The sequence below is a fragment of the Pistacia vera genome, unplaced genomic scaffold (genome assembly GCF_008641045.1).
Source record: "Pistacia vera cultivar Batoury unplaced genomic scaffold, PisVer_v2 Contig58, whole genome shotgun sequence".
Classification (NCBI taxonomy): Eukaryota; Viridiplantae; Streptophyta; class Magnoliopsida; order Sapindales; family Anacardiaceae; genus Pistacia; species Pistacia vera.
Genome location: NW_022196423.1, coordinates 379,589 through 451,677, shown reverse-complemented (window position 1 = coordinate 451,677; position 72,089 = coordinate 379,589). Strand labels below are relative to the sequence as shown.

The window sequence follows — 72,089 nt, the reverse complement described above, 5'->3', positions numbered from 1 at the left end:
TTTGGTACCAAAATCCAAGTGTGGTTTTTCATTAGTGCATCAAATTCCATTGCATAGCTTTCCATTCAGCAGTAGCTAATGCCTCTTTCACAGAACAAGGTCAGGGAGGACAGGGGTGTTACCAGATAAAATAAGTGCAGTTTTCCTGAATGGTTAAGGGTCATGGAAGAATTGGTTTTGGATCTTGTTAACATGGGATGTGTGTTTGTATTTGGAGGCTGATCAGTGATGTAGTGAGAAACTGTGAGGATGCCAAATCAACTACAAGTGGGCAGTGAGTAAAATCTGAAGAGGAGGACTGAGAAGTGATAGGTGGATGAAGAGGGGATAAGAGGTCAGATCTATTGCAAGTGTTTGGTTTGAGAGTTTGGAATTAGGTTGCTTATAGGGAGAAGGTATTATTTCAAGAGAGGAATTTTGAGGATTGGACACTGGTTTAGATGAATCAGGTTCTGTGAAAAGAATTGGAGAGGAATACAGTAGGTAAATTGGAGTTATTGCAGGAGCAAGATCAGACTTATAGGATGATAATGGTGAGGTAGAATTTGATACTCCAACTGTTGAATGAGGACTAACTTGAGAGCTCAGTTCTGCTGGAGAGACTTTTTGCTGGACATCAGGTGGTTGAACTTTGGAATAAAGAAATTGAGTGTGTGACTCTTTGAGATATGTTTCTCTAGGGGCTGAAGTATTAGGCTGACCAAAAAACAGATTTAAAAGGAAACTCTATTTCATGAAATTTAACATTAGGAGTAATGTAAATTTTTCCTTCGGCACTTAGACACTTATAACCTTTGTGAATTAGGCTATATCCTACAAAACACACTTTGAAGAGTGAAAGCTAAGTTTAGTTGATTATAATCTCACAATAAGGGAAACATGCTGACCCAAAAACCTTTAAAGAATGTACAGGGGTGGTCTACAAACAGCACTGATGGTGAAATAAAATCCAAAACGGCAGTAGGCATTCTGTTATTAGAAAAGCAGCAGTTGTCAAATGCAAACCACCAGAGATGGATAGGCATGGATGCATGTGCTAACAAAGTTAAACCTGTCTCTCTAAGTGTCTATGCTTCCTTTCACTACGTCCCTTTTGTTGATGCACATGAGCACACGAATACCGGAACTGGATTCCGATTTTGTTAAGTAAGGCACTAAACCTTTATACTCGCCCCCTTGATCAGATTGTAAACAATGGATTTTATGTGAAACTGTCTTTCAGCTAAGTGATGGAAATTGATAAAGACAGATTGCACTTCAGCCTTGGTTTCTTAAGGGAAATAACCACGTAAATCGACTATAATCGTTGGAAATGGGATATAGTATTTGAACCCTAAGATGCAATTGGAGCTGGACCCCATATATCACTATGAATCAATTCTAATGGTTTAGGGCCCTAGAGTCAGAGATAGGAAAATGGTTTCTATGTACTTTGCCAAGTTGGGCAGGCATCACAAAAAGATAAGGCTGGAATGGTTGTGATGAATTTGGTGCACTGTGTTCATGATTTTATAAAACTATTGAGTGTGGATGACCTAGACGATTGTGCCAAAGTGAGGAAGCAAGTTTCTTTGTTGCTAACAGTTGTAATGCTAGAGATGGATAGTCAGTGATGCTGGATTTATAGTTAGGAATATTTAGAAAAGATGCACCTATATCAGACTGTAGATTTCTGTTATTTCAACATGATTTGTAGTTGTGAAGTTGCAATGTCAGATACATGAGAACCATAATCAGAGATAGTATGTAAGGGAATATTAACAGTACATGCTGATGCATCAGAACATATCGAATTAAGACTAGCAACCGCAGTATAATTAGTAAAACAATTATCATGAGCAGTATTTGAGAGAACATTAACAGCAGACATGTCAGAAATACTAGTACAGTGGGTCAAATCAGAACCATCTTTATTAAAGGCAACGGAATTACAATTATTCAAAACAGATTCACTAGCTATTTCATTACTACTATTTTTGGAACTGCCAACCTTAGACAGTATGTGGATTTATTCTTAAGACTAGACACAGGATTATTGCAAGATACAGACTGGAGGTTTTAGCAAAGCTTCCTACAGGCTCATTATCAATAACAGCAGACTTATCTAACAGCAAACTTGGGTTCAGTAGAGTTACTTTGGTAGGTTTCAATCGATGAGACAAAACTTGACATTTAAGAGGTTGCAGTAGACTGATCAAAGGAAGGTAGAGGACGACAGAAGGAAGTCTCAAATGATACAGTCCAGCATTAAGTTCTCCTACAGTAACACTGCCCTGGAAAGTTTGTCCTTAACAATGCAACATCAGAGTTAAATTCTACAACAACATTTATCTTAGTGAACTTAGATATACTGAGCAGAATTTAGTGATTCTAGGTACGCACAAAACGTTTTTTAAGTGTAAACATTAGATTGTAAAGAGCTAGGTAAGGAAGTAAGCCAATATGGGAGATATCAAGGAACTCACCACTGCTACTGTAGTTGATCAGCTCCACCATAGTTTCTGCTAACAGTCAACGATTGAGGTCAGAAGGACATGATCTGTAGCCCCGGAGAGTCCATATACCAGGCAGGATCTTGAACAGTTGTGTGGGAATTTGAGCAACAGGTATATGTGATGAAGGCTTGTGGTAAATGGTGAAGGTTGTTGAGAGGCAAAGTAGGCTTGAGTTGGTGGTGTGATCTGCTGGCTTGGAACTGTGGGTTTGTGGTGGTGAGGTAAAGTGTTGTGCTGATGGTTAAAACCACTATAGTTGCCATGTGGTGTGTTGTATGACAGAAACAAAAGCCAGGTTGTAACGACTGTGGAGATTGCTGTGAAGGGATCTGTATGTGATTGTTTGGATTGGTAAAAGATCCATTAAGTTGCTCACCAGAGTTGAAAGATCTATTCCCAATTGGATGATTGGTAGAACTGAACTGTGGAGATGCCCCATTTACAACACCTATGGAATGAATTTGAGTTGTACTGAGGAGGGTAACATTGTAATTGGATTGTACCAATGAAACACTGCACAGCAGTGTGTCAATTTTACTGCACAGTTGACAAATCGGTCTGCCCTACCATTTCCTCTACCTCTTCCTCGTCTAGAATTATAAATCCAGTGTAGGTGATAAGAGAGGTTGATTAGCACCATAAGGATTAGAAGATTGCTGGTTGATAAAATTGGCCATAATGGACAGAGGGAACTGGAGCAGGTAAAGGACAATGTTGAGTAAAAGATGGATTGGATAAAGTGTTTAGGGACGGAGGAAATTGAGATGGAAACTTGACGTTTATAGGATCATTTGAAGAATTTTGTGTGTTGATAAAGGTTGGCTTAAGACCAGCATTACTCACAGCAGCAACGTGACAGAACTAGCAAAAAATCAACAGAATTAAACTTTTCTAACCTCAGTTCATACTTGTAACAAGACTGTGCTTCTGAGTGTCATTGTATCAAACTGGATTCAAGCCGTGAAGTCAATTAAACCACCGCTGCATCAAATTCAGGTCCCAAACCGTCTAAACATACTGGAGTACTTCTTCATCAGTGATAACTGGACCACTAGCAGATAAACTTTCTGCAATATTTTTCGTCTTCTTAACATACTCACTAATGCTTAAATTGCTTTGTGTGGTTTGTAAGAGGTGTTTTCAAATGTAGAGCTCTGGCTAGAATATTAGGAATTCTCGCTCAAGAGCAAACCAAATCAGATGAGAGCTGACATTTTGATAAACTAAACATGCATTCAGAGATTGAAGACAGTAACCAAGTAACTAAAAACTTGTCAGTTCGTTTCCAAGCAATATACAGGATTGAGGTTTGTTGGTTAGGTTGTTTTTTGAAAGAGCACTTTCTATTTCAGGGGAATTTTCACTTTCTGATGAAATTAAAGGTTGAGGACACGGAATTAAACCTGTGAGGTGTTCTTCCAGCTCATGAGCTCCAACAGTGAGAAGAGCTTGCGACCTCCAAAATGGATAGTTATCTCGATAGTTGTCTCGTGTCAACTTTGGATAATCACTTGTAAGCTTGAGGAGAAGATTGAGGAGGGCGAATCAGTGGATTTGGAGCTATTCATGTATTTGCAGAGAGATTAACACCAGAAAATCAGCCATTGACGTAAGTCAGGGCTCTGTACCATGTGAAATTGAAAGAAAAGAAAGATAAAACTTGATTCTAAGCTGAATAATTCTTTGTATTTGATTGATTAACTAGTTACAATACATGTGGCTGCTTATATACTTGAAGAAAATAAGTGAGAGAGTGAGTGAGAAAGAGTAAAGTTACAGCAGCTCATTACACTGAATATCGTTTTGGGAAGAAGACTTTTACAACTAAAGTGAACGACATCGTTTGTGAAACTTCAGTCAGGTCCTCACATTTTGAGAACTTGCAGTTAGACCATAAATCTTTGGCCAACAATAAGAAGTTATATTTATCTTCTAGAGCTTATGAAAATAGACAATATAAGAAGGTAATTCACAACTCCATTGGGGTCTAGGCACAACTATAATTAATTAAAACAAATAATTTTTTCCCCCAAAATGCAATTTGTGACATAGTTTTCATCTTAAGAAAAATGCAAAATCGAAAACTGAAATATTATCAAGATAATCCCCGTAGTTCAGATTTAGGTGCAAATTAATCAAAATTGAGTCTAAAAAGTTCTAATTTAGCCAAGAGTTTAGAGAGTTCACAAAATTTTTAGCATTATTTCTCAAGTGGTTTAGGAAAATGACAGTTTTTCACATTCTTATACTCCTGGACTGATTTCTTTATTCGGGCACTATGGAGATGATATATTTCTTCTTCCGCATGGACATCTTCTTTATCACTTCTTGAAACCTCCATAGTTGACAATGGCAAACATATTGGTACCATAATTCCATTCTCTCAATCTCTCTTTCGGTAATTCACACAATTATGATTATTTTCCTCTTCAGGCCCAAAGTAGATGATTTGTGGTCCATTTCATTAGGGTTTGTGATTTGGTGCATTTTCATGACGTTCCATTGCATTAAGGTTCTTGTGCTAATGAGGGTGTCAATATACACATACTGCTGTGGGGATTAATAATTTCATTCTCTAAGAGACACGTGACCAATAACCATTGGCTTATTAATCACAACTCCAAGGTTGTCATATTAAGAAAGACGTGGCATATGATAACGAAGAAAGATTGGTGATCTTGTTCTAAAAAATAGGAAGGAGACACTTGTTGCTATCCCAGTTAAAACGACCTCAATAATCCAGCAAAATCCGGTCATATAAAAGGGAAAATGACATACAGTGAACTGACCCAAAAAATAGTAGACAAAATTAAAAAAATTTAACTTTTCTATCCGTTCTTTCCTTTTTTCAAGGTAGTGAATATTTTATTATTTTGCTGACTAAAACATTGAGAAGAGTCATTCCAGCAAACACCATGGGTTGCTTTGTGATGTTTCTTTACTTATTTGCAGGTTCCAGCTTTAAAGGGGAAAAAAACTCAATCTCTCATGAGCACCCAAATTCGGACGTCAACAGATATATACTTAAACTAAATATAAATCAATATGGTGCTATTATTAATTTTCAATTAGTTTTCGAAAATGAATTTAAAGAGAGAAGTGTCAAGAAATCTGATGTCTGTCATGAAAGGTATCGTTAGAATTAATGTGTTAGATGAGTGGCAGCAACGATGAATGGAATTAAATTTTTCTTCATGGAGTGGAACCCGCGGCCAGTGTCATCAACAATAAGCTTAATTTCTTTTTATTTTTAGACTACAAATGGTACGTTTACTATCAATACTACTTAAATTGCTCTTGAATCCCATTTAATTTGGTCGGCAGTTTACACACCCGTTGGCAAACATTAAACATGTTTGTCCAATAGTGTTGATGGGGCTGACACATTTACGTACGTCATCAATATATAAGGTCAGGACGAAAGCGTATGACTAAAATATAAATATTAAGTAAAACCTTTATCAACTGTTAAAGGTTCTAGGACGAATGAAAAGGACGCAGAAAGTTGCAAAACTTTATAGGGAAACAAACAGAAAATGCAGAAAATATCTAAGGAATCAAACAAGAACTTTGAGAGAAACTTTGGATACTTCCAGAACTGATTTCTTTATTAATTTTCAACTTGCTTACAAATGATTCTTAAAAGTCTATGTTGGCCATCGTGTGACTCTTACAAGTTTTGCAAAGAAACACAAAAGGCAGCTTCTACCATTAACAAATATCGGTTAAACAGTAAAAGATTATATCCAACATCCAGAACAATTTATGTTCATGCATGTAAGATATGACAGCTTTGTCTCTATTGTAGAAAATTCTAAGCGTCTATAAAAACGATTGGGACATTTAAATAAAAAATAAATTAAATTATAGAAGGAGATTGTATGTCCAGGATTATCATATCAGTTTGTAAAAACAATTGTATAAATAATTTATATATGTAACATTACTCTTAATAATATCTCGTTTTTAGTCATGAAAGTCTATATATCTCCAGTGTCGTCCATTCACACTATGATATTTTACGTGGTCTTTATTTTATTGTTCACGTAAAAATATTAATGTTTGGACCCTCGAAAAAATCCTGATATCGCTATTTATTAAATGGTATTTATAAAATATATATCCTTCATGAGTATGCAATCACACAACTGAGCTAGCCACTTAGTTTCAGTCAGTCTTCACACCAAGTTGTTTAATTATTTGCTACACGATATGGGATCAGAATTACGCAAGCGTTTTCAGTGATCCGAAAAGCCCCTGAATTGATCTCTCCGGCAGAGCCCAACGCCGAAAGAATTCAAGAAAATTTCAGATATAGATGACCAAGAAGGCCTAAAGTTTCATGTTCCTTCACTATTCTTTTACAAGAACAGCCTTCACCTGCGTTGGAAGGGAAAGATCCAGTTAAGGTTATAGGAAGCTCTAAGTAAAGCACTTGTGTTTATTACCCTTTGCCGGAAGGCTCCGGGAAGGTGACAATCGCAAGCTTCTGGTGGATGCAATGGTGAAGGAATTTTGTTACAGAGGTGATGCTAACGTTAAACTTGAGCATTTTGGTGATGAAATTCAAGTACCATGTCCATATTTGGACCAGCTACTGTACATGTCCCGGGCTTGATGGCACTTGGTTGCCCACTGTGTTGATTCAAGTAAGTGATCTTCAGAATCAGTTACAAATTCGATTAATTTATACTATGTTACCATCATTTTAATATTTTTCTTTTTTTGGAAATGAAGGTGACTCGTCTTCTGTGCGGAGGCTTTATTTGGGCTACGTTTATCCACACAATTTGTGACGGATTGGGCTTTGTACAATTCCTGAAAGCCGTGGAGGAGAGACAAATGGCGCAAATTCCCCACGTTAACACGTTTGGCAGAGGGAAATTCTAAATGCTAGAGATCCACCACGTATAACAGTACCACCATGAATTTGAACCTGTAAAGAACTCCAGAGATATATCCTAAAAATGAACCTAGATAACATGGCACAAATCATTCTACTTTGGCCCAAAGGATAGCCTCACTTCGTCACCAACTTCCATTTCACCTTCACAACTGTTCGACGTTTGAATAATAACAGCTTGGTTAGGAGATTCGAACGATTGCACTTGAGCCAGATCCTGATGAGATTGTCCGACTATTCACAGCCAGTGCTCGCGGAAAGCATTATACCAGCTTATTCCTCCAGGATACTACGGAAATGCTTTTGTATACCCGGCTTTATGTTCAAAAGGTGGATGATTATGCAGAATCCGTTGGAATATGCGGTGGAATTGGTGAAGAAGGCGAAAGCTGAAATAAATGAAGAGTATGTAAGATTGTGGCAGATCTTATGGTCATCAGGGGAAGGCCTAAATATACAGCGAAGGATACTTCATTGTTTTGATAATACTCGGACTGGGTTTGATGAGGTTGTTAGGGTGGGGAAGCCAGTGTTTGTGGAATCGCTGGGGCTATTAATCATCAGTTTCTATTTGAAGTACCAAAAGAGAGATGGAGAGATTGGAAACTATGGTACCAATGTTGCCATTGTCAACTATGGAGAAATTTCAAGAAGAAATGAAGAAAATGACTGAAGCACCTGTGAAAACGATGAACTAGAAAAATAAAAAATCTATGGCATGTGCATAAAATTTCGGAGGTCCTATTGAGCTATGCATAACTTATCATCTTGGTTGTAGCGATGATACGTTGTGAATTGTCGAGAATGCCCTAGGTTGTTTATTGTTTAACGGTTTTATCCTTCTGGTGTTTCGATTGAAGTTATAGTAATTAGTTAATAATTACGGTGTTGTGGTGGGTAGCGTAAAACGACCCAATAAGAATGCGACACGTGACATGATCAGATGTCGAAGCAAGTGACTGAATTATATGTGTTTAGCAATTCGAGTTTTTTTTTGTTTTCATATAATTTGTAATATATAAGGGATGACTATTCAAATTTCTAGTCTTTTAATCGCAACATAGAAATTTTGAAACCTATGTGTGGGAACACATATATTATTTTGTGTATTATATTAAGTTCATATATTTTACATTACTTCACTAAATGGAACTTTGGGGAGTTCATCGCATTACAATGACTAAGACCTAAAAACAAATTTACGTCGATGAGGTCTAAAATGACAAAATAAGAAGTTATAATTTTATCTTTCTGGAGCTTATGAAAATAGACAATATAAGAAGGTGATTCACACTCATTTGGGCTCTAGGCAACTAACGATTAATATAAAAAAAATTTTTTTCCCCAAAAAATGCAATTGTGACATAGTTTTTCATCTTTAAAAAAAAATAAAAAAAGCAAAATCAAACATGAAAAATATATCAAGATAATTCCCCTAGTTAGATTTTAGGTTCAAAATTAATCTAAAATTGAGTCTAAAAAGTTCTAATTTAGCCAAGAGTTTATGAGAGTTCACAAAATTTTTGCATTATTTGTCAAGTGAGTTTAGGGAAAAGACAAAAGTTTTTCACGTTCTTAAATTTTGGTACCATAATTCCATTCTCTCCATCTCTTTTCGGTGCTTCACACAGTAGCTGATGAATGATGCAACTTCAGTTGGTCCAGATACACTGCTTCCCCCTACCCTAAAACAACATTAACCTCTTCAAATCCAAGACAGATAAGTTTATCCATAATACAGTATATTTGGTCCCGGTCCCAGTCCAACCGGTTGAACTGGTCGGTGGTTCGGGTTTTAAAACAGAGGAGAAACCTAAAATCAAGAAAACAAATTCCACATTCAATAAACTGATTTAGGGTGAAGAAGACGGCTGAAATTCAAATGTAAAACTAGTTACCTCATGAATGTCTTGTAGTTCAGCTAAATTCCAGCCTCGATGATTCTTGTAACAGTTTTTAACCATTTTTATATTCTTTCCCTACAGAAACTAGAAAGAATTAGGTTATATATGTGAGCATTAGGAGATAAACCAATCTTTCATCTGACTATACAAGGTAGATGCTTCTCCAATCCTCCCACCCTTGAGAAGTCCACAAACAGCATGAGATGGCAGCCAAGCTTCACAAAAGTAACTTAAAAGTGCATTACAAACTACTATATCTGCTTCTACCACAAGTCCATTACTAACTTGTGTAAAAGAGAAAATCTCCTAGACAAACATACAGTAGATAATAAGAAATAAACGTATAAGAGTCAGAGCCAATATCCTTTTTGACAAACTATGAAACACATCAAGTGCGTTATCATCACTCCAAATCTTTGATAAGCAGTATCTAATATATTGTGAAAAAACCCACTAATCAGTGAAACTGATTGACTCTCATGAATATAGTTTCGTTGTTTTTCACACTAAAGGAAAAAAAACTCAAAGCAATCAAAGTTGAATATACAATGTGAGGTGTAAGAATGATGGGTTTCCTTCTATTGGGGAAATATTCGTATTGGGGATTAATATTTGGTAAATGGTGCGATGTTGTTGCACTACCTGTAATGATTTAAAGGATAGCGTTTTCCAATTTTCCTTCTTGAGCCTGTGTAACAGACTCATACTATATCTCCACACAGATATATGCTTCACAAATTCAAAGGATAATAGAAAGACTCTTATCTATCAGCTCCAATGCTCGTCCTGTTTCTAGTGAGAAACCTAAATGAAAACATTCAAACCCTCCTAAATTGAATCATCAAAAACGCAAAAAACCAACTCAAAGGAACTACTCTTATACAAAATTTCACCCAAATCAAGTTAAAAAATATATATAAAAATTTAAAAAAAAAAAAAACCCATAAACCTCCTGTCAAAACCCTAATAGTAATTAACACTAACCGAACCCGAAAAGAGGGGAAATAAAAAAGTCTAGAACCTAACTCTTGGTATGAAGTTGAAAAACCAAAGATTAAGCAACATAAAACGAAAATTGATGAATGGTTAATTATACCAATTTACACAACTGAACAGGGGGAAGGTGGAGATGAGGCTGTTGTTACAACGGAAGGAGGAACTGGCAGGCAAGGGAATGTCGAGTTGGGGAAGAGGAGGTTGTTTGGCGGCCGTCGGGCTTTTATTGCGGCTTTTTTTTTTATTTGTTTTGTGAATTTTCTAATGAGTTTGTGGTGGACGGTGGTGCACAAATCACAATGACGGTCAATGGTGACGTTCGGTACTTGGTATAATGCAAAATACAAATCTATCCTAGGCACAACCGCACGACAGCACGACGGTGCTTAGTATTGATTTTTCAAAGGGTAACACTAGAATCACTAACACTTCTTAACTTTTTCTCACTAATACACGTGTTAGTTTATAATTCATCAGTTTACATGGGTTGCCTGTCCAATAATAAGTCCCGTCTAACTAATAATCACAAACTCCACATGGGGTTAGTAAGAGAGGATAGTGAGAGGGGTTAGTGAGATTAGTATTATTTTTTCAAATACAAAATTATTGGAAAATTTAGGGGTGATGGAAATAACCCTTTTGCTTGAAGCTAATACCAACTTTTGTGAATTTAATCAAATTATAAACTAGAATTCTTTGATTTTTTTCCCTCATAAATTATCCAATTATTAGAATGAGTGAAATTAGAAATAAATGAATTAAATTAAAATAGATACTTAAATTTTAATGCTCAATATTTTTGTACAGATTTTGTTGATACCTTCGATGGATCTTAACGTTTGCTAATGTTTACTCTTTGTAATATCTTAAAGAAACAATATTGTTTGTTTCTTCTTAAAAAGGGAATACAAATAACATCAAGAACTAAAAAACCCGAATAGATGATTTTATGTCTATACTAGTTCTTCCTCTTGAATTGAGACAAATCATTCTGTTGAAGTCCCACACGATTAGGTACGCTCAAGCCAATGGGTTTATAAGAGTGGGTAATCTTCCACTATTGGGTGAGGAGTCAGGCCCACCTCAAATTCTATCATGGTATCAGAGCCCAGGTTCAGTTGAGCTGAGTGCTTGACAGCGGGTGAGGAGTTAGAGCCGACAACTACCTCCAATAACAAAATGACCCAACATATGGGGTGACGGTGAGAGGGGTGTAGTGTTGAGTCTCACACCGACTAGACACGCTCAAGCCTACAGGTATAAGAGGGGTAATCTTCCCATTCAACAAGACCTTATGGGGGAGGAGTCATGTAAAACCCCATTCTGATTTTTGTTAGATCATGAATTGTATTTAAGTTAATTAATTCTTTTTTTTTTAATTTGATTTTGGTATTGTGTAAGATAGGGGTATTTCTGTCAGTTTTTAAAGCGTGTTAAGGGGGTGAAACGAAGAAAAAAAAATCCTGATGGGTTTGCATGTATCAAGAGGGAAAAATTTGGCATTTTTGCTAGGGAAAGCTTATGTGGCTGGGTTAAACTGAAATTTAGAGGAATGGGGGGCAGAAATAAATTTTAGAAAAAGGGTTTGTTTAAAAAGAGAAGAAAGAACTGGGCAGTTTCGCCCAAAGGAAGAGGAGAAACGAGAGCAGAAGAACAGAAGAAAGAAGAGAAAGAAAGAAGAGAGGAGAGAAAGGAGAAAGAAAAGAAAAGAAAAGAAAAAAAGAAAAAAAGAAAAAAAAAAGGGAGAGAAGAGAAGAAAGAGTGGTTTGGCGAGAGATAGAGTGGGAAAGGAGAGAAGAACAAAGAGAAAGGGAGAGTTTATTAGTTTTAAGTCTGTGACAGTGGATCATCAAATCGTGATCTGGAGCTCATTGCCGTCCGATCGTGCTGATTTTCGGATATGTGTTCATGAAAAACAGCTCTACATTCTGAACGGTGGAGATCGAAATCCAAGCACTGTAATAGGCAGCCAACTTAGGATAGAAGAGTGAGTGGATCCAAAACTATTTTCCCTAAAAACGTTGCCTAATGTCCTTGCATGTTAATGATCCTTGCATGTTAAAGTTTTGATTTGCTTTTCATGTTTGAGCAAAAAGATTGATATTAAACTGATATTGTGGGATGTTAGTTCTTTTTGCTTTCGGCTGCTTATATTGGTGATGTTGCTGGAAAATTTATGTATACAGAAATTTAATTCGGCTGGACAGATATTAAGTAAGCTTGAGTAGTTTTTTTTTTTTTATTGTTTTGCTTGCTGGAGGTCATATTAGAAGATGATCTAATTTTGTTTTTAATTCCGTGTTTTGTTGGACACCCCATTGCTACACTCGGCTAGAATACAGTGGGGGGGAAGTTGGTTGATTTGTGTTTGGAAATGCTGGGAAATTAAGGCAGCTGAGTGATGTTTTGTCTAGTAAGGGAGGGACCTACACACTTTAGTATGATATATTATATTCATATATGTATTATAACTCCGTTGTTTTATAAAGATTAAATTATTAATTACGAACATTGGAACCTTGGCTTATGAATATGTTGACAAACTCCCAAAATTTGAAATGGTTAAATGATGGAAATGATATATATATATTGGCTCTTCATAGTAAAATTAAATCTGATGCCTTTGTTAATTGGAGTGTGAGCCATACGTAGAGATGGTGTCGGACATATGATGGGGATGTGATATGGAAGTAATTTTTTTTTTAATCTGGGTTAAACCCTCAATTTCTGAAACTGTTTAGAAAATTGCAGTTTCATCTTATATGTGATTTTTGAATATTATGTCATATATGCATGATTTATAAACACATAGGTAATGTGTGTATTGACTTAATGTTACTTGAGATTATGCATGAGATTGTTATGGTGCTAAAACCACCTACGAAAGTACCATCCCCTGAGATACAGATTATTGGCTCTGCCCGAGCGATGCAGGATTCCGCCGGGTATGACAGTTTCAGATTTTGGCTCTGCGCATGCGTATGAAGATTTATTGGCTCGCTGGGCGTTGAGTGGTCCGCCAGGTATGACAGTTTTTGAGGCTCTGCCCGCGCGATGATAGACCTTGCCGGGTATGACAGGTACGTCCCGCCTGCCTGCGTGTGGGACGCCACCAGGTATGACAGATTTCCCCCAGGGTACTAGTTGTGGTGGAGAGTTTTATAATAAATGTTGAGGTTTATACAAGAATCCGATACAGTAAAGGAAGTAAGTCAGAGTACAGTTTAATGAGTGCAGGATGATTAGAAAAAAATTGTATATTGTATGCGAGAACGGGGTGGTTGTTCTATTGCATATTCATAAAGTTACATTGTTGCCATGATTTGCTTGAAAATTGTTGTATGTTAGCATTATTCTTTTTTTCAAAGAACTTTTATAGACCTCCTTCTTTTTCCACTCACGAGGATTTTTAGCTCACCCTTTTTAAATGTTTTTCCCCCACCAGGACCTTCCGGAGATCGTGCCGAGCAGTGAGCCTCCGTCAGGGTTGTGCCACGCGTTGAATTTTATGTGGGTTTATTTTATGTCGCATTGTAAACTGGACTTTCGTTTCAAGAACTCATGTTTTCCATGATGTTTCCTTTTGTTTCATTTTTGGAATGTGTAGTATAAGTGGAAAACCTGATACCAAAAGTTTCCCTAACTATTTCTTTGTTTAAAACGAAAGAGTGTATGTCTTTAAACAGGTTTCGCAGTTTTTCTACATGGCACGTCTCGGGTATCCGAGTTGTGGGAGCGCCGGATCCTACGGGATGAGGAAATTCGGGACGGGTTGTGTCAAATTGGTATCAGAGCATGGTTTTCGATTTTTAAGGGCATTTTTTTTTTTTTAATTTTACGCATGCCAATTGTCCCTTAATGAAGTTATTTCCGTCCATGAGTTTTATTTTAGAAACAAATTTGTTTATGTTTTTGATATCAGCATGAGTCAACGTGGCCAGCCTCGCACGAAATCCGTGAGAGAATTATTAGTTCTAGAGTGCTCAGGAGGGTGAGTGAGCCTAGGAAGAGAGAGTAGAAGAGTCGGATGCCCACAGGTCAGGACCTCAGGGACCCTAGGAGGAATCAGATGCAGAAAATCAAAATGTCGGGAAGGACCAGTGAATGAACAAAATACAGGGCTCCAAGGTGATGGGGATAACATGGAGTGGACTATGAATAGGATAGCTCAACAATGACTAGGGCATGGGCGTCAGGGAGAAGGAAAAAACTATAGAGAAAGCAAGAAAATTAGGGGCAACAGACTTTGAGGGGACGGGAGATCCCACAGATGCCGACTCCTGGATGGATCAATAGAGCAAGTATTTGGGATGATGGAGTGCACTGATGACCAAAAACTACGGTTTGCTACCTTTCTATTAAAGGCAGGGCTCGTCATTGGTGGAGATCGGTACAACTTAGATATGGGGATCCGACAACAATTACTTGGGCCAATTTCGTCAGGAGTTCTTCGATCATTATTTTCTGTAGTGTATCAGGACGCTAAGCAGAGTGAGTTTCTCAGACTAACCCAAGGAAATATGTCAGTGGAGGAATATTGATTAAGTTTATTGAGTTATCCCGTTTTGCCCCACTTATAGTCGGAAATGAGAGAGCAAAATGTAGGAGATTTGAGGAGGGCCTCAGAGGTAGGATCAGAACAATAGTGGCCTCACACTGCTGCTCAGAGTTTGGGAAATTGACAGAGATAGCTATGAGAAATGAGAGTAATTGGGAGAGTTTGATAAGGGAGAGCCACGAAGACCGAAACGTAGTAACCGTGAATGGACAGTTGGCTACCCTAGTAATAGAAATCAGAAAAGAGAGGGTAGTTTTCTGGGACCTCAAGCAGTTCAGGACGGATTCAAAGATATGCTCAGAGTCAACATTCAGGAGACAGTAGTAATTGGAATATGAGGTCTCAAGCTAATAGATATCAAAGTGGTGGTGCAAGCGAGAGCCAACGACCACCCTGTAACAGTTGTGATAGGTTCCACTCCGGGCAGTGTAAAAGGAGCTTCAGGTTGTTATCATTGTGGGCAGTTTGGCCATATCAAGAGAAATTGTCCCATTTTGGCCCAAGGTGATAATGCCTCAGTTCAGCAGAATTTCAGAGGAAATAGGGGCCAGTTTCAAGGACAACAGAGATCTCAGGTTCAGAGGGCCAGGGTAGTGTTACAGGTAGAAATAGTGCTAGACAGAGAGGAACAGGGCGACCTCAGACTCAAGCTCGTGTCTTTGCTCTCACCGAGCAGGATGCTCAAGCCTCCCCAGACGTGGTTACGGGTATGTTGACTGTTTTTGATCATGAGGCCCGCATTTTAATTGATCCAGGTTCTACACATTCTTTCGTTCATATCATTTGCTGTGCATGCAAATAGAGAGTTAGAACCCTTAGAGTGTAAATTAGCAATAGCCACATATGGAGATTCTTAATGGTTGAGTATGTGTATAGACGTAGTGTGGTGAGGATTGGTGAGCATGAGTTGCAGGTAGATTTGATTCCTCTAGACATGCCCGATTTGATGTGATTTGGGAATGGATTGGCTAGCCTTGCATCATGCCACTGTGGATTGTTTCGTAAGGAGGTAACCTTTAAGAAGCGAGGGAAACCAAAGTTTGTTTTTGTGGAGAGCGTCGTATTCTTCCTTCTTGTGTTATTTCAGCGATGACTACCAGGCGACTACTCAAGAAACAATGTCCCGCTTATCTAGCTATGGGTGGACACTAGAATTAGTGAATTGAGGTTAGAGGATATTTTGGTGGTGAGGGAATTCCCAGACGTATTTCCTGAAGACCTTCCTGGTTTGCCACTTGATAGAGAAATGAGTTCACTATAGATTTGGTTCCGGTTCAACCCCCATATCCATGGCCCTTATAGAATGGCACCACGGGAATTGCAAGAGTTAAAGGTACAACTGCAAGAATTAGTGGATAAGGGTTTCATTAGGCCTAGTGTGTCACCGTGGGGAGCACCAGTTTTATTTGTTAAAAAGAAAGATGGTACTTTCAGATTATGCATAGATTACCGACAGTTAATAAGGTAACAGTGCGTAACAAGTATCCTTTGCCCGGATCTGGACTTATTTGATCAATTGCAGGGTGCTAGGGTCTTCTCCAAAATAGATCTATAGTTGGTTACCATCAACTAAAGATTAGGGAGACTGATATACCAAAAACAGCATTCAGGACCGTTAGGACATTATGAGTTCTTAGTGATGCCTTTTGGCTAACCAAATCCTGCAGCTTTTATGGATCTGATGAATAGGGTGTTTCGTCCATACCTGGACTGGTTTGTGGTTGTGTTTCATTGATGACATTTAGTGTATTCGAGAAATGAGGAGGAACATGAGGAGCACCTCAGGATGGTCCTACAAACCCTCAGGGAAAATAGACTCTATGCGAAGTTTAGTAAGTGTCAGTTGGCTCAATCGATTACGTTCTTGGGTCATGTGATCTCGGCAAATGGTATTTATGTGGATTCCCAGAAAGTAGAAGCAGTGTTGAATTGGGAGAGACCTGTTAATGTGACAGAAGTAAGGAGTTTCCTCGGGTTAGCTGGATACTATCGGAGATTTGTGGAAGGATTTTCTAAGATAGCAGCCCCTTTGACCAGATGACTCGGAAGGAGGTAAAGTTTGAGTGGGATGACGATTGTGAGCGGAGTTTCCAGGAATTGAAAGTAAGGCTAACTTCAGCCCCGTACTTGCCTGCCTTCCGGTAATGATGGATTTGTGGTGTTTAGTGATGCATCCCGTCAAGGTTTAGGTGTGTGTTGATGCAACATGGGAAAGTAATAGCCTATGCCTCCAGGCAACTCAAGAAACACGAGATGAATTACCCAACCATGATTTGGAACATCGCAGCGGTAGTCTTTGCCTTAAAAATTTGGAGACATTATCTGTATGGGGTAACTTGTCAGATTTTACAGACCATCAGAGTTTGAAATATTTGTTTTCAAAAGGAATTGAATCTAAGGCAGAGAAGGTGGATTGAGCTTATCAAGGATTATGATGTATTTGATTATCATCCTGGTAAGGCCAACGTAGTGGCGGATGCCCAAGTAGAAAAAACCCCGAGCGTCATGGCGCATATGAAGGTGCGTTCTCCCTTGCTTATGGAGTTGAGGACCTTGGGAGTGAGTTGGGAATGAATGAGTCAGGGGTACTTTTAGCACATTTTCAAGTTAGGCCTATTTTGGTGGATCGAATCAGAGAGTCTCAGTTTATGGACCCTAATATAATGAAGTTAATGGGAGAAGTTAGTGAGGGGTTGCAGACAGTTTTGGATTAGGGGCGATGGTATGTTAATGATGGTGAATAGACTTTGTGTGCCCAATGCGGAAGAGTTGAAAAGGGAGATATTAGAGGAGGCTCATTCGTCAGCTTATGCTATGCACCCAGGTAGTACGAAGTTGTACCTACTCTAAAGGAACTTACTGGTGGCCAGGTATGAAAAGGGAAGTAGCTGAGTTTGTTTCTAGATGCTTAGTTTGTCAACAAGTTAAGGCTGAACATCAGAGGCCAGCAGGATTGTCCCAACCGCTTCCTATTCCACAGTGGAAATGGGAGCACATTACCATGGACTTCGTGATAGGCCTCCTCGTACTACATATAAGCATGATGGTATATGGGTGATTGTTGACCGGTTGACAAAGTCTGCTCATTCTTACGATTAAGACCACCTATTCACTAAATAGGTTGGCGAGCATCTATGTCGCAGAGATTGTGAGGCTTCATGGTGCCCCTGTTTCTATAGTATCGGATCGGGATCCCAGGTTCACATCTAGATTTTGGCCAAGTTTACAGAAGGCTTTAGGTACCAAACTAAATTTTAGCACGGCATTCCACACCGGACTGATGGGTAGTCAGAGAGGACAATTCAGACTTTAGAGGATGATGTTGCGGGCTTGTATAATGGAATTCAAGGGTAATTGGGATGTATTTACCCTTGGGGAATTCGCCTATAATAACAGTTATCACTCTAGTATTGGGATGCCACCATATGAAGCTTTATACGGTCAAAAATGTAGAACTCCAGTGTGTTGGGATGAGGTCGGAGAGAGGAAATTGTTAGGCCCCGAGATTGTGCAAGATACCAATGAGAAGATTAATATTATCAGGGCGAGACTTAAGGCGGCTCAAGATAGACAAAAGAGTTATGCGATAAGCGGAGAAGGGAGCTTGAATTCCAGTGGGTGATAAGGTTTTCCTAAAAGTTTCACCATGGAAAGGGGTGTTAAGGTTTGGCAAGCGAGGTAAGTTAAGCCCAAGATATATTGGCCCTTATGAGATTCTTGGAAGAATTGGTGAAGTAGCATACCAATTGGCTTTGCCACCAGAATTGGAAAGAATCCATAATGTCTTCCATGTTTCCATGCTCCGTAAGTATGTAGCAGATCCCCCACATTCTCCAGCAACAACCGATTCAATTGGATGAGCACCTAACTTATGAGGAAAGTATGTAGCAGATCCTCCACATTCTCCAGCAACAACCGATTCAATTGGATGAGCACCTAACTTATGAGGAAGGCCGGTCCAAAATGTGGATTATAAAAAGCAAGTGCTCGTACTAGAACCATTCTTGGGTAAAAGTCGTATGGGAGAATCATGCGATCGAAGAGGCAACATGGGAGCCGAAGATGTCATGCGGACTAAGTACCGTACCTTTTCAATAAGGTTAGTGAAATTTCGGGGACGAAATTCTTTAAGGGGGGGGGGGGGGGAGTTGTAAAACCCCATTCCTGATTTTTGTTAGATCATGAATTGTATTTAAGTTAATAATTCTTTTTTTTAATTGATTTTTGGTATTGTGGTAAGATAGGGGTATTTCTGTCAGTTTTTAAAGCTGTGTTAAGGGGGTGAAATCGAAGAAAATAAATCCTGATGGGTTTGCATGTATCAAGAGGGAAAAATTTGGACATTTTGCTAGGGAAAGCTTATGTGGTTGGTTTAACTGAAATTTAGAGGAATTGGGGGGCAGAAATAAATTTTAGAAAAAGTGTTTGTTAAAAAGGAGAAGGAAAGAACTGGGCGTTTCCCAAAGGAAGAAGGAGAAACGAGAGCAGAGAAGAAAGAAGAGAAAGAAAGAAGAGAGGAGAGAAAGGAGAAAGAAAAGAAAAGAAAAAGAAAAAAAAAAAAAAAAAAAGAAAAAAAAAGGGAGAGAAGAGAAGAAAGAGGGGTTTGGGCGAGAGATAGAGTGAGAGAAGGAGAGAAGAACAAAGAGAAAGGGAGAGTTTATTAGTTTTAGTCTGTGAACAGTGGATCATCAAATCGTGATCTGGAGCTCATTCGCCGTCGATCGTGCTGATTTTCGGATATGTTGTTATGAAACACAGCTCTACATTCTGAACGGTGGAGATCGAAATCCAAGCACTGTAATAGGCAGCCAACTATAGGATAGAAGAGTGAGTGGATCCAAAACTATTTCCTAAAAACGTTGCCTAATGTCCTTGCATGTTAATGATCCTTGCATGTTAAAGTTTTGATTTGCTTTCATGTTTGAGCAAAAAGATTGATATTAAACATGATATTGTGGGATGTTAGTTCTTTTGCTTTCGGCTGCTTATCTATTGGTGATGTTGCTGGAAAATTTATGTATACAGAAATTTAATTTCGGCTGGACAAAGTATTAAGTAATGCTTGAGTAGGTTTCTTTTTTTTTATTGTTTTGCTTGCTGGAGGTTATTAGAAGATGATCTAATTTTGTTTTAATTCCGTGTTTTGTTGGACACCCATTTGCTACACTCGGCTAGAATACAGTGGGTGGGAGGTTGGTTGATTTGTGTTTGGAAATGCTGGGAAATTAAGCGCTGAGTGATGTTTTTGTCTAGTAAGGGAGGGACCTACACACTTAGTAGTATATTATATTATATGTATTATAACTCCGTTGTTTTATAAAGATTAAATTATTAATTACGAACATTGGAACCCTGGCTTATGAATATGTGACAAACTCCCAAAAATTTGAAAGGTTAAATGATGGAAATGATATAATATATATGGCTCTTCATAGTAAAATAAATCTGATGCCTTTGTAATTGGAGTGAAGCCATACTGTAGAGATTGGTGTCGGACATATGATGTGGTAATGTGATATGGAAGTAATTTTTTTTTAATCTGGGTTAAACCCTCAATTTCTGAAACATGTTTAGAAAATTGCAGTTTCACTCTTATATGTGATTTTGAATATTATGTCATATATGCATGATTATAAACACTAGGTAATGTGTTATTGACTTATATGTTACTTGAGATTATGCATGAGATTGTTATGGTGCTAAAAAACCCTACGAAGTACCCATCCCCTGAGATACAGATTATTGGCTCTGCCCGAGCGATGCAGGATTCCGGGGTATGACAGTTTCAGATTTTGGCTTGCGCATGCGTATGACAGATTTTAGGCTCTGCCTGGGCGTTGAGTGGTCCGCCAGGTATGACAGTTTTGAGGCTCTGCCGCGCGATGATAGACCTTGCCGGGTATGACAGGTACGTCCCCGCTCTGCCTGCGTGTGGGACGCCACCAGGTATGACAGATTTCCCCAGGGTACTAGTTGTGGTGAGAGTTTAATAATAAATGTTGAGGTTTTATCAGAATCCGATACAGTTAAGGAAGTAAGTCAGAGTACAGTTTACTAGTGCAGGATGATTAGAAAAAAATTGTATATTGTATGCGAGAACGGGGTGGTTGTTCTAGCAATCATAAAGTTACATTGTTGCCATGATTTGCTTGAAAATTGTTGTATGTAGCATTATTCTTTTTTTTAAGAACTTTTATAGACCTCCTCCTTTTTCCCCACTCACTGAGTATTTTAGCTCACCCTTTTTAAATGTTTTTCCCCCCACCAGGACCTTCGGAGATCGTGCGAGCAGTGAGACTCCGCTCAGGGTTGTGCCACGCGTTGAATCTTTATGTGGTCTTATATTTATGTCGCATTGTAAATCTGGACTTCGTTTCAAGAACTCATGTTTTCCTGATGTTTTCCTTGTGTTCATATTTGGAATGTGTAGTATAAGTGGAAAACCTGATACCAAAAGTTTCCCTAAATTTTCTTTTGTAAAACGAAAGATGATGTATGTCTTTAAAGGTTTCGCAGTTTTTCTACATGGCAGTCTCGGGTATCCGAGTCTGTGGGAGCGCCCGGATCCTACGGGATGAGGAAATTCGGGACGGGTTGTGTCAAGTCAGACCCACCTCAAATTCTATCACATTCATGTAGATAGAAGTAAACTATCAAATTCAGATATTTAATAAACAACATAAATAGTATCTATTGGAATAATACTCCTACCAATCCATTAATAAGTTGATCAATGTCAAAAGACCTATTAGTAATGTGTCAAGATAAATTGGTACAACAAGTTATGAATACGCTTCCAAATAATGGAATTCAGGGACAACACAGTGAAAGATCAGATCATAGTAGACTATTTCAAAAGGGTCCTAGTTCAATCACATATAATGATATATATCTCACAAGCATCGTAAATTCCAGGATTTAGAATACAATAACAATCTCACTTCAGAGTTTAATTAACAGTGAAAGATTTCTACGTATCAAAATATAATTTGAATATAGTCAATATCAAAAAAAGGGAAATACAACTTCTCTAACCAAGCATATAAATCATGAGAGCAAAACAGGCTGAAAGTTTCTTTAGGAGTTCAGTATCTACATCAATATTAATGGTCGATTTGGTCTATCCGAAAGAAAAAGAAAAATCAGAATTAAAGAAATATGTGTGGGATCCCAGTATTTTTTAGCCTACGATACTATCTCGACAAGACCCGCCAAAAACAGAACCAGGAAAGCTAGAATAAAAATCATGCCACATACAAGAAGGGATTAGGGTTGAATTTCCACTAGCTGAATTTCATCACCAAAAGGCTCGAGTTTGGTTTTAGCACCAGCCCCTGTAAACAAAAATCCTTCGCTGTTGCAATCTTGGTCTTCCTTGAGCCTACCAGCTAAAGGGTAATAAAACACAAGTGCTTTACTTAGTTTTTTTCTGATTACGTTAACGGGTCTTTCCCTTTGATGCAGGTGAAGGATTGTTCTAGTAAGACAATAGAAGTGGAGCATGAAATCTTAGGCTTTCTTGATCATCTATATCTGAAAGTTCTTTGTCACTCGGGGCATGGCCTTGCTGGAACGATTAATTGTGGGGCTTTGCAGCATCACAGATAACAGTTGGGGTCAAATTGAGTTATAAGGCTTAATAAGTTTGGTTTTTGCTTCTGCCAGGTCCACTTAAAATTCATAATGATAATCCATCACATCATTATCATTACACAGAAAATTAAGTTAATCTAATAACACATCACAATTTGATTTGCGAGGAAAGAAGCAAAAGTTCATGGTAAAAGCTACGTACAAATAACAGGAAAAATGACACTTGATAATCTTAAGAAACTCAAAATTCTTAAAGAAAGATAATTATTCCTCATAATTAATAGGTAAGCATGAGATATGTCGCAATGTCATATCTGTTTAAAAACATCTAGTATATCTTGTTATTTTTGTTTTTTAATTACTAATTTTGTAAATATAATACAGAGTTATGATATATATTCAAATTTCTAGTCTTATTAATTGTAAATAGAAATTTGAAACTTATGTTAGGAATACATTATTATTTTGTGTGAATTTATGGAAAAAGTGTAAATATATTATATCTAAGTATTCATATTTCCTATATTACTGCGCTAATTGATGAATTTTGGGGAGTTTATCACATTACAATGACTTAAAACATGAAAAAAATCGATGGGGTCTAAAATAGACAATATAGGAAGTTATAATTTTATCTTTCTAGAGGCTATGAAAATAGACAATATAAGAAGGTGATTCACACTCATTGGGCTTAGGCAACTAACTATTAATAATTAAAAATAAAATTTCTCCCCCAAAAATGCAATTGTGACAGTCTGTCATCTTAAAAAAATATGCAAAATCGAACCTGAAAAAATTATCATGATAATTCCCCGTAGTCAGATCTTAGGTGCAAATTAATGTAAAAATGAGTCTAAAAAATTCTAATTTAGCCAAGAGTTTTAGAGTCACAAAATTAGCATTATTTCTCAAGTAAGTTAGGAAAAAGACAGTTTTTCACATTCATACTCATGCATGATTTCTTTATTCAGGCACTATGGAGATGAATATATATTTCGTCGCCATTAGGACATCTTCTTTATCACTTCTTGAAACCACTCCATAGTTGACAATGGCAAGCATATTGGTACCATAATTCCATTCTCTCAATCTCTCTTTCGGTACTTCACACAGTAGCTGATGAATGATGTTGCTTCTGTTGGTCCAGCATACATTGGTTGCCCCCACCCTAAATCAACCTCTTCAAATCCAAGACGGGTTAAATCAGAAATAAAGAAGTTTCCCTCGGTTGAACATTTAGGCCTTTCCTTGATGACCATATAATCAGCTGACGATCTTCCGCCTATCCTAATGGATTCTTGCACAAATCTTCCGCCTTTGAACAAACAGCAAGGACTGCAATGGTGTTTCCATAATATCCTAGAGGTATAAGCTTGCTGGTATGCTTGCCTCGGACAGTAGCGACAATTGAAACTCGAACATTCTCATTGTTATCTGGTTCAAGTGCAATTGTTCGACATTTCCATAAACAAGCGGTTAATAAATCAAACGTCGTACAATTTTTCAGGTGGGAAGGAAGTTGGTTACGAAGTGTTTCTATCTCTTTCGGGTAAAATGATTTATGATCTATTTCATTTGTTTTCTTGTCTAGAAAGATATCTTTGGCATTGTTTAGAGGTTCATATTCATGGTGCGTACACGTTATACGTGGTGGATTTCTAGCATTCAGAAGTTCCCTTTGCCAAACTGGTAATAAGTATGGTGAATTTGCACCTCGTCATTTCCTCAACAGCTTTCGAAAACTTTTGTAAACCAAATCCGTCGCACATTGCGTGGTTAAAACGTAGCCCAAGAATGAATCCTCCACATACCAGACGAATCACCTTAAGTTTCAAAAACCAAATCATAAAATTAAACAGAAGATTATAACAATATATTGATTCAAATTAAAGTTTTATCAAGAAAACTCACTTGAATTGACAATAATGGGCAATCAACGATGCCTTCAGAGCCTGGGACTTTATAGAGTAGTTGGTTCAAATATGGACATGGAACCTGAATTTCATCACCAAAATGCTCAAGTTTGACGTTAGCATCAGCCTCTATAAACAAGACTCCTTTACCTGTCCAATCAACTACAAACTTGCGGTTCATTGCTTCCTTTAGCCTTCCGGCTAAAGGGTAGTAAAACACAAGTGCTCTACTGAGGGGTTCTCTGATCACCTTAACTGGGTCTTTTCCTTTCATTGCAGGCGAAGGATTGTTCTTGTAGAAGAACAGAAATTGAACATGATGCCTTAGGCCTTCTTGATCATCTATATCTGAAAGCTTCTTTATAACTCTCGGAGTTGAACTCGCCGGAGTGATTAATTTTGGGGCTTGCCGAATCACTGAGAACATTTTGAATAGTTTTGATGACACTTAACTCTTGTTTTGAGGCTAAGCGTTTTAATTTGTTTGGCCATGTCTCCACTGATGCCCCTTTATAGATTGATCTCATTTGGCCAATCTCCATATGCTGTGGTTTGCCATTCACAATCCAACAGTAGTTCAAATGACTATTAACTTACTGACTCAAGTAATTCTGGGCCGGTTGAAAAGTTTTCAGTCACTTTGGGAAAAGAAGAAAGTGACTGAAAAAATTAGTTTCATATACGAATAACTTTGTTTGGAAGGTGGTTTCAGTGGCACATCAAACCAATACAAACGTAACAAAACGCAGAAAGAAGTGATTTTCTAAGAGAAAGAAAAAGCATTAAGAATATTTTTCTTCATTACTTCTTTCAACAACTAGACTTCCTTTTTATAGGTACAGTTTTACAATCCGTTTATTATTTTACAAGAAAACACACTCAATAAGATTACTTTCCAACTCTTTTCCAGAAGATAAGGAAGAACCACCTGAGATGACTTCAAAGCAAGCAGATCTTGTGAGAGAATAAGCGGGAAAGTTTGTTTTTAACGATTGTTAACCTCCTTAACAGATTTGATAACGAAACCAAGGTACAGAATCTTTCTCTCTTAACGGCAGCAGATTTTGAGCGCCTAGTTTTTCCTTTTTGGCGCCTAAAATTTCCTTTTGTTTTGTTTATTTCGATTATTCGTTCCTTAGGCCAAGGCTTGGATGAATGCTAGTATAGTCCCTCAGACAAAACTTGGTATGGGGAAGATCAGGATCAGTGGTAGAGTCAGAAATCAAGGGAAGAACTGTGAGTCGATCACGAAGTTGTTGAAACCGTGGTCTAGACAAGGGGAGTAAATCAGCTATTTGAAAGGCAGAAGAAACATATTGAACTGTACGCCATTTGACGGCAACCATCTCAGGCACAAAGTGAACATCAATTTAATATGTTTTGTACGAGCATTAAAGACTGGTTTAGAGGCTAAAGCACCAGCACTACTTGTTTCTTGGAGCTCTACTGAACTAAGTTTGGTCCAATATAAATGCAGCAATCACTAGTTGATCGACGATCAGAAATAATGCTAACTTCATTTCAAAACCAGATTGGAAATTGAAGTAGAGACGGCCAAGAGGTGCTTTGGAGGAGAAGAGTTGTTGGAAAAATCTTTGAAAAGTAGTGAAGAAGAAAGGAGGACCGAACACTGGAGTTGTATATTGTGCATGTCTGCCCTGTAAATGTAATGCTTGCTGGAGGTGGTAATTGCATGCATTTGGGCTGGATATTATATTACAATAAGATTTAATTTGTGTTGATGGGCTTAATTAAATTTGTGGGCTAATAGAGTTGATGGGCTTAAATGAATTAGTGGACTAATTGTGTTGCTGGGCTTAATTAGTTTGCTGGGCTGGCCTAAATTGAAGGAGGCCCATATTAAATTGGTTTGGGTTTTATTGTTATGATGGGCCGACCTGTTATTACTTTAAGGCCCAGTTAATTGTTGGGTTTTTTTAAATTGGAGTAAATTTAATAAAAAATGCCAGATTATATTGTTTGAGTTTACCTGAATTAGTAGGTTGGCCTATTATTAATTTCGTCTATCATGACACCTTGAGGTTAGATTATGGGTTGAGTATAGTTATCTAGTGATGATTATGTCATCCTGAGAATAGACTTTGGATATACCACCCCGAGGGTAGACTGTGGGTGGTCTAGCTGTTTGTCTGTATTTGATTATGTCATCTTGATGGTAGATTGTGGATGGTTTCACCTCGATGGTCGATTGTGGGTGATCTAACTTTTTTTTTTTTTTTTTATTGTGTCATCCCAAGTATAGACTGTGGATGGTACCATCCCAAGGGTAGACTGTGAATGACACCACCATGAGGGTAGATTGTGGGTGGTCTAGTTACTTGTCTGTATTTGGGATCGGCACGAGAGAGATATGACATAGGTCCCTGGATACTAGTGTGATAGTGGTGATCGCATTAATTATATGAGTGGAATTATATCACCTACTAGGTATAGGCTTGGGTGGGCTTTGGTTGGTACTCAACCAATATAGACGAGTGGGGTTTGGTTTCAGTTGTGAAATACACACGCAGTTTTGCGTTGGTTTATTTGAATTTAAAATGATGACCCTTGACATTTGAAAATTGGTACGAGGTGGTAGACTACTTTGTTTGGTATGAGTTGGTACAATTTAAGGTTCTACCATACCCAAAAATTATATTGGTTATTGTTGTATGAGTAAGCGAGTAGTTATGTGTTGCATGACATGCAAACGATTTTCTCATCTGAGCTCTCCAACTCACTGTTTTGTGTTCCTGTCTAGTCCCGCTTACCTTCATCAATCTCGGATATTAAAATAGAAGTCTGCTCCCCGCTTACCTTGTCCATGATAATGAAGTCTTCAGTTTATAATTCTAATGTTTAATGACCGTAAACTCCCTCTCAAAATAGTCCTTTTTAACAAACTTTTGAGAATAAACTTGTAATTCAACTTACTCAATGTGGGAGAGGGAGATTCCAACTTTGCAACTCCCTCTTACCTGTGCACTATATTTACTTATGAGTAATGTTACACTTACATCACTCTTTTATATAATTTTTATTACATCATGATGTGGCATATGCTACAACCACATTTACTTATTTAGAAGGAATGGAGGGCACTATTACACTGTGGACACTACCATGATAATAACTATACCAATAATACTACATTTACAAATACTTTTCACAAACTTCTCTCACTAACGCTGACATGGTAGATCGTAATTGGTTAGCTCATAATAGGTTTCGCTTGATTAAATGCGAACTGACCAATTGTGAGCTACCACGTTAACATTAGTGAAAGAGATTTGTGAGAAGTGTTTGCCAGCCTATATTTATTCTAACTGTACACATTGTAATTTACGTCACATGATTGTAGTTCAAAATTCAAATCACTTGATTAGCCGTACGTGAGCATTCCATTAATTTGGTTATTAATACTAATAATTATTACTGATGATCCATAAATTCAAATAATTTACATAAATTCAAATAAAAATACATATAGCCGTGGGAAAACTCCACCACCAAACATAAATAAATACAGTAATTGAAATCTGCAAATGCATAATAAAAAGGCGTATAAAATCTAAAAAAATAAAAAAAAATAAAAATTATCTTGGAAAATTATGCTTGTGGGAAACTATAGTCAGCCTATATGGAGATAGCTGAGCAATGGGTTTATCTTGGTCAATGCCCTTCTCTTATCCTACACACCCTCCAACATCATTTAAGGACAAGTGTAACTAATTTTGCAAAAGCTCAACAAAGTTTTTGATTCCAAAGATCCACAGTGTGGCAACGGAAGAATATACTAATGTGCAGTTTCTATGTATCAATATAGCATTTGAATATAAAGTCACATTACTTGTTGATTATTTTTTACATAATCAAACCAAAAAATAGTAAATATAACTCCTAACCATGCATATAAACCATAACAACAAAACAGACTGAAAGTTTTCTTCATAAGTTCAATATTTGTATCAATATTAATGATTGATTTGGTCTATCTAAAAGAATAAGAAAATTCAAAATAAAAGAAATATGTGTAGGATCCCAGCATTTTTTAGCCTAGGATACTATCTCGACAACAATTGCCAAAAATCAGAACCAGGAAAGCCAAAATCAAAATCATGCCATATAGAAGAAGGGATTAGGGATAGAGAGAACGCAAAATAGACTCACTTCGAATAAGGTGTTTCAAAATCTTGAAAAATCAAAACAATCTATTAATTTTACTTTGTGAGCATTTGTATGAATGAGTCGTAATCAATCTGTAGAAGAACAATAAGCTAAATGGGGCCAACTCGATTGTGGCCAAAATCGTTATAGAGCTGGCCCGAAAAAATAACAGGTCACTTTCTTCATGTTATCTTTTATGTAACTGCGTAAATAATGAATAAAAGTCTGAAGTTTGACTATATAACATGTGCAGATTTGTAACAACTCTAGGCAAAAAGGAAAATGGAAAACCCAGTTGTTAAATTGTTGAAAGGAAGGGTAAATCAGGCTACTTCCTCTGAATTAAGCGCTTAGAGTCTTTGATTAAATGTGTTCTTGGTAAGAATTAGGCAGAAAGCTTTTGTAATGTTGTTTTGCTTTACAATATCTTATGGTGGTGTTTGTTGCCAGATTTGATGGCATCAACATTGTTAGGATGGGTACTCTAAAGCCAATCAATTATTGTAGAATTGACTCTTTGAAATAATATTTATTAATCAATAAAAGACAATTTTTTTATATATAATTTAAATCATAATTGTGTGTATTGATATATGTCTTTAGGATGGTAAAACCGTGATGAGTGTATCAAGTGTTTCAAATCTTGATAATGAGAACCCTTTGATCACATATGATGGTCATTCTAGAAATATCCATAGCCCCAGTATTATTCTGACCAAGGACTCAGATAATATAGTAAGACTATCATAGTGTTAAATGACCCTGTCAAAAGACAGTAACTGATCTCACTTATCAAGGTTGTTTGTCGACAACCTAGTGCGACATATGGATGCTTGCTGTAGGCAAATTCACTAGAAAGACCCACTAGAGGATTCCATATAGATAGTAACCCTAGTATCTATGGAATAAATTCTTTAACGAATGGTGGTGCATGTAATCCTTAGACTTGAGATCACCAGAAAGTCATGTGCACCTATTGGTGTAGTTTGACACTAGCCCAATGTAGTTCTATTCAAAGATATCAATACAGTAGTGATTGGCTACATCGAGGAGTGTATCAAGATTATGGTAGATCGAAAAATGATTTATCACTCTCAGGTACGGGAGAAGTTATCTCATAGCGCAATTCAGTGAATGACAATGACACTAAAATTGTGGCCACAGTGGGATTGAGTTGTTGCTTGATCCAATTTATTATTCTGGTCATTGGTCCAGTAACTGAATACAAAGATATCAAAGATAACTGAGGTTGACACTATTTATGTACCTCAGCCTCGATGAGATAACAGATGATGAAAGGATAAGATTGCATAGTAACCATATCGTTGATAGGCAAACTGTTTCGTTGAATTCAAATCTATTAGGTGGTCATGATGCCTTGCTAGAGGCTAATCTTGGTATGTGTTTAGTGAGACGATTGATTAGTATCAATTGCAAGACTACTCACTACCGATATGATGAGAAGCCTTCGGTTCACACACATAGAAGACAGATTAAAGATGAATTGGTGAGAAAGGGTATTTTAGTCATTTATGATGGAAATGATATTTTCGTCTTTTGAGATGAAATAGCATTTTGGTAATCTCACAGTGCAATTAAATTTGTTGAGGTCGTTGTCTATATTTAATTTCATATTGAAATTAAAATTAGTAAGATTATATATATATATATATAATATTTGATGATATTAATATTAGTGAAGATAATATATATGAAATATGAAATTCATATTTGAATTTAAATATATATTCAATATTAATATTTGATGATATTAATAAAGATAATATATGAATATGAAAATCATATTTGAATTTGAATAAGATGCCATGTGGATTATTACCTTGTTTGGTAATGAGGATTTACTATTCTAGTCATAGAATAAATTTATTCCTAACTAAATTAGGGTTTTAATTTTTTATTGCATATGAAAGGCAACTTAAAATAAAAATAAAAATGAGAAAACACATTAATTAAATCCAAGCCACTCACCTTATTCTCTCACACGTTTTTCACTTGGTGGAGAAGAGAATTTAGAAAAATTCTACATCCTTTTTGCTTGTGTATCTTACTAGCACTTGAGACTGCAAATCGATCATCATTCTATCTTCGTGTGGATATTGAGAGTTCACTCTTATTTTAGAGTGAGAGCGATTCATGTTGATTGAAGAAACTCCAAACGCTGATATAAAATCTAGAAATTTTATATTTAATATTATTTTATATGTAAATAACGTAAATCAGGTATAAACTTCCTAGGTTCAATGTTATTGTTCGGAATTTTATTTTTAATTTCCGCTGTGCAAACCCCATAAGCAACTAACAAACATTTTAATAAAAAGGGTTTTGAACCTGTAGCTGTTATAGTATTTTCAGTTTGATCAAGTCCTTGCCAGTTGCCACTGTCCTATATGATAGGTGGCTGAGAACTACCACTAGACCGACATCAACTGAAGTTTCAACTGGAAATGGAACTCTCGAAGATAAGCCAAAACAAGAAAAAGGGAGAAGACAAAGGGTACAAAAAGGAGGCTTTTGTGGAACCCATAAGCCAAAACAAGAAGAAGGGAGAAGACAAAGAGAGAAGAACTCATTCGAGAAGGTGAGGAGGCAACCATCCTGTACCATTTGAGACGAAGCGAGAACCATTTGAGAAGTTGAAGACAAAGAGAGAAGAAAAATAAGGAATACAAAAAGATAAAAAAGAATGCAGTCGCCAATAAAAGAAGGAGAGAGAGGGAAGAGAAGAAGATAAGAAAAAAAAGAGGGAAGAGGGTAAATGATATAATTATCCTTTAACTATTTTTTGAAATTATCATTATGTCCTTCTGCAGTTAAAATTAATGGACAAATTGTAACGGTGGGTGGGAAAATGTCATTATAAAACTTGGCGGGTGGGAAGGTAATTAGGCGAAACCTTGGGTGGGAAAAAGTTGTTTACTCCCGAAAAAATATTGATTGGAGGAGTGGGATTTCTTTCAGGGATTTGTAAGGTGGGGACTCTTCGATTGTGAGTTACTGTAGGAGTTCTGTTTTGGTATCGAAAGTTGAGGGATCTTTTGACTGAGTGATTAAAATATTAAAATTTAACCTATTTTTGGCAACCAAAAAAAGAAGCCCCAAAAAGGGCTCGATCCCTTCGGAGAAATTTGCTGCTGATTTGCACAGTAAAAGCTGCAGGAAGAAGCCAAAGCTGTGGGTGCGTAAAGATACACAATATTGGTAATTTATGAATAAAAGTCTGAAGTTTGGATTTATAATATGTGCAGATTTGCAACAACTCCGGGCAAAAAATAAAAGTGGTAACCCCAAATGATAAATTGTTGAAAGAAGGGTAAATCAAGCTACTTCCAATCAATCAAGAGCTTAGAGTCTTTGATTAAATGATTCATGTACAGGCCACTCCTTATATCATTATTCAATAGTTTATTCGGTGTTCTTGGTAAGAATTAGGCAGAAAGCTTTTGTAATGTTGTTTTGCTTTACAATATCTTATGGTGGTGTTTGTTGCCAGATTTGATGGCGTCAACTTTTAATAAAAAGGGTTTTGGACCTGTAGCTGTTACAGTATTTCCAGTTTCAAGTCCTATATGATAGGTGGCTGAGAACTACCACTGGACCGACATCAACTGAAATTTCAACTGGAAATGCAACTCTCTCGAAGATAAAAGCAAAGGAACCTAAGATGCCCGCAGGGGAAGCGAGAGTCTGACGTCTCTCTCCTTCACTTTGTCTTTCCTCTCTGCATCAATGAGCACAGCTTGAAGATTGTTCCTAAGCTTTTTAACTTCTTTTTCAGCACCAATGACTAGCATCACCTCCTGTTGTATCCCTTTACCAATGATTGAAGTGAGCTGCTGCAGAACACTGGAGACAATTGCTTCAGCCATAATCACCGTGCTAATTCGGTGATGAGAGAGTATGGTGATGAGACCTTCCCATTGAATTTAGTCGTATTGTCACAATAAGCTTCAAAATGATTTATATTTCATCTCATCTACCATGCTTGTACCATTATGTTTAACTTCCTCGTCTCGATAAATTCATCATTCCACGATCATTTGTTGCAAAGCACACTGTAATGTGAAAATACAAGTATTATTTATAGGATTGTATATAGACAATGATTATATGTTAATTCTCAACAAAGGCTTAAATATCCATAGGTAATTTAGAATTATCAAAAAAATTAGAAAAATAAATGTAGGAAATAACAATAGAGATGAGATGCTACTCACCAATAAGTACCTCATCCAAGTTTTTGCCATTGAACTCTCACATAATTGTAAACTCTCAGCATAGGTAGCCCAGCTAGTAATTAGTTCTATGTACTAAAACAAATAACAGAATCAGAAACACAAAGCTGCGATATGCTTTCCTTAAGAAATGAAGAAATAATAAAAGATTTAGAGTCAAAGCATAACCAAACATTTAGTTGACTTCTTTCTACTACTCTCCTAACGACATTTTCAGAAAACTGAAGTATAAAAAGTGGGGTTATGACCTTCAAGGAGTTCAGACATAGGCTATACAAAATATTTCCAGGCCTGTCAACTTTTCCAGAGATTTCAGGGATTGAATTCAGTTCTCAAATTGCAGTTCCCTGAGAAAAGAGGGATTCAATGGTAAGATAAAGCCAATGCATTTAGCCCTGTTTAACATCATTTTATAGCTTGTTTTCAAAAAATGCATTTGATAAACAAAAGACAATTAAATTTGATTCTCCACGATAAAAGTAGGAGATGGAAGCTCACCAAGCAAATATCAAGCAAGAAAAGAGTGCCTTATCAATATCACCAATGCCATTTCCCTCTATTATATAAAGTGAAACATAGCACTGAGAAAATAAATATTTGACGAAATTTGAAACTATAGATTGGAAATTATATCCCTTACTTAAAAGTATAAAAAAAGCTTAAACATTGTCAAAATCGATGTATGAAAATTGGTCAGTCAATGCTTTCCAGCAGGAGAAAAAAGTTCTCCAGAGGGAATTTGATGCCTAGTTTTAATAAGCTCAAAGAGAACAAATGTCTTAACATAGGAAACTTTTGGTCAGCAAAAGTACTGCAATAAGATCCTCAAACCGGAAACTTCCCAATACATTATATTCAACCTTGATTCTTTAGCAAACCAACCTGTTTAGTCCTTTTGAGTAAATATTCTCCTGCTTTTATCCCTCCTCTCTTCCATATTTGTTCTAATTAAGGTAGAAATTTGAAACTGTGATCGAAAAGAAAACAAAGTGCCTTAGTAAAAAAAAAAAAAAAAAAATTGTATAAAGATTATCAAATGATTAATCTATGAAAGATTGAGTTAAGACCTTTAAGAGGTATGGACATCTATCATAGAAGATATTTATAAGATGATAGAAAGTTCTGTAGATGAAATTTGATGCCTTGATTCAGTAACTTTTAAGCCCTTAAAGGAAATGCAAAAACCACCTCATTCCACCAACATCTGTCATATAATTTACTGCATCAAAACTACCATATAAAGGTCAAGTTTTATTTAGAAGTAAATGACATTTTAAATTTTAAACATGCTTGATGCATAAAAATTCAGAAAAAAAACCTCAATGAACCATAGACGCAATTCATATGGGGAATTCAGTGCAACTGAAGAAGCTCCCTAGCATAAGAGAAAGGTATTGACAGTTATTTAACGAACTTGTTCAACATCAATCGAAAAATGAATCTTTACTTTATGTGTTTTTCTCACTATCTAGATTTAAAATACACCCTCTTAAATCTTAACGTTTCACTGGATGAAAGTAAAATATAGTGTGTGTGCATAGATAAAAGTTAAATTTCTTAAACACTTCAAAAGAAAAGAGCAGTTAACAAGAATATGATTAAATCTTCCATTTAAACTCTTAATTCCTTGTCTTGAATCTCGATCAATTCATCATTCCATGAACATTTGATACAAAAGCACAATGTGACATAAAAAATTACACTACTATTTACAGGAATACAACTGACATTGATGGTGCTAATACTTAACAACAACTTGGGTATTGTCAATAACAACTAGTTCTTTTCAAGAAGCAAGAAGGAGATAGAAACATACACTAGATGTACTGACCAAGAAAATGTGAAATCCAAAAGAGGTAGCACTGGTTTCATCGGGCAAATTTGCATTCTGTTACAAGTGTCCCAGAGAAATTTCTGACATTGAACGATAATTATTATTCGTCCTTAATTCATTGCTTTTCCCTTGCCTCAGCGAATCAGTTACAGAATTTGGAAATTCTCAGCTTAGGTAGACAACTGGTTAATCAGTTCTGCACATTAAACAAAATCAGAAACCCGAGGCTGTGATGAGCTTTCTATTTAAATAGTGACAAAGCAAAACAAACCATCAACTGAGACTGAGTTCTTTCAACCACTCTCCTAATGCCACTCTTCACCTTTTCCATAATGCAAAATGCTGCACAGATCAGACAACAAATATTTTTGATTAAATTTGAAACCATAAATAGAATATTACATGCCTTAGTATAAAAGAAAGAAAGCACCTAAAAATTATCAGAAAATTGATGTAAAGAAAGTGGGGTTATGACTTTTCTAGCCTTAGTATAATAGAAGGACAAATTTTTCCAGCACGATATAAAGTTCTGCAACGGGAATCTGATCCCTGGTTTCAGTAAGTTCAAAGAAAACAAATGTCTTAATATATGCAAAACTTCGTCAAGAAAGGGAATGCAACAAGTATCTCAATCTGACTTCTTTTTCAAGATGAAAGTAGGAGATAGAAATAAACAGTCTGAAATGCTAGCTTGCCAAGTGAATGTTGAAGACTAGGGATTGAACACTTGCTTCATCTGGTAAATTTTCTTTTTTGTTGCAAGTGCCTCAATCAAGTTTTCTTCGGTGAATGATGTAATTCTCCCCTCCATTCCTACGGCCTCAAATCTTTAATAGAAATTTGAAATTATCAGCATAGTCAGCAACAATCAAAGAAATAACAGAACCAGTTACAAAATGATTTGATGGGCTTTCCAATTAAGCATAAAGAATTAAAGAAGGAACAGAGAAAAACATTGAGAAAGCATAACCAACAATTAATAGAGTTCTTTTGGCTACTCTCCGAGAACCACTCTTCCTCTCTTCAAAGTTCCAGAGTTTGGTTTTGGAGAATGCTCTGTTTCAAGTATCTATTATCAATAACAATTTGTTCTATGCAAGAAGTATGCAGGAGATACAAATGTGGATCAGTTGGAAATGCTAATAACAGGATTGAGCTCTTGTTTCATCTTGCAGAGTTTTCTTACATAAATGAGATAAATTGGTTCTGCATTTTTATGACCTCCAGTATTTACTCTGACGATCTCTTCCAGACTTACATTAAAGAAATAAACATAATACTGTGATATGCTTCCTAACTAGAAATCAAGAAACAAAGAAAGAACAGAAAGCAGCATTGAGAAAGCTGAAATATGAAACTATAAATTGAAAATTATAGGAAGGCTTTTAGTTAAAATTAAAAAAGAGATTAAACAGTACCAGAAAATTGATGTATGAAAGTGGGATTATGACAAGAAGCACGGAGACATTAGATATTCCTGGCCTGTCACTGTTTTCCAGCATGATACGAAGTTTTTCTGTTGATCAAATTTGATCCCTGGTTTTAATAAGCTCAAACAGAACTAATTTCTTAATATAGGTAACAATTTGATCAAGAAAAAGAATGCAACAAGAACCAAGAAAACATTAACAATTGATGACAAACCTTGATTCTTAAACTTCTTAATGCATCATAATAAAACCTTGATTCTTCAGCAATCTCATGACATCTTAAACTTCCCTTTCTCTGCATCAAAATGAACATTTCAAAATCAAGTTTAAATAGCTAAAGAAAACAGGGCTTTTCAATGTCCCTGCTAAGTAGAGAGATAACCAAGGACACAAACCTATCTCAACGAGTCACCAAAGGATTTCATAGAGAGAACCCACTGTAATTTGAGAAGGTCCCTAAAAAAGAACTCCAACAGTTCTATACAAATATTAAAGAATCTACAGTCCCATTAATAATGGTGTGATGTACTTTCTAGTTTAAACATGAAGAAAAAATAGACAAGTAAAAAGAGCATAATGGTGTGATGTACTATCCTACATTTACCCTTCCTCTCTTCCATATTTGTTCTAAGGCAGATATTTGGAACTGTGATCAAATAGAGATTTGCATGCCTTCGTATAAAGGAAAAAAGATCATGACATTAACATTATCAGATGATGAAAAGTATGAATGACAGGTGATAATGCTAATTCAAGAATCACAAATAAAGAAATGAAAAGTAAATTATTATCAACTAATTGATTTATGGAGTTATGAAGGTTAAACAGATGAAATTTGATGCCTTGTTTCAATATCTTAAAAGCTATTCTGAAAACTAGATTGACCATGATAAAATACTTCAATAGCCTTGAAAATACTTCAAATTTCAAAACATTAATTGGTGATAAAAGAAAACAAAGTGTGTATTTGAATAAACCATAAACTTCTCAAAGACATCTTAGCAGGTATTGGAAATTGTTTTTAAAAATAAAGTGCTTTTCAAAGACTGTACAACATCTGACCTCATCAGGTTGTCTTCAACATCTTCTCCTCGTCATAAAAGACTAGTGATGATGGACGGCCACGATTGTACAGAAGAGTAACATTGAGATTATGTTAAACAGCATACTTAATATATAAGAACTAGTGACGATGGTCGTCCTCTCTTCCATGCCGCAAAATGCATGTATCCCTGGAACAGTAAATATTTTGATGAAATATGAAACCTTAAATAGAAAAAATTTACATGTCTTCGTTAAAAGGAATTAAAAAAAAAAAAAGGCACGTACTTAACTGAATTCCTCTTACTACTCTCTTAACACCCATTATTTCCTTCTTCCAGAAGACAAAATGCTGCATTGAAGCTGTAAATAGAAGAGCATTACATGCCTTAGTATAAATTAATTAATATATTTAAGATATTTATTTTTAAAAATAAATTAATCTTTACTACGAGTCACCAAGAAAAATATTAAACAAGGCCCATGTATCTTATTTTGTATTAATGGGTCAATCCATTCTTTAACAATCAAATTAAATGTTAAAAGGTCAGTTTTACAATATATATATATAAATTTTGATGAAATAAAATTAATTTTATAAAACTAAAAACAAGTGGAGTTACCTGACCTCAGGAGAGGAGACCAACCTCTTTCATTTCAATGTAAAGATAATGAAATGAAAAGTCAACAAATAATGTGAATATAATTAGTCAATTAACTTGGGAAGTAAAAATTGGCAGCCATATATTATATTTATTAATTGTTGAATTGGACCATTAACTTAAACAGATGAAATTTGATGCCTTTTTTCAATATCTTAAAATTGAAGTTGAATATTCAATCAGAAATTGGATGGAACAAGTACATTTATTTAAACAAAAATAAAATATTACCTCTAATTTTCCCCTTCATCAATCATAGCGTAGCAGGGGACATTCATAAATATCTTTTTTCAATGTTGTATTCTGAACAAGGTGGTTTGATAGTGCCTTCAATTTGGGGCAGCATTCAATTTGCAAGGAAACCAGAGATGGCATTATTGTAATCTCATAATCCCACTCTTTCCATTCTTCCATATCACTAAACTCAATTGTAATATCATCATCTTCTTCTCCCTTTCTTATAATCTTATAATTCCATTCTTCCCATTCATCCATATTATAGAAACCGAGATTTTTCAATTTGGGAAAGAAAATAAATGATGAAGATGTGCTATCACTTTCTATTCCCAAAAATTCATTGCTCACTCTTTTCATACTCTTCATCCTCCATATTGATAACGATTCAAGGGATGACAATTTTCCCAAGGGAGGCAAATGCTTACAGTTTTTGCATTCATAGAGCTTTAATTCCTTGAGCTTGGTTAAGGACATCATCCGGTGGAACAAAATAGTGTTGCCTTTGTAATTTTCTAGGCATAACTTCTCCAAATTTAAAGGTTGTTTTAATTTTTCAAGAAGTGTTTCATCATCCTCATTTGTCCTCTCTCCTTCATCTTTTCTGAAATCCAGATGCAAAATAAGAAGGTATTTCAAACCTTTAAGGTTGCATGCTTTATTATCATTACCAACAACGAATGACGTTAAGTTTCGGAGATTAGTCAATCTTTGAATTCCTATTGGCATGTATCTTAATGACCAGACCCTATCATTTTCTATATGCCTTAGGTTTATTAATTTTCCAATCCCTTGAGGTAATTCTTCCAGATTTATACAATTACTAATGTCTAAAGTTTGCAAATTATATAGTCCACATAATTCTTCAGGAAGTTTTCTCATTTCTAGATTTTTCAAATCAAGATATCTCAAATGTATCAATTTTCCTATCTCCTTCGGAATGTTGTGAATATCATTTCCACCAATACTTAATGCCTTTAAGCATGTCAATTCACCAAATAATTTTGGTAACATATTAGGAGCCAATGGACCCGAGGAATCGTCAAAATTATATAGGAAACTGCGAATCCTTTTGAGACTAAGAATGGAATCGGGAAATGAACCGTTTCTATGAATTGTTACCATCACGTGACAAACTTGCTCATGATAAGAAGAGTTTATGATTGGATCCTTAAGACCATCAACTTCTATCGAGATACACTCATTCTTACTCAGGAATTGGGCAAAGTCATGCACTAAATCATGCATTTTACATCCATAGATATTATTGTCATCATCTTTTTCAAACTGTTGAAAGAATGAGCGTGACACTAAGTAGTCAAAATACTCTTGACCAACTAACTCCATCACCTTATTTTCATATTCTTTTAGATAACCATGTGCCATCCATAATTTAATCAAATAATCTTTATCTATTCTATAATCCTTAGGGAAGATGGCATAATATACGAAACATCGTTTTATCATAGAAGGCAAATCATTATAACTCAATAATAATGGTCGAAAAATATCCTTTTCTAATTCTTCAAGTTTCCATAATTCACTATCTAGGATACTTTGCCACTCTTCCCTATGTTTCTTAAAGCGTAAAAGACTCCCTATAGTCTTTACAGCAACAGGCAAACCCTTGCACTTACTTAAAATTTGTCTGCCAGTCTTTTCAAATTTTTGACACTCCTTTTGAGACATACCGAAAAATGCTAATCGCCTAAACAACAACCAACATTCTTCTTCAGGCAACTCCTTAACATTGATACTATCAACTGATCCCATCATACGTGCAACCGAATCCTTACGTGTGGTAATTAAAATTTTACTTCCATTGAGACCATTCTTCAAGCAATGATACAATGGTTCCATTTTTTGTAATCCTCATTCCACACATCATCTAAGACCAAAAGAAATTTTTTTTCCTTAATAAATCTATTAATATGTCCAAGAAGTGAATTTAATTCTCTTAAATCTGGAGTAGAATCCTCTAAATCCTTAATGATTGCTTTAGCAATCCTATACTCATCGAAAGGCTCAGATACACATACCCACATCCTATAGTCAAAACTATTTACTACCTTATTATCGTTATAAACAAATTGAGCCAGAGTTGTTTTACCAATTCCTCCCATCCCTATAATAGAGATGATAGGAAGGTGTTGTTCACTACTTTCACACAACTTACGTACTAAAATACTCTTGTCATCGACTCGACCACATATCTCAGACACATCAATAAATGAGGTACTTTGTACTCGTTCAAACTTTTCAACACTTCTAATTTTGTTAAAAGTATACATATCTTTTTGTTTCGCAATGACATCTAGATTTTCAGTTACTTCTTTTATCTTCATTGCAATGTCATGACGTAAAATAACTTGAGGTAAACTAACTTGTTTGAATGAAAAGCAAGAGGAGGGAAAGAAGAAACGCACCTTCTTCTTAGGAACATCAGCATATTCAACTTCCTCAATTTGCTGTTTCAACATTGCATAGTTCCACTCATCCAACACATCTTCAATGTCGTAGGATGCGTGTTTGAGCCGATCTAACCAAAGTCTTACAGTTTTCTCCTTGACTTGTCTTTCCTCCGCATCAATGAGCACAGCTTCAATAGCTTCAAGATTGCTCCTCAGCTTTTTGACTTCTTTGTCGACACCAACAATTAGCTTCACCTCCTGCTTTATTTCATCACCAATGATTGAACTCAGTTGTCCCAAGACACCAGAAACAATTGCATCAGCCATGATATCAGAGATGGCAAGTGTTTGAATTGTAAGATATTAGATTTGATTGTAAGTTTGAAAATGATTATATGCTTTCAATTCTTTATAAAAAATTGTAATTGAAAGAAGGAACATAAAAGATGATGAGAACCGAATATGCTTGGCCCAACACTTTCATTTTCTCAATCACCAAGCAATCGGCAATGTGATGCTTTTAAGGTGGTTAAGGCATAGAATGTAGCTTGATTTCTCCAAGCTATTCCCAACAAGTTTCTTTTTGGTATAAGGTTTTTCTTTTACTCAATTTCGTTGCTTTGTTCTTGTCCCATTTCTCAAACCAAGAATCTGATGCAAGAGTAGAAAGCAAGTAAAGGGAGATCAAAAGAAAAAGATTAAATCTGATTGCAAAAGGATTTGATTTATGATTTAGGATGAATATGAACATTCACAGAAAGAGTTGGATTGGATTTCCTTCAGGCCATTAACTATGACCCAAATAGCTTAATTCTCAAGTGCCAAATCTTTACATATATACATTGATCTATATATAGAAAATTACATGCCATAGTTACATAAATATTCACGTCCAATAAATGAATAAAAAAATAAAAAATCAATCAATTTTGTCAAACATTCTCTCAAAATTTAAGTCTTTTAGGGTAAGCTTTAACTTTAATATATCATTAATATTTTACTTATAACTAGTTGTAACTGAGTCATACAAATAGACAAAAATTACATATAATTTATGTAAAATGATTAATTTATCATTTGTTTTTTATTTGTTTGTATGACTCAATTGTACAATTCAGTTTTAAGCGTATCATTGCTTTAATATATTTATTTTTAAAATTAATTAACTCCCCAAATATTGATCTCTACTACAAGTCACCAAGAAAAATATTTCACAAGGCCCATGTACCTTATCTATTCTTTATCTATTAAATTAAACATTAAAAGGTCAATTTTAAAATACGTATATAATTTATTTATTCTATATTTCTAAATAACCAATAAGAAAAATTTTCTATCGATAAACTAGATTTAAATAGATATGATAATGTAAAATTGTTTAATATTATACTCGACTCAAAGTGACTACTTTAGTTTATTTGATTTCTTGTATTTTAAAAATATTTTTTGATTATTATGATTATGGGATTATTATATAAGGAAATAAAATTGAAGAGCATTAATATATATATATTATCTGGAACAATTAAGGGGAGACTATATAATTGAAACAATAATGTTTTATTTACAACTGAATTATACAATTGAATCATATAAACAGAAAAAAATTACATAAAATTCATATAAGCTCTAATGGAAATTCATACAATTGTAGAGCATTAATAATTACATAAAATAACTACTCTATCTTTTGTTTTTGGTCAGATTGTATGATCCAGTAATAAACCCTAACGGAAATGTATTACCCTTGTGTGGAAGTTGTGGTTTCTTTCCTGATTGGCCCTTATTGCTGGTTTCGTCTGGTTGGCCATCTCTCGGCTGGACCATTCCTGTGTGTATTTCTTGGGTGGGTTGCTTGGAGTGCCATTTCCTATAGTTGGGCTGGATGTCGGCTTTGGTGTGATCTTGGTGGGCTTGATGACTGCATTTGTTTAGCTATTAGAGCTTAGTTTTTGCAAAGGCCTAGTTTTAGTTTGGGTTTTTTTTTGTATAGGATTATTTATCCTTTTGTCTCTTGTTCTTTTTGTTGAGCATGGGCCTGTCCAAGTTTTAGCTTGAAGGGGAGTCTTCTCTCAAAGTGTGTTTTCTTTTTTTCTTTTTATACAATAACCCGATTTACCAAAATAAATAAATAAATATATAGCAATTTTTCATGAAAAGAAGACTAAAAAGATAACAATATACAAGAAACTAGATGAGGTAATTTAAAAAAAAAAATTGACCCTTATTTTCATAATTTTCGATAAAAACAATTTTCTCTGAATTTTCGTCTCTTATATTTAGTTGATAATAGTGAATCGATAATCAATCAAATAACAAATAGTAAATAGGATAAATTAATTATTTGTTGTAAATATTATTATTATGAGTTAAATACCCTAAAATAACAAATTAAAAGTTCGTACGATTTCCCCTTCATCTACAAGTTAAATAAAGGGACACTAGGTAAGGAATTTGTTCTAGTAATTCAATTTCTCTTCTATTTATGTATCATAGATCACTCGGGTGTTTTCTAATCCTACCCACTCTTTAATTTTTGTACTTGTTGTATCACATAAACTAAGAATTGAAAATCCATCTCAAAGAAAGAGATAATTGGTTGGTATTCATTATTCTTTGATTTGATGCATTTTTTAATGTTTTGATAAAAAGTAATTGTATAGAAAGAATGAAACAAATACAACCTATAAGAAGGGACCCCTTTCAATCTAAATAAACATCTTGGATCGGCCCAAGTGCTCAACAATAAGTCGAGAGACATAAGGATATACAATCCTTTACAATCAAAGCCCATAACAAAAACCAGACGTGGACACAAAGAAAGTCAAAAAGCTATACAAGCTACAAGTAACAAGCCCAAAAGGAATTCTCCACGTTCAGCCCATGGTCAACGAGAAGGGACAGCTCGTCGTTCTAAGCCGACCTCCAAAACTTGGTCCAATTGAGAGTCCAAGACTGCCCGACATTGCACTTGCAAGAGTCCCAACACCAGATCCACCTATCCCAACAACAAATCATAAACATCAACACCAAAGACTACCCATCCAAACAATGTTCCATTAGCTGACTATACACTTCAATACACTGCCCACTTTCAAAAACTTCTATCCATCCAGAAAAAAAGAGTTGTCATGAAAAGTGTGGGGTCTGCTCCATCAGCTGAGGACAACAAGCTTCAAGGGTAAGGTGATTTGTTGATGCTTGATTTTAATACCAACTACTCGCTCGTGCGAAATGCTAAGGAGACTTTGAAGTCACACGTGATATGAGGGTATTGAATTTAATAAAGGGCGAAAGGCAATGTTTAAAGTGGTTCAGATACTTAAAAGCGAATCCTACATCCACTGTTATTGTATTGATAAGAGGATAGAGGTCAGGTCGCGTTCAGCAAGTTGAGCTACCGTTTAGAGAGAATACAAGAGAGAGAGAGAGAGAGAGAGAGAGAGAGAGTAAGCTATTTTAGAGTAAAAATTAGTCAATCTCGCAAATGAGAGGGAAGACCTCTATTTATAATGGGATAAACCAAGGTAATGATTATTAAATCTGCAAATGGGTGGGTACCGTGCAAATCCTTCTCTACGTCCCATTGCTCACCTGCCCGAGTGATTTCCTCGACTTATGCAGGGTTTGGACACGTGGACGATTTCCAACCATCTGCTAACCTGGCACTCACCCACTACACTGACAGGAGCTTGCCACTTACGCCATTACGTGACGTGGCTGCGTCTGAACGGTCGTAGATCCTTCCCAAGTTCTGACCACCCCACGCTGACAAGGTTCCACGTCAGCCCTGCCTTTTTAGGCAGAACATGATTAATTCAAAGAAAAGCAATTTTCCAGCCCCACTCCTTAAGGTCAAATAAAGTCAGCAAAGAAAAAAAAAACCAAAAAACAGCAATTTTCCCCCTCCTACATAATCCATCTAACACCTCCCTTAAGCCATAGCTAATTAATCCTTCCCCTAGATAAGAAAAAACTGGATTATTGCGAACATTCCAATCCCAAAACTCTCCTGCCAAAATACTTAATAACAACCAGCATTTACTGTACACATCCAAAAACAATTGAAGTGCTACAAACACCAAACAATCAGTAAGGACTTTGTTGATGCTTGATTTTGACACCAACAACTTCATACATGTAAAGTGCTAAGAAGTCACACGTGAGCTAATTATAGTGAATGGGTGAGATACTATTTGCATAGTAACATGAAAAGACGTAAACAATAAAAGAGATAGTAAGATTTTTATAGTGGTTTAGATACTTAAAGCGAATCCTACATTCATTGTGTTTTTATATTAATTTATTCCTGGTCGTTAGACAGGATTACAAGAGGTCGTGAATTGCCATCTAGTATATATTACAAGTGCTTGGTGTTCTAAGTGTTCTTAGAGAATGTCAAACCAATCTCTTTCTAGTAGTATGTCTATGGTATTTTCTTTGTTGAATTCAAGAGTGCCTGATCTTGATTTTGTGACGGGGAGTGCCTATTTATATCTATTGTGCTCAAGGTAATGATTACACTTTTGTAAGTGGCTTGATGTCGTGCAAATTTCTCATATCTTCCCATTCGTTGAGAACTCAAAGAATATCCTTAAATTAAATTAGGCTTAAATAAGTGTGCAAACCAAATTCATTCACAGACAAATTCTTGAGTCGGTTAAGTTGTTGACAGCTACATTCCATCTGTCTTTGGAGACATGGCATATTTTGGGTGGTGAAATGCTTTCTTGAACTTTGATTGGTATTTAATGATGTCAGCATAGATCAGCCCTTATTTTAGGCATATAGACTTCAGAAAAGAGACTGTCCTTTACGATAATGAGCATTGTTTTGTGTTAATAACACATGGTAATCTGTTGGTGATGAACTCTTCTCGCTTTCTTATGTGCAATCTTACATGAATCTTATTGAAATGGTAGCATCCAGTAAGAGAGCAATACTTCCCTGGAAAAAGAATTCTTCTCGTCAAGGCTGCCCAATCCAACCTCTGCAGAGGGAGGTTAATAATCAGCCAGCCAAATCTTGGGCAAATGAAGCAGCTAGAGAGGATTGAATGCCGCAGAATCAGAATGAAACCTGCACAAAAGAAAATGTTAGAAGTAAATCGAGACTTCCCACTATTAACAATTTGTTCACATTCCACAACTCTCTCATCAACAAGCTTCCAATCATGTCCACCCAGCAGCTCCAGGAAATGAGGTTCACAAGTAAGAATCTCCACCAGTATAGGATCCATCTGTTCCAAACAATCAACAATATACATTTTCTCCTGCTGCAGAACCAAATAAGGAGAGATTGTCCTTGTTTGATACTGCACCACGAGTAATTATTACACCACCACTAGCCCATTCTCTTAACACTCAGCCAGCATGACCTGTCCTGCCCATTCTTAATACAGCTCTGGGGTAAACCCCACATATACACCAGATTTCTCACAGCAGCAGTATTTTTGAAGGGTAAACTATGGGTTCTAAGCCAGACTTCCTCAAAAATAAGCTGCTCCACCTCCACACACTCTCTACTTCTTTGCTTTCCATTGAATAAGTGAAAGTTCCTCGCCTGCCATATAAAATACACAAGAGCCCCAAATAATAGCCTAAGGATAACATCCCACAATCCCGTACCTTTGAATTTCCTAGCACAATAATTAACAATATTCTGCCAACCCACAACATGACTGCAGAATCTGCCTTTGACTTGAATAGTTTTCCAAAGGGCATTAGAGTAAGGACATGCAAAAAAGAGGTGGTCTGTGGGTCAGTTGGTCCATGACAAAGTATACATCTTAGGTCTTCCAAATCATAAAAGCTTAAGCTCTCTTGGTGCTTGTATTTGTTTAGAAAGAGGAAAGGATGAATACCATGTAGCAAGCAAATTCCCATTATGTCAGAAGGAGCAACCAGAGAGTGGCCTATCATCCCCAAAATCATTGCAATCAAGGAAAAAACTCTCTGTCTGCCTCAAAGCCCAATCAATTTCTGCATCATCTGGATCATCCCTTTTTCGGCACGTAAGTTGAAGACGAGATGCCTATAAAATCAACAAACAAATTTCACACTTCAATAAATTGATTTAGGACTAAAGAAGACCGTTGTAATACAAATATAAAACTAATTACCCTCATGAATGTTATGTAGTTTAGCTCAATTCTAGGCTCGATGATTTCTTGTACAAATTTTTTGACCATTTTAATATCTCTTTCCCTACAGAACCTAGTAAGCATTACATTATAAATGTGAGCATTAGGAGATAAACCAATCTCTTTCATCTGACTATACAAGGTAGAAGATTCTCCAATCCTCACACTATTGAGAAGTCCACAAATGGCAACTGTATATGATAAAACATCTAGTGGGTATTTCTCTACTATGGCTCTTCTAAACAATCTAATGGCTTTATGACATTTTACCTGTTTTTATAAGTTTATCCATAATTACAGTATGTACATGTGAATCAAGAGTAGTATGATTCACGAAAATCCCTTGGTACACACTAACTGCTTCATCGATTCTTCTGGCTCCACATAGTCCACAAAGTAATCCAGAAAAGATGGACTTATCAGGTCTTATACCACTATCCAACACATCACTATATAACTCCACAGCATGAGATGGAAGTGATAAGAGCTTGAATGTTTATATTTTGTTAGTAATTTAATTGGTCTATTTATGGAAAAATCTGCTTAAAGTGTGGAATTTGGATTATTTCGTTCATAAATACTAGTTATGGGATCACAGGTGCATTTTGAATGTTTTCAGGTTCAAAAAGGTTTTTGAAGGGAAAAGAATGATGTTGATTGGATTTACAACGCGTAGGAACAAACGACACTAGAATCAGGGTCGAAATGAGGAAGTTGTGGCACGTCGAAGATATTACAGAAAATCTGGAAATCTGTCATCATGAGTATGCCTCGTTGTTGATGTCATAAATTGAGCTGTAGAAATCGGAATTTGACGATTCTAGTGGCGTTGGAAAGCTTATTCAGAGAGCTACAATGTTCATGTTGATAACTTGTGAAAATTCTGAAGATTATAGATGCCTTGGACATAAAGAAAGATCGCTGCGGTGACCATTCTTACCGCCGCGGTGATAGGTCACGGGTTTGTGTTAATTCACTACCCTAATCCGAATCTGAATGGGTGAAGTTTCTAATCTTTTTCCTAAGCACGACCAAGAACCCCAGGGGATATAAAAGAGAGTTTTGAAGAAATAAAAAGGGGGACTTTTAAGAGGAAGAAGACGGCTACCAAGTTGGAGATCGGGATCCGAAGAGCTCTCGTTCACCGATTAGAGAAGTTTATCTTTTTCTTTCTTAAACTGATGTTATTGAATAGAATGATGGATTGTGTTATTTTCATTATGAACTAATTCTCTTTTCTAGGGCTACAAATGTAGCCCAATTTATGAAAATGTATTGATGTTGATGTTGATTTTATATTGAGCATGAATTCTAAGTTTTATTATCGTGTGTAATGCTTTCAATTCTTAAGGGCCCGAGAGTTGAATGATATCATAGATTGGGTTGAGATCGAGAGATGAAACCTGATTTGCTTTAGGTAATAAAACCATAGATTGAACGAACGCTAGAGGTAGGTTACCGTGATCTGTGAGGCTCCAGGAAATTCCATGGAACTTAATGATCTCTTAGCTCCTAAATCCAACTTAGAGATAACTTGGGTTGTTGCTTAAGGGTTAATTTGCTAATTGCTCAAGAGAGAGTTAGTGGAATATTAGGGGATTTGGCTTTTAGAATACACTTAATTAGGTTAACAACAAATGTCAATGCATAGGATTAAATTGGTGCAAAATCTATGCCCTAGGTTTAGTCATATTGATTTTTACTTCAAGGTGTTTACAAATTCTGCCTTTATTTAGTACTTAATTTTTAGTTTATTTACTTTTTCATTAAATTCATTCTTAAACTTCAGTTTAATCAAATAGCAATAGAATATAATAGTTTGGTACTCGGTAGGTAGTTCTCTTGGGATTCGACACTCGTTTACTCGAGTTTTACTACTTGCACGATTTCGTACACTTGCGAATATCTTGTCAGGAAGCCCACCTTCAAAAAAGTAAATTAAAAGTGCATTACAAACTACTATATCTCCTTCTACCACAAGTCCATTTACTAACTTGTGTAAAAGAGAAAATCTCCTAGACAAATATACATTAGATAATAAAAAAGAAAACGTATAAGAGTCTGGAACCAATTTCCTTTTTGACAAACTATGAAACACATCAAGTGCATCATGATACCTCCCAATCTTTGATAAGCAATCTATTAATACATAGTATAAAACCACACTAATCAGGAGACCAGTTGATTGACTATCATGAAAATAATTTCGTTTTTTCGCATACCAAAGGAAAAGACTCAAAGCAATCCAATCAGAAGGGCAATATAACAAAGTTGAATATATAATGTGAGGTGTAAGAATGATTGGTTTCCTTCTATTGGGGAAATATTCATATCGGTCATAAACATTTTGGTAAATGGTGCGATTTTGTTGCACATACCTGATGGATTGATTTAAAGGATAGTGTTTTCCAAATTGTCCTTCTTTGCGCCATGTGTAACAAACTCATACTATATCTCCACAGCATATTATGCTTCACAAATTCGAAGGAAAATAGAAAGTAAGTCCTTTATTTCTTCTATCAGCTCCAATGCTCGTTTCTATTTGCTAGCTGAGAAACCTAAATAAATTCATACATATGTTTACTTCGGTTTTTTTACATATGTTCTTTGTGTTTAAAGTATTGACTTCGTAATTAGATGACATTGATTAATAATTTATTGGTATTATCTTATATTAAACAACAAAAATTTTAGTTAATTTTTATTTTTATTGAAAATTATAAAATTTCATTATCTAGCGGTTACACGCAAAACTCAAACATTGCTTATGAGAATTCTTATACATAAGCTATTTACAATTAAACCTTGATAAATTAATATCATTGTGACCATAAAAATCTATTAATTAACTGATATATTATTTAATTATATAAATTAATTATTTATTGAGGTATTTTTTATTTTCTTTTTCCAAAACATTAAACTTAATGGATATACATATTACAGTCATATTTTACAAAGGCCTAAAATCAATTTCTTTTGCAATACAAAAACACTACACCAGAGTTTCTTAATGCACTAAGAAAAGTTAGAGATGAAGTCCAAGAAGATATTAATTTCAAGACAAAACAAGTAACATTAGAGTCATGTTCATAATTTGGGATCAACCAAAAATATTATTTAATCAAGGTTATTAATTTATTTAATATTAAATTAATTTATATTTAACAATGCAAGGTTGAAAGTAAAATAATTTATTAAAGAAAGGTGAGGCTAACCATGGGCTTTTATTTACATTCAAGTATTCAACAAGTCCAAGGTTGTCTTATTAAGAAGAGAAAAAGTCATGTTCCCGCCCAGAAATAGCAAGTTTCCATTGATTTCATAAATTCAAAATTTCAGCATTAAATTAACAGAAAATCGTTTAATTTAATAGTCAAAAAGAAAATGACCTATACTGGCCCAAAATATAGCAAGAAAACATTAAAAAATTTGAACTTTTCTATCCGTTCAACAAAGGCACTGAATATTTAATTTTGCTGACTTGAACACTGAGAAGAGTCGTTCCAGCAAACATCACTGTTGGCTCTTGTTGATGTTTCTTTACTCATTTTGCAGGTTCCAACTTTAAAGGGGAGAAAATTCAACTCTCGGACCAAGCATCATCTCATGAGCACCCAAATTCGGACCTCAAGACTATTTCTTCATTGCAAAGGCAAAACGACAATTGTAACATTTTCAAAGCTTCATCCCCAGACCAACTCCAGATGGTCCTCTCTTGCAGTTTATAACTAAACCAAAACTGCGAATGTCACTATGGCAAAGAAAAGGCCTGCCTTGCCAATACTAGTCGCGACTCCATTCAATTTCACCTCCAATAGAGTTTCATCATCTGCTCCTTCACTAAGAGTTGCCATCAGTTTACCTCATTGGGTTCTCATCCCAACAGTGGCAACCATCATCTTGCATGAGCCATCTTGAATCTTAGTTCCAGATAGCTTAAAAGGATTTTCCGCATTCACCATTACTGGTTCACTCTCCCCAGCTAAACTTGATTCGTTAAGCGAGACAGAAATTCCTGAAGCAAAAAGTCCATCCGCAGGGATTTGGTCTCCAATCCTCAGATGTACAATATCACCAGGAAGTAAATCATAGATAGACAATTTCTGTCTGAATCCATTTCTTGTTGCCTGAATTATTGTTGAAGGTTGATACTTGGCTGGAAATGCAGCAGTTCAACTGATGTTCAAACATGTTTCTTTGGCGGTAAAACTGAAAGGCAATCTGCCAGGGGTCCATTTGTAATACTGCAAAGTTTTACTCATTTTGTAATGCTTGATATGTATCCCAGATTATGTGGGATGTGTTACAGAGTTGTTGTTTAGTTGGTATTAAGTCAGTAGCTTCAGATTAAATTAAGTTTTTATATGTCTGCATGTTTGGTGTAATAGTGTAAAAAATCTGCTTTATTAGTTGAAGTGTAAACTCTTTTGAACTTAAGAAAAAATAGGCACTTTTCTTCAATCGTTTTTTGCTCTCTTTCTTTTCTTAGTTATCTCCAGCACACAAACACTAACATGGTATCAGAGCTGAGTTGATTCCCAACAAAAACTGAACATTTCCTTCCCAAACAACTCATCCAGCCCACCGGAAAACTGCCTTGCACCAGACCTGTTTTTTCTTGATCAAATGACTACCCCAACAGCTTCTCTTCTACCTCCTGTGTTCAACGGTGAACACTACCATATTTGGTCAGTTAAAATGAAGGCTTACCTGAGAGGTCAAGGACTCTGGCAGTATGTAGAGGAAGACAGACAACCCCCTCAGTTGGGACCAAATCCTACCCTCAATCAAATCCGAATGCATGAAGAGGAAGCATCAAGAGCTCCAAGAGCCTTGTCCCACATCCACTCAGCTGTCACAGACCTTGTTTTTACAAGGATTATGACATGCGAAACTGCTAAGGAATCATGGGACAAGCTGAGAGAAGAATTCATGGGAAGTGATACCACAAGGAACATGCAGATTTTGAATTTGAGAAGGGAGTTCGAAACCTTGAGGATGCAAGAGGCTGAGAAGGTGAAAGAATATGTTGACAGGCTAATGAACATTGTCAACAAAATCATATTACTTGGAGTGCAGATGCCAGACAGCAGTATTGTGGAAAAGGTGATGGTGAGCCTGCCGGAAAGGTTTGAAGCTAAGATCTCATCCTTGGAGGACTCAAAGGACCTGACTCAGATCACAATGACTGAGCTAGTCCATGCTCTGCAGGCATAAGAGCAAAGAAGGCTCCTAAGGCTTGAAGATGCAAATGAAGGAGCAATGTTGGCAACCTACAAGGGCAAACCTGTGCAAGGAAATTATAAAAAATCTGCTGGAGAAAAGAGAGGAAAAGAAAGGTCCAACAACCAATGGAACAAAGCTGGTGGGATGCAAAATTTTCCAGCTTGTTCTCATTACAAAAAAAAGGGACATGTAGAGCACAAATGCTGGTTCAGACTTGGTATACAGTGTAGGGCCTGCAAACAGTTTGGGCATATTGAAAGAGTATGCAGAAACAAGGGACAGCAGTCCCAACAGCAAGCTCAAACAGCTGATGAACAACAGCCAGTGCAGGAGACAGAGCAACTGTTTATGGCCTCATCCAGCGTGATCCAAACTTGTGATGATACATGGCTGATTGACAATGGGTGCACACATCACATGACACCTGATTTGAGTAGCTTTGTAAACATAGATTACTCTCATCGGTCAAAGATCAAGGTTGGGAATGGTGAATGTGTGGAAGCAAGAGGCAAAGGAGATGTTGCAATCCAAACTCCAAAAGGTACAAAGTTAATTTCAAATGTACTTTATGCACCAAATATAAGTCAAAGTCTTTTGAGTGTGGGACAAATGCTGGAAAGGAACTATGCACTGCATTTTCAAAACCAATCCTGCATTATCCATACAGTGAGGGTAATGAGATTTTGAGAGTGAAAATGGTAGGGAAAAGCTTTCCAATAATGTGGAAAGTTGCTCCACACACAGCATGCAATGCTAGGGAGGATGAAACTGAAATGTGGCACAAAAGATTAGGCCATGTACATTACAGAAATTTGACTGAAATGCAGTCCAAAAACTTAGTCCAGAATCTGCCGATTGTTGAGCAGCCGAGAGGTGTGTGCAAAGTGTGTCAACTAGGCAAAATGAGTAGGAAACCATTCCCAGTGAACCAAGCTTGGAGAGCCTCTGAAAAACTCCAGCTTGTTCACTCGGATGTATGTGGCCCTATGCAAACTTTATCACTTAATGGGAGCAAATATTTTGTGTTGTTCATAGATGATTGGTCTAGGATGGGGTGGATTTACTTCCTAAAACAGAAAAGTAAGGTGGCTGGAACATTCAGGAAATTCAAACTTGAAGTAGAGAATTTGACTGAAAAATCAATCAAGACCTTGAGAAGTTATAATGGCACTGAATACACTTCTCAAGAGTTTGAAAAAATCTGCACTGAAGCTGGAATAAGGCACGAATACAGCAACCCATACACTCTACAATAGAATGGAGTTTGTGAGAGGAAAAACAGGACAATCATGGAAATGGCAAGGTGCTTAATGGCTGAGAAAAATCTTCCCAAACCATTTTGGGTAGAAGCAGCAAACACAAGTGTCTACCTACTTAATAGTATTCCCACCAAAGCCTTAAAAAACCAAACACCTTTTGAAGCCTGGACTGGAACCAAACCAACAGTGGGTGAACTGAAAATTTTTGGGAGTCTTTGCTATGTCCTAGTGCCACCTGCTAAGAGGACTAAGCTGGAGGATAAGGCTGTGACAGGAATTTTTATTGGCTACAGCAGCCAATCCAAGGCCTACAGACTTTACATTCCTGACTCCAGAAAAGTTGTAGTGTCCAGGGATGTTAAGGTTGATGAAAGAGGAGTCTGGAACTGGGAAAAGGGTAGAGCTGATGTAGATGCTCAACCTCAACTTAGTGAGGTTCAACCTGAACAAATTGAAGAAGACTCAGGGGAGGAATCAGAAGAAGAAGTTGCTGTCAGGGGAACCAGAACACTTGCTGATGTGTATGACAGGTGTAACCTAGCTCAAATGGAACCTACAAGTTACTTAGAGGCTGCATAATCAGAATCCTGGAGGAGTGCCATGAAGGAGGAGTTGGCCATGATTGAAAAAAACCAAACCTGGAAGCTGGTGGATAGACCAGAAAACAGAAAAGTTATCCAAGTGAAGTGGATTTTCAGAACAAAAAACTGAATCCAGATGGGTAAGTTCTGAAGCATAAGGCCATGCTTGTGGTTAAGGGATTTGCTCAGCAATATGGAGTGGATTTCCTGGAGACATTTGCTCCTGTTGCACGGCATGACACTATTAGGCTGCTGCTTGCAGTGGCTGCCCAATTCTCCTGGAAAGTTCACCAATTGGATGTAAAATCTGCCTTCTTGAATGGCTGGTTGAATGAGGAGATNATGTGTATGACAGGTGCAACCTAGCTCAAATGGAACCTTCAAGTTACTTAGAGGCTGCACAATCAGAATCCTGGAGGAGTGCCATGAAGGAGGAGTTAGCCATGATTGAAAAAAACCAAACCTGGAAGCTGGTGGATAGACCAGAAAACAGAAAAGTTATCCAAGTGAAGTGGATTTTCAAAAAAAAGCTGAATCCAGATGGGTCAGTTCTGAAGCATAAGGCCAGACTTGTGGTTAAGGGATTTGCACAGCAATATGGAGTGGACTTCCTGGAGACATTTTCTCCTGTTGCACGGCATGACACCATTAGGCTGCTGCTTGCAGTGGCTGCCCAATTCTCTTGGAAAGTTCACCAATTGGATGTAAAATCTGCCTTCTTGAATGGCTGGTTGAATGAAGAGATCTACATTGAACAACCTGAAGGATATGTGATCCAAGGACAAGAAGGAAAGGTGTACATGTTGAGGAAGGCCTTATATGGCCTAAAACAGGCTCCAAGGGCCTGGTACAGCAGGATTAATGACCACCTGCTGAATCTGGATTTTGTTAGGAGTCCAAATGAATACACCCTTTACATTAGAGAAGCTGAAGATGACTTGATTATTATTTCTCTATATGTGGATGATCTTCTAGTTATTGGAAGCAATCAAACTCAAGTGGATGAATTCAAGAAATCCATGCAAAGTGAGTTTGAAATGACTGATTTGGGTGGAATGTCCTATTTCCTTGGAATGGAGATTGATCAACATGTTGATGGGATCTTTGCGAATCAAAGAAGATATGCAAGTGAAGTGCTAAAGAAATTCTGTATGGAAAACTGCAAACCAGTAAATCTGCCATTAGTACCAAATTTGAAGTTGTCAAAGGATGAAGATGGTGAGAAAGTTGATGAAGGTCTGTATAGGAGTTTAATAGGGTGTTTGCTTTATTTGACAGTAATTAGACCAGATTTAATGTATGCAACTAGTCTGCTGTCCAGATTCATGAGTAATCCAACTGAAACTCACTTCCAACAGCAAAAAGGGTGCTGAGGTATGTCAGAGGAAGCACTGACTATGGAGTATGGTTCAAGAGATCAGAGGACTTTGGTTTNAAGCAATCTTGTTCAGTTGGAAGAGTTCAAAAGAGCAATGAAGATGGAATTTGACATGACTGATTTGGGTGAAATGAGCTACTTTCTTCGCATGGAAATATACCTAAGTTTAAAGGGTATATTTGTGTGTCAAAAGAAGTATGCAAATGAGGTGCTAATTAAGTTCAATATGGACAATTGTAAATCAGTTGATATCCCTCTGATTCCTAGCCAGAAGCTGAGCAAGGAAGATGGTGCCAAATGGGTGGATGAAGGTGTCTATAGAAGCTTGATAGGATGCTTGTTGTACTTGACAGCAACCAAGCCTGATTTGATGTACACCACCAGCCTCCTGTCTATATTCATGAGCAAGCCAAGTGAGATGCATTATAAGGCTGCAAAGAAGGTGCTACGGTACATTAAGGGGTCTACTGAGTTAGGAATCTGGTTCAGAAGGGCAGAAAAATTCAGTTTAATAGGCTATTCATATAGTGACTGGGCAGGCTCAGTTGATGATATGAGAAGCACTTCTGGATATGTTTTCTTTGTTAACCATGGTGTCTTCAGTTGGCTCTCCAAAAAACAGGAGACAGTAGCCCAATCTACTGCTGAGGCAGAATACATTTCTGCTGCAGCTGCTACAAACCAGGCAATCTGGTTGAGAAAAATTCTGACAGACTTGAGGCTGAATCAAGATNTTGAAGTGTAAACTCTTTTGAACTTAAGAAAAAATAGGCACTTTTCTTCAATCGTTTTTTGCTCTCTTTCTTTTCTTAGTTATCTCCAGCACACAAACACTAACACATTCTATAACAAATAACTCTTCCAAAGATGGGAATTTCAAAGTATAATTCCCAGAGCAAAAACTTGTAAGACTTTCTAAATCAAAAAGTGTTAAGCTCTTCAATCTGCAAAAGCTAATCTGGGGCTCTGTTACATTGCCCTCATTTGCTACTACTTCTGTCATCATTTCACATCCACCAATCTTCAATTCTTTGAGTTGCAGCAGGGTTTTGGCTGTTGAGGATGCTACTAAGTTCTTCAATCTTTTGCAAAACCACACTTCCAGAAATGTTAGATTGTGGAAAGATGCAGAGGATGGCACTAAATTAATCAAATTGCTGCACCACCACACATCAAGACTTTCAAGGTTTTGAAGAATTGTGCCCAGTTTTGATTATTGTTTCCACATGTACTTTAGATTAGACAGATCAAACAACTTCAAAACTTTAATCTGTGTCAACATCCTGGCATGTCTTTCCATCTCTTCATGTGAGAATATCTCTTTGCATGAACCATGACTTAGAATGAGCTTTTCCAGATTGTGAAATCTTTGAAAGGAATGAAGCGAAAAAACATCTGAATCATCTTTCACAATGTGAAGAACTTCAAGTCTGCGAAAGAGGCTTTCTGGAAATGCGCCTTGCCATATAATTTCAACGACTTTCTTGCCTAATTTCAGTACCTCCAAATTAGGGAAGACCTAGGTACCAATAAACAGGAGTAAATTGAAGTTAATCTTCATCTTGAAAATTCTATAATTTAGGCAGTATCAAAAAATGATTTCAAGCTGTCATAATTAGACAGATGAATGTATAACATTCTATAAGACTATAAAAAAATGTGAAACTCAATATACTTGACTTAATGAAAATGTTTAATAGTTTTAGCTGATTTAACTTTGGCAATTAAAAGATAAATCATTTTATTAAAAGAAATGGAATTTTTAACCTTATATCTGTATACAGTTTTAAAGGACCAAAAGAGAAAAATAAGTGTCTCATACCTTTTCCACCAAGAAGAGGGCCTGTTCCGCTAGTACATTAAGTTGATACTCTTCAGTTTCCTGGTGGCTAACAAGTTTTGATGTGAATATCTTCACATTGTCGCAATCACATACCTCCAACTTTTTTAAAACCAGCCATTCTGAAGTATGTGTTTCAGGATAGAAGCATCTAAGTCGTTGAAGCAATGACAATTTGAGGAAGGGTACATGTGGAAAGACAAACATAACAGCTGCGTTGGCTCTGTCTTCCTTTGAAACAATCTCCTCCACTCCACAATTTACCATCTCAAGCTCTTTAAGTTCAAAAAGGTTCCTAGCAATGGAGGCTGGAAATAGATTTTCTAGATTCTTACATCCAGAAATTCTCACTATCTGTAGCTTTGGAAAGGACAACATTACTTGGGGTTCCTTTTTCCATACATGTGTCACTTTTGGTAGACCATGGATACACAATTCTTTCAACTGAGCTTTAGAATGTTTTTACCCAAAATTTAGCCTCTGGAGATCAAATATCTCCATTAATGAACCACAAGCAGTAACAGTTAGTGATTCCAATTGCCAGAACCTTTCACACATATTGGAAGGAAAAATAGTCAATAGCTTATCACAGTTCTTGATTTCCATTAATTTTAGTTTTTGAAGAGATTGCTCAGGGAGTTGTTTGTTCCATATCATCTTCAGGTTATCCATGCTAGATATTACCATTTCTTCTAAGCTTGGTAATTCAACCTGTAGGATTCATGCCATTAACTGTAAGATTATTTCTAATTCTTTTTAGAAGTAACTAAAAAACTTTTATCTGGATAAATTAAGATGTAGAAGATGATAAGACTAGTACAATGAGAAGTTAAGATGGCAGAAACAATATAAACAGTTAAATGTATTGTACCTTTTCATTGAAGAAAGGTTGAATATCCTCTGAGTCAGTGCTTATGTTTGTTAAGATGACTGCCTTGAATTGAGAGCATTGTTCTATTTCCAACTGTTTCAAGGATGGAAATTCAATGTAATTTCCTAAGAAAAATCTTGTAAGATTTTCAAGATCTTTTATTACCATGCATTCCAAACGAGGGAAGACTTTGCCCTTGCTTTCTTCTTCCATGATAATGACCTCTTTCAAAACTGCACAAAGGCATATCTCAAGGTGTTGGAGGTTCACCAAGATTTTGAACGGAGGAAAGCATATGTGATGGAAATCGATCGCACCAAATCTTTGGAATATTATTTTCAGCCAGTTCCAAGACCTCCAACCTGGGAAACCTCACCTGCATAAAGCTGTGTTTCAATATTCCTTCGTATCGATCAAAAAAATAATAACTTTTTATGGTTAACTTAAGAATAAAGAAAAGCGAATGAAAAAAATAAAAAAAGTGGTTATGGTTAACTTACTCTTCCACTGAATAGCTCACCCTCAAAATGGAACAACATTAAATTGAACGGGCACCTGTGGAAGAGATTTCAACGCCAAGGAGCGTATATCCAACACTTCAAGGCGGTAGCTGTCCGCTTCAGCAGCAAATATCTCTTTCATACTCTTGCATTATTCTGAATGTGAAGATGCTTCAATTGTGGAAAACCCTCTTCATCTAATTGATAAAGATCATTATTGACACCCTGTAATTCCGCTAAACATAGTTCTTCAATTCTTTTCAATTGCCTGATAATCCCACACTCCAGGATGCTAGTATTGAGTTTCAATGTTCTTGAAGTCTCATACTCAGCTAACCACTCCCACTCATCACCTATGAATATTTTATATCTTCTCAAGTTGTTCTTAGAAAAAAGATCTCTGGGTAGAATCCTGACATCTTTAATGTGTATTTCTAAAGATGTCAATTTAGACAAATGCTTCAACCCATTAAGACTAGCATTTTTTCCTTCAAAGTTCAGCCCTTCAACTTCCCATTGAACAAAGCTATTACCCATAGACAATTCTTCTAAACAAGATAAACTTGATATGACATTTGGTGAAATGACTTTTAGTTTGCAACAATTACTCACATCTAAAATCCTTAGCTGAGTCAATTGACCTATGTCTTTAGGCAACAACTTAATATCAGAATGGGATAATCTAAGGCTTTTTAGGTTCTTTAAGTCTCCAATACCAGTTATGTTTCCCAACATGCATTGATCTAAACACAATGTTTGAAGGTTTACTAACAGATAAAGAGATGAAGGCAGTGACAGGAAGTGCATTTTGGTCAAATTTAGAACACTAAGATTTGTCATTCCTGTGAAAAAATTGTCTGGAACTTTCATAAAAGGACTCCCAGCAAGCATAATGAAAAAATTGAGTTGTGGACATTTCAAACCTTCAGGAAGCTCTCTAATATTACCATCATGTATGAAGATTGCTTTGCAACTCCCAAGTGCATCCTTACCTAGCCAATCGGTAGCCTCGTTCGTCAATGCATATTGATCTCTCGATGCAATTGATATGGCAACAAGACGAACAACATCATGAATAGTAAACCAATCACTGGAATGACCATAAAGCAACAAACAAGAGCTTTCAAGTTCATGGACCAATAAACGTACTTTATTCTGTGCCTTTTCCGGACTTATGTCTTCAAATAAACCCAAACTTATTCCATATTTGAACAACTCCATAATGGAAACATCACCAGAATATTTCATAAGACTACAAAGCAAAAAAGTTGCCTTGAGTTCCTCACTTTTTAAATCATCATAACTCAACTTTATACTAGAATAAACCTCTGCAAGACTTCCGGTGAAGTTGCTCACGGAAGGCCTTCCCAATTCTCGCAATGCATTCCGCCATTTAAATACACCCTTGTCTCTTAATGCCATTGCAATTGAAGCAATGGCAATAGGCAAGCCTCCACATGCTTTAGTTATGTCAATTGCTAAGGACTGCAACTTTTTTCAGCAGAATCACCTGCCATTTTCTTAAATAGTCTAAAAGCTTCTTCTTGATTTAGAACACCAAGCTTGAAATTTTGATTAGAACCCATCTCATCCAATACATTTCTATTTCTTGACACTAGCAACAGTTTGCGTTTCCGATGATCATCTCCAGCAGGAATTCCGACTCTCCTCAAATCAAGAGCTGTCCAGATATTATCTATTATTACAAGTATATTGTTCTCTCTCTCCAGTCGATAATATAGCATTAGTGCTCTACCAACTACATCCTCGTCACGGAACATTAGACCTAGCTGATCCGCAATGTCTCCTTGAATCCTTTTTATGTCTGGAGTTCGGCTTATCTCTACAAAAAGCACAAAATCGAAGGTCTTATCTGTCCCGGCTTGAGCAGCAACTTGTTTAGCTAGCACAGTCTTGCCAATGCCAGCCATTCCGTACACCCCAATCTTTTTGACATCAGGATTCTTTAATGCCTTGTATAGACCCTCAAAAGTGTCCATTCTTGATCCAAAGGTTTCGTAAACTTTGGTAAAAGTACGCCATATGTCGGGTGGAATGATAGTGTATGAAACTTTATCGAATACTCCTTCTTCTCGGAGTTTAACAACAGCCTTCAGCTGCCTCACTGCTTTATTGCCAAGATGATAACGGGTTATCAGATCGGGACACAACAAGCATCGGGTATTTGCTTTCTGGCCAAAGATTTCAAAAGTTCTTCTTGTATCATCAACAGCCTCCTCAACATTAATCACCCACTTCAAAACATCCTCATAAATCGTTTCCCCATTTCTTATAGCAACATCCATCATATGCTGCACACGCTGTTTGGCATCCATCAGCTTCTCAACTTCAGTCCGAAGATTCACATGGCAGCTCTTATAGTTTCGCAAGGAAAAAAATAGAGTTTGGCTAGAAGTAATCAAGCTGGAAATTTCGTCTGGAACAGGATGGGAGACGATTTCAAAGAAGCTTTCTCCTTGAGACAATAGTAAATCTATAGTTTTCACATTCCTCGCCGCTTTCTTACTAAGCTGATAGCGCGTCCAGTTATTGGTTTTCCATATATCTTTCATTATCTCATCTGCCTCACTGAGAAGGTTTTCCACGCTATTTAGCCACTCCCTAACGTCATTTTGTATCTCTACCATATTTATTTCAGCAACATCAATCTTATACCACACACGCTGTCTGACAAGGGTCAGTTTCTCAACTTGTGCCCTGAGATTCTCAAAGCTGGCCTTGTAGCTGTGCAAATAGCTAAACTTATCTCCGATCAAATCAGTGCAGGATTGGAGAGCCGAAGAACAAACGGATTTCACCATTTTTCAACCACTTCTCCTGTCCCGAAAATTAACAGAGACCAAACAATAAGCAACTACACTAGAATTGCGAAATAAGAAATCATTTATATGTCGATAATCATAGTTGATTAAACTGAAAATAAGCAAGGATGATCAATTAGTGCACTGGCTGCTGCTTAGAATTCTTTTGAATTTATAAATCCCTCCTAAGGTTTCTAAAAGAGTGGAGAAAATAACAATCCCTTCCCTGAGGTTTGGCTTATGGGTATCTTTAGTCCTGTAGAATTTTTTACTAACATTTTGGTCCCTGTCAGTGTCAGGCTGTCAGCAACATTTTGGTCCCTATTATTAGTAAACCTCTCTACTTGTAACTTATAAGTCTTTTAACCTGTCTCTACTTGAGGGGCTTCAAATCTTCAATTAAAGACCAGAGACTTCACATCGAACCGAAGTGTCGTGATTAGCTGAAAATTAGTGATCAGAATTGGTAAAATAATAGAAAGCTATTTCACATACCCTTGACATTTTCCTTCAATACATGAAGATCCTAAAGCTTCATAAAAATATATTTAAATAGGGAATGACAAAAATTCAGTTGAGATCAACGAGCTCCCTTATTTGTTTTACTACGGTTAAAGAAGGTGATGGGATCATGGGAAAAATGATGTTTCGAAAACGGATTTATTTCTTCACCTCCTATATGAGATTGCATAATATGAAACGTATCCTCTGTGTTAAGAAGGAAAGGTCAATGGCATTCATTGACAAATATATTATATTAACTGTATATTTATTTAATTGTCTTTCATACTTAGACTACCTAGAATAGATTAGCATGATTGTAGGACACATTTGTTTTGTTGTCTTTTATATTTAGACTACCTAGAATAGACTAGCATGATTGTAGGAAAACTTTTGTATAAAGCTACGCCTCCTTATTCAATAAAATTCAATTCAAAAGGCATATATTTTTCTCATCTTTTCATGGTATCAGAGCAGGGCACGATACCCTAGCTCTGCGCATTTGTCTTCTTTCTTTTGCCTTCTTTTTATCACTGTTTCTCTACATCTGCTCCCTTTCTTTTGCTTCCTTTTATCGCTGTTTCTCTTTATCATGACTGAACAACAACCTTCGAATGGAGGCAAGCTTGATGTGCCAATCCATATTTCTTCACCATTCGGATCATCCAGGAATGGTGTTGTTTCCAAGCCTCTCAATGAGGATAATTATTCGATATGGTGTAGAGCCATGACAATTCTTTGAACGCAAATCTAAGTGGGTTCATAGAGGGACCACCACAATGCCATCTGCCACATCCAAACCAGACGACTATGCTTTGTGAAAAAATGCAATGATATGATCCTCTCTTGGATTCTCAACTCACTCACACAGGACCTTGCAGATAGTGTCATTTTTTCTACCACTACCCAGGAGATATGGGAAGACCTTCGGATTGTTTTTCTCAAAGCAATCCCCTCGTATTTTTCAGATTGAGAGGGATTGCTTGTCTTGCTCAAGTCAGATGACTGTTGCAGCTTATTACACAAGACTAAAAAAATTATGGGATGAACTGGGATCCTAAATGACACTGTTTGCTCTTGTTTGTGGGGCAGACCATAAGAGACGCAGATTGATGCAATTTCTCATGGGACTCAATGAGTCCTATAGTGCAATCCGAGGGCAAATTTTGTGATGAATCCACTACTGATGCTGCAAGGCTTATTTCCATTGTACAGGAGGACAAGCAGCGAAGCTGGGGGCTGCACGTGAGACAGCAGAGAAACTCAGCCATTGTTGTTCGAAGGGCTGAACCAGTGGCTCTGGCTGTTCGACATGGACAAGGTTCTTCTTCTCGTTCCAACTCATCTAATCGAAAACCTCTGCATTGCTCTTATTGTGATGTGACCATCATGTATGAGAAACATGTTGGAAGCTGAATGGGTACCCACCAGAACACCCTAAAAACGCATCAAACAGGTCTAATCAAGGACACACTCATTTCAAGCGCAACCATAGCCATCAATCCTCAGTCAACAATGTCAAAGAAAGTCCAATAATGCAAGAAGTGCCATCAGTGACAAATGGGCTCTCTGATTTGCAAATCCAGCAAATCTTATCTATCATGCAAGGTAAAGGAACAACACAATCTGCCAATCCTAAAGCTAATGCTGCTTCCTCAGGTTTGTTACAAAAATTGTTACACCTCCATCAATTAATTATCGACAGTGGGCCACAGATCACATTACTTCATCTCCAACTTTGCTTGTCAACGGCAGTAAGAATACCTTTTTGCCACCAGTTGCTATGCCAAGTGGAGAACAAGCTCCGATTACATCCATTGGGAATTTACCTTTGAATTTGTTGTTACTTTAAAAAATGTGCTTTGTGTGCCATCTTTTAAGGTGGATTTAATGTCTGTGAGTCGAGTTACCAAAGATCTAAATGTTCAGTAACTTTTTTCCCTCATTGGTGTATTTTGAGGACTTTACGACGAGGACGACGATTGGTTTGGGTGAACAACGAGCGGACTTTATTACTTGGTTGCGTTGCATCAGAGAAGTCAAAACCTCAAACTCCATTGCAACAGCCACTTCTTTCCGTTCACCCAGTTCTCAGGTCACCTCCACCTCTTTATGGCATCGCCGATTGGGGCATTTGTCTTCCTCTAGATTAGATTTTATGGCAAAACATTGTTTAAATTTCCCTTTTTAGTCTAATAATGCTTGTGATGTTTTGCACTTGCAAAACAAAGTCGACTTCCGTTCTCTGTTAGTTCAATTTCGTCTGTTAGACCTTTTGAATTAATTCATTGTGACATTTGGGGTCCCTATAAATTGCCTCTCTTTCTAGTGCAAAATATTTTTGACTATTGTGGATGATTATTCTAGATTCACATGGGTATTTTTTATGCATCACAAAAGTGAAACACAAATTTACTTATCAATTTTTTCTCATTTGTCCAAACAATTCCATGTTTCTATAGCCAACATTCGGTTGATAATGGTGGAGAATTCTACTCTATGAGGGATTTTTTTAAACAAAAAGGGACCACTTACCAACATTCTTGTGTCTATACTCCTCAACAAAATGGGGTGTAGAGCGCAAGCATCGCCATATACTTGAGTCTGCTAGGGCTTTTCGTTTTCAAGCCCACCTTCCTTACATTTTTGGGCAGAATGTGTTTCTACTGCTTGTTCATATAATCAATCGTTTGCCCACACCACTTCTTTCTCGCCAAACACCTTTTGAACGACTTTATGGTAGACTTCCTTCTTATTCACTATTCGAGTTTTTGGGTGCCTTGCCTATGCTACTAAGTGCACGTTCCCTAAATTTGCTCCTTGAGCCAAACGATGTATTTTTCTTGGCTATCCAATCGGTCAGAAAGCTTACAAGCTATGACCTTGCCACCCACAAAATATTCACTAGCCGTGATGTTGTTTTCAAGAAACTATTTTCTTTATGAGTCCATTCATCCACTTCCTCAAATTCAGCCCCAGTGATTCCTTTTTCTGTACCTGATTCTTCCCCCCAGTCCAACAACCCTCACCATTGGAGCCAATTTCTCTTGCCCAACAACCCTCACCGCCAAATGCAGCTGCTAGTCCTCCTCCCGAACCTATTTTACGCCGCTCTCAAAGACCGCATTACCTCCCATGGCTTTACGTGATTATGTCTGAACCAAGTAACGTCTCCCAACCATTTGCCGTCTTTGTCATCAAGTCCACAAAAGGTACGCGATATCCCATTTGCAATTTTGTCTCTTATCATCGTTACTCACCACAACATTGCTCTTTTATTGCGCTATCAGTCAAGATATTGAGCCTACATCTTATACAGAAGCAGTTCTCATTCACATTGGCAAGAAGCAATGCAATCTGAATTGGCTGCTTTAGAAGCTAATCACACTTGGTCTTCCACTTCTCTTCCTCCTGGTAAGAAGCTATTGGTTGTCGTGTGTTTATAAATCAAACGACACTCGGATGGTACTATTGAGCATTTCAAAGCTCGTTTGGTTGCAAAAGGTTACACAGTTGGAAGGTATAGATTACCATGACACTTTTTCTCCCACTGCTAAAATGATTACTGTCCGTTGTCTATTGGCTTTAGCAACGCCAGAATTGGTCTCTTCACCAACTTGATGTCAACAACGCTTTTCTTCATGGCGATCTCCATGAGAAAATTTATATGCTCCACCTCCTGGTCTTCGGCGACAGGGGAGAATCTAGTGGTCGCCTTCACAAGTCGTTATATGGCTTAAAGCAAGCTTCCCGACAATGGTTTGCCAAGTTCTCTACAGCTATCCAAGCTGCTGGCTTTGTTCAATCCAAAGCAGATTACTCATTATTCACATGTTAGAAAGGCAAAAGTTTTACAGCTTTGTTGATATATGTTGACGACATTCTTATTACAGGTAATGATGTCAATGCCATACTAGCCAAGCAATTTCTACATAGTCATTTTCAGATTAAGGATTGGGTGATTTGAATATTTTCTGGGCATCGAAGTTTCTCGGTCGAAGAAAGGTATTCATCTCACAACAAAATATACTTTGGAAATTTAAAAGATGGAGGATTTTTGGGTGCTAAACCTGTGAACTTTCCCAGGAACAAAACATAAAGCTTTCGGATTCAGGTGAATTGCTTAAAGATCCGTCTCAGTATAGGCGACTTGTTGGACGCCTAATTATTTGACTATTACCCGCCGGATATCACCTATTCGGTCATGTGTTAAGTAGATTCATGCATGCACCACGGAGACCACACTGGAAGCTGCCTTGCGTGTATTGCGTTATTTGAAAAGCAGTCCAAGGCAAGGCTTGTTTTTCCCTTCTCAAAATGATTTATTTTTGCGAGCTTTTTCTGATTCGGATTGGGCTGGTTGCCCAATATCTCGTAGATCCACTACGAGTTACGTGTTTTTTTTGGGATCTTCTCTTATTTCCTGGCGATAAAGAGGCAAAAAACCGTATCTCTTTCCTCAGAGAAGCCATATAGAGCCATGACAGGTACTTGTTGTGAATTATCCTGGCTCGTTCATTTTGAAAGATTTGAGAATTTGCATCCGAAGCCAGCATTGTTATATTGTGAAAACAGCCGCCATACATATAGCTGCCAATCCCGTTTTCCATGAGAAAACCAGACATATAGAGATGGATTGCCATTTTATTTGTGACAAAATACAAGATGGTTCGTTGTAACCAAACATATTGTCTCAACAAATCAACTTGCAGATGTGTTCACCAAGCCATTGGGAAAGGAAGCTTTCTCAACTATGATACGCAAGTTGGGAGTTCTTGACATTCACTCTCCAACTTGAGGGGGAGTGTTGAGAAGGAAAGGTCAATGGCATTCATTGACAAATATATTTATTAATTGTTATTTATTTAATTGTCTTTCATACTTAGACTACCTAGAGTAGATTAGCATGATTGTAGGACACATTTGTTTTGTTGTCTTTTATATTTAGACTACTAGAATAGACTAGCATGATTGTAGGAAAACTTTTGTATAAAGCTACGCCTCCTTATTCAATAAAATACAATTCAAAAGGCATATATTTTTCTCATCTTTTCACTTTGTTATTGAAAAGTATTATATATCCCTATTGTGATTTAAAAAAAAAAAAACAAAAAAAAAACACAAAAACCTCTTTGCAAAATTACAAAAAACCAACAATAGAGGAATACTTAATACTTTGCAAATAACAGAGGATGAATTTATAATAAGTGATCTCATAAGAGGCGTTTGGATTGAGAGTATATAAGATAATGGGGGTAATCTTTGTTTATTTTGCAAGATTCCAGTGTTTGGTTTACAAGTAATAAAATATCAGGGTAATCTTTTATTGTAAATAGTGTTTACTATTGGTAATGTGAGAGGTAATCCTATTACCTTGCTAGGAGATGTTATTAAAACATTACCATGGTAATATAATTTTTCTACCCATTTTGCTTTTAATTAAAAACTATTTCGGACACAATTGTCCTTAAATGTCTACCAAATAACAATTACCCCAGCCCCCTATATTAGAGAAATTAGCTTAAACACCCCGGTCACCAAAAAAAAAAAAAAAGTTTAAAAGTTAACAAAATACCCTTAGCCACCCAAAACCACCGCTAGATGTGACTCAACACCACCCGCCGCCAGCGTCAGTTACCATATTGGTGGACGACTAGCGGGATCTAGCTAGTCGTGCACCGATAAGGCTTGAAACAATTAGATCTAGTGTTTCTATGGCCGTGAAATGGTCATAAATCTGGTTGTTTTCTAGCTATGGATTTGTGATCCATGGCCATTTCCAGCTTTTTCGGCCATATACGGCCAATCGTGCACCATTCCATTGACTGTCGATGGCAACTGGCCGTAATGGTTGGCTACCGACAGTGGCTTGGGTTGGATTGGGGTAATTTTGCTATAAATTAAAGTTTTATATGGCTAGGGTGTTTTAACAAAATTTCAAATGTTGGGGGTTAAAAAAATTGTTCAAAAAAATTAATAAAAAATGTTATTATATTAATATTTAAAAATGAGGGCAATTTAGTAATCTATATAACATACCACCGATTTATCCTTCCAACCAAACATATTATTCACTAAATTATTCAAATCAACCAAACACATTTTCTAAACATTCCCAGTAATCTTCAAGGTGATATTTCTTTCCGTTAATATAATATTCTCCTATAATAAAACATTATATGATCCAAACGCCCTCAAAGAGTAAATAAGATAAACCCTTTCACAAACCTTAACGTTTGGTTCAGGGAATATTGTATTACTTAGAATGTTATATTAAGGGGAAGATAGATTTACCTTGAAAGATTATGACGAATGTTATATTAAATGTGTTTGGTTTGGAAGAATAAATTGGTGAGTATGTTATTTAAATTACTAAACTACCCTCTTTTTTAAAAATATTATTATTATTTAGATTATTTTTATAACCCCCTACATTTAAAAATTTAGCTAAAACACCCCCATAATAAAAGTTTAAAAATCAATGAAGACACGCCTATCCACCTAGCCACTGCGGGCCGTCAGCCACCACCATTGACCGCCGGCAACCAAACGGCGGACGGCTGGCTAGATTTGGCCATTTCCAACCAGATCATGAAAAATCTGATCAAAAACGGCCAAATCTATTATGGTCATTTTGTGGTTGTTAACAGCCATCGATCTGGCCGAAAACAGCTAGATCCATGGCCATTAACGGCCACAAAACGATGGTGGTGGCTGTTTATTTTAATGTTCTTTATATGATCCATGGCTAGATCCATGGCAGTGGTAGTTGGCCAACAGTGGTAATTTTGGTGGGTTGAAATTTGTTTTAAATGCAAGGGCATTAATGTCTAAAAACTTAATTAATTATGGGTAAAATTATAATGTTATCTTTATGTAAATTAATTTTAAAATAAAGGCATTATTTTCCTAAAATTTTATTAATAAAAGGTAAAATTGTAACAAAAATAAGATTATTAAGTAATTGTAAAATACTTAAGAAAATTGAAGTATTCAAATTACTACCTATCTAACCAATAGTAATTATTATTAGTTTTAGAAGATTACCAAAATCTTATATTACTTAACAGTCAAACTTAGTAATTTAAGTAATATAAAATGAAGATAACCTCTAACCAAACAGCTCCTAAAGGGTTTCGAAAGCTCAGAAGTGTTTTTTTTATATCCTGAAAATATCAGGGGTATAAAACGATTTATGATATCTATAAGAACCCAAATTCAGGAATTGTGTTTCTATAATAAAATATACAAGAATAAATACTTAATAATATATTGCTTAAATTGTAGCTTAATTCTAATTAAAAGGAAAGTGCCATATTTCAAGGTCTAGTTAGACATATTTCAAGGGAAAGATTATATTTTACCCTTTATTTTTGGTCTAAGAACAATCTCAGCAGTCTTACTACAAAAAGAGGTATTTCGATAAATAGTTATGTAACTAATTCAAATCCCAAAAATGTTATTGGCCTTAATGAAAACATTATGGACTTGTTCTCTAGCATATTGGATTCATGCCCTAAAGATATATAACGCTGCACCATGTCATGAGCTCACACTAAGCCATATAGCCTAACATTAAATATACTAATTAAAACATGCTATATAAAGCTAAACTAATTAGTTTGACATTTATAGGAGGAAAACATATTAAAACTATTTTTGTCTGACACAGAATGGTGATACTTAAGCTCCCTTTGGTACATATATTGGAAAACTATTCTAGTTTTTCCTAATAAAGTTAACACAAAATTTGTGTTTTTAAAATATAATTGTAAATTATTTAATTTCTTTTAAACTCTCTAAATTTGTTAATTTAGTTAAACAACCTCAAAAAATTTTAAAAATCGACAAAAAAACACCTCAGCAACCCAAATTTACCAGATTATGGCTACCACTATCGGAAGCTAGCCGAAATCTGGTGTAATAGTACACTACCAGCTGAATCTGGCCGGTAGTGCACTGATCTAGCCTTTTCCGGCCAGATCTCAAATCTATGGCCAAAGATCTGGCCGTCAACGGCCATAGATAGTCGTCAACGACAGCCAAGATATGATCGTCGTTGACCATCAATGACAACCGTATCTTTTGCCATCGTTGATGACCAAATGCGGTCAGCCAGATCTAGCTATAGATCTGGCATTTTCTGACTAGATCCACGATGGATCTAGACGAAAAAAGCCATATCGGCCCACAACTGGTAAGATCCAGTCAGTCATGCATCGATACGGTGACTCCGATTACCCTCCAATGGTGGTTGCCGATTGTCTGTATTTAATGAGTGGGCTGATAATATTTTTGTTAACTTTGAATATTTTATTAGGTGTTTAGGAAGTAAATAAATATAAAAAATATTTTTGTTAATTTTTAAAATTGTTTATTGTAATACCCACCTAATTTAATTTTTTTTTTAAATAGTATTTTAAAAACTAACTAATAATGAACCAGACCGGGTTATGCTAAGTTCTTAATTAAGATAGGCAGTGTTTCCAAGAACCTGCATCATTTATGTTTCAAAACATCCAAATATCAATCAATCAACTGCTTGCTGGGTCCTATAATTTCCCGAGCATCTATAATTAAAAACTGGTGAAGTTGATGGCTCCAAGCCGAAGGTCCAAAAGATTCCATCCAGATAAAACTGAATTACATTTTCACCCTTTATTCTATGGCTATAATTAGGTGTCCATAGATAAGGCAGCCTAGAGACTGATGGAAACTTTCCATCAATTTGTTTTGGAAAGTAATCATATACTGTTAAGAGAAAATATAGAATGATAAGAGAATAACGCTCGTTTGATTCACATTTTTTTGTTTTTCGAAAAAGTTTTTTAGAAAAAGTTAAATTTGGTGGATATTAGGATGTAGGATTCATAAATTATTAAAATATCTCATATATTTGTTTATTTACAAAACACCCTTATAATAAAACATCAAAGTTAATAAAAACACCTCCAATCCACCCTCAAATACGGACAGCCGGCCACCACCACTGGAGGATGGTCGAATTCGCCGTATCGGCGCACCTGCTGGATCTTGCCGGTTGTGTGCCGATATGGCATTTTTCGACCAGATCCACGGCTAGATCTGGCCATTGACGGCCAGATTTGGCCGTATTTGCTCGTCAACGATGGCCAACAAACACGACGACCGTTTGTTGGCCATCGTTACCGACTGGTTACGGATAGCTAGATCTTTGGCCTTAGATCTGGTCTTTTCCGACCAGATCCACCGTGGATCTGGCTGGAAAAGGCTAGATCGACGCACTACCGGCCAGATTCAGCCGATAGTGTGTCATCCTACTAGATTCCGGCCATTTTCCAGTAGTGGTGGTGTAAATCTGGTAAATGTGGATTGTTGTGGTGTTTTTGCAATTTTAAAAAAAAAAATATTTGAGGGTATCTAATTAAATTAACAAATTTAGGGGGTTTAAAAAAAGTTGAATAATATTGTGAGTTTTTGGGTATTTTACTGTTTAACTTTTTTGGGAATACTAATAATAGTATTCCCAAAAACCAACCAAATAGAGCCTAAGAGATCCAAAATTAATAACTTTGTTGATAAATATTATAAACTTTGATTGAATTCAATTTCAAAATCAACAGGTTATTTAAAAAAAAAAAAAAGTTGTTTAAGATAAAATTTGGCTTCAAATATATCAGTTAAATTAATTATAATGTTAATAAAAAATTAATTAAATAACATTTCAATTAATAGAAATGTTTTTAATTTTTTAATATTAGGCAATTGCCTGACTTGCTTATAGGGCTCTAATCGGCACTCGTGTTTGCATATATATCTCTCTCTGTAGTAAAACCTTTCTGTTGCTAATCTAGCTAGCCCTATGTTTTTATATGCTTCCATCGATATTATTACTTGGATTTAATCAAAGCAAGAAAGAAATACAGAAAGTTTGTGTCTGCTCGTTCTCAGAATCTCTAAAAAAATTTCTATCTATTATATATAGGCCGAACGACTTATGCATACCCAAGGTTTGCTGAAAGGATAAGTTGGTATCCAAAAGGTTTTGAAACGATAAATAAGTACCTTCCGTCATGTGCTGTTAGTGATTTCTGTTTGTTCATAGTGAAAAGACTAAAATGCCCTTAAAACATTTGATATTTTAGTTTTTTGTAAATTTAAAAATTTCTAAAAAAACCCCTAGGTTTGCTAATTTAACTAAACACCCCCATATATAAAAAGTTTGTTAAATGACAAAAACACCCCCACACCCGCAGTGTCAGATTCCGGCCACCATCGCCAGAATCTGGCCGGAAAATTGTGTTACGGCCAGATCCGTGCTGATCTTGCCAGAAAGGCCAGATCTACGGCTAGATCTGGCCGTCGTGGCCGCAAAACTCCATCTGCGACATCGATGGCTAGATCTGGCCAGATCAGCCACGGATCTGGACGAAAAAAACCAGATCGATGCGTTACGACACAGATCCGACGGGGTCTATGTCGTAACGCAATTTTCGACCAGATTCCAGTAGTGGTGGCCGGAATCTGGCACTGCAAGTGTGGGGGTGTTTTTGTCATTTAACAAACTTTTTATATATGGGGGTGTTTAGTTAA

At 36.4% G+C, this 72,089-nt stretch overlaps 5 protein-coding genes and 1 pseudogene across 5 annotated transcripts; 2 read left to right on the top strand and 4 right to left on the bottom strand.

The window, feature by feature from the left end:
* Positions 1 to 23,453: 23,453 nt before the first annotated feature.
* Positions 23,454 to 25,708, bottom strand: LOC116109422 (annotated as a pseudogene).
* A 12,290-nt stretch (positions 25,709 to 37,998) lies between these two features.
* On the bottom strand, positions 37,999 to 39,756 carry LOC116109421 (putative disease resistance protein RGA3). Its single transcript, XM_031395637.1, has one exon. It carries the CDS (start codon positions 39,754 to 39,756, stop codon positions 37,999 to 38,001), a length of 1,758 nt encoding a protein of 585 aa, XP_031251497.1.
* A 62-nt stretch (positions 39,757 to 39,818) lies between these two features.
* Positions 39,819 to 40,721, bottom strand: LOC116109420 (putative disease resistance protein RGA4). The gene has a single exon (XM_031395636.1). It carries the CDS (start codon positions 40,719 to 40,721, stop codon positions 39,819 to 39,821), a length of 903 nt encoding a protein of 300 aa, XP_031251496.1.
* A 10,444-nt stretch (positions 40,722 to 51,165) lies between these two features.
* On the top strand, positions 51,166 to 51,756 carry LOC116109419. The gene has a single exon (XM_031395635.1). The coding sequence runs from the start codon at positions 51,166 to 51,168 to the stop codon at positions 51,754 to 51,756; it is 591 nt and encodes a 196-aa protein (XP_031251495.1).
* A 3,246-nt stretch (positions 51,757 to 55,002) lies between these two features.
* On the top strand, positions 55,003 to 55,728 carry LOC116109418 (secreted RxLR effector protein 161-like). Its single transcript, XM_031395634.1, has one exon. It carries the CDS (start codon positions 55,003 to 55,005, stop codon positions 55,726 to 55,728), a length of 726 nt encoding a protein of 241 aa, XP_031251494.1.
* Positions 55,729 to 58,332: 2,604 nt separating this feature from the next.
* LOC116109417 (disease resistance protein RPS2-like) lies at positions 58,333 to 59,616 on the bottom strand. The gene has a single exon (XM_031395633.1). It carries the CDS (start codon positions 59,614 to 59,616, stop codon positions 58,333 to 58,335), a length of 1,284 nt encoding a protein of 427 aa, XP_031251493.1.
* Positions 59,617 to 72,089: the final 12,473 nt, after the last annotated feature.

What these genes read in the sequence shown, in the direction of transcription:
- LOC116109417 (XM_031395633.1), bottom strand. Translation starts at nt 59,616, where the DNA reads ATGGCATTAAGAGACAAGGGTGTATTTAAATGGCGGAATGCATTGCGA.
- LOC116109421 (XM_031395637.1), bottom strand. Translation starts at nt 39,756, where the DNA reads ATGGGATCAGTTGATAGTATCAATGTTAAGGAGTTGCCTGAAGAAGAA.
- LOC116109420 (XM_031395636.1), bottom strand. Translation starts at nt 40,721, where the DNA reads ATGGCTGATGCAATTGTTTCTGGTGTCTTGGGACAACTGAGTTCAATC.
- LOC116109419 (XM_031395635.1), top strand. Translation starts at nt 51,166, where the DNA reads ATGACTACCCCAACAGCTTCTCTTCTACCTCCTGTGTTCAACGGTGAA.